At 31.2% G+C, this 71,754-nt stretch overlaps 7 protein-coding genes across 11 annotated transcripts in view; 3 read left to right on the forward strand and 4 right to left on the reverse strand.

Annotated features, from left to right (window-relative positions):
• Window positions 1-17,458: 17,458 nt before the first annotated feature.
• Window positions 17,459-21,549, forward strand: LOC124829441 (serine/threonine-protein kinase PBL34-like). 4 transcript variants are annotated; one of them, XM_088114134.1, is made up of 6 exons: window positions 17,459-17,860; window positions 18,548-18,888; window positions 18,987-19,122; window positions 19,501-19,640; window positions 19,727-19,850; window positions 20,539-21,549. In XM_088114134.1, the coding sequence occupies exons 1-6, from the start codon at window positions 17,677-17,679 to the stop codon at window positions 21,042-21,044; spliced, it is 1,431 nt and encodes a 476-aa protein (XP_087970260.1). In that variant the 5' UTR covers window positions 17,459-17,676; the 3' UTR covers window positions 21,045-21,549. The 4 variants fall into 4 exon arrangements, with proteins under 4 accessions (XP_087970260.1, XP_087970261.1, XP_047158906.1 ...); XM_088114135.1 differs by having other exon boundaries at window positions 19,504-19,640; XM_047302950.2 differs by having other exon boundaries at window positions 18,551-18,888.
• Window positions 21,550-27,827: 6,278 nt separating this feature from the next.
• LOC124829442 (outer plastidial membrane protein porin-like) lies at window positions 27,828-31,654 on the reverse strand. The gene is made up of 6 exons (XM_047302954.2): window positions 31,494-31,654; window positions 31,286-31,353; window positions 29,511-29,621; window positions 28,965-29,051; window positions 28,672-28,880; window positions 27,828-28,393 (listed from the first exon to the last, which is right to left on the reverse strand). The coding sequence occupies exons 1-6, from the start codon at window positions 31,540-31,542 to the stop codon at window positions 28,087-28,089; spliced, it is 831 nt and encodes a 276-aa protein (XP_047158910.1). The 5' UTR covers window positions 31,543-31,654; the 3' UTR covers window positions 27,828-28,086.
• Window positions 31,655-40,257: 8,603 nt separating this feature from the next.
• LOC124829457 (auxin efflux carrier component 8-like) lies at window positions 40,258-43,547 on the reverse strand. 2 transcript variants are annotated; one of them, XM_088113832.1, is made up of 6 exons: window positions 42,786-43,547; window positions 42,026-42,191; window positions 41,853-41,938; window positions 41,504-41,661; window positions 41,333-41,409; window positions 40,258-40,489 (listed from the first exon to the last, which is right to left on the reverse strand). In XM_088113832.1, the coding sequence occupies exons 1-6, from the start codon at window positions 43,300-43,302 to the stop codon at window positions 40,423-40,425; spliced, it is 1,071 nt and encodes a 356-aa protein (XP_087969958.1). In that variant the 5' UTR covers window positions 43,303-43,547; the 3' UTR covers window positions 40,258-40,422. The 2 variants fall into 2 exon arrangements, with proteins under 2 accessions (XP_087969958.1, XP_047158925.1); XM_047302969.2 differs by having other exon boundaries at window positions 42,026-42,200.
• An 8,370-nt stretch (window positions 43,548-51,917) lies between these two features.
• On the forward strand, window positions 51,918-53,863 carry LOC124829456 (pectate lyase-like). Its single transcript, XM_047302967.2, has 3 exons — window positions 51,918-52,327; window positions 52,393-53,074; window positions 53,158-53,863. Exons 1-3 carry the CDS (start codon window positions 52,134-52,136, stop codon window positions 53,623-53,625), a joined length of 1,344 nt encoding a protein of 447 aa, XP_047158923.2. The 5' UTR covers window positions 51,918-52,133; the 3' UTR covers window positions 53,626-53,863.
• Window positions 53,864-57,187: 3,324 nt separating this feature from the next.
• Window positions 57,188-59,230, forward strand: LOC124829452 (AP2-like ethylene-responsive transcription factor AIL5). Its single transcript, XM_047302963.2, has 8 exons — window positions 57,188-57,420; window positions 57,517-57,599; window positions 57,745-57,753; window positions 57,847-57,935; window positions 58,021-58,094; window positions 58,309-58,359; window positions 58,451-58,527; window positions 58,665-59,230. Exons 1-8 carry the CDS (start codon window positions 57,188-57,190, stop codon window positions 59,228-59,230), a joined length of 1,182 nt encoding a protein of 393 aa, XP_047158919.2.
• Window positions 59,231-63,673: 4,443 nt separating this feature from the next.
• Window positions 63,674-66,963, reverse strand: LOC124829451 (receptor-like protein 6). Its single transcript, XM_047302962.2, has one exon. The coding sequence runs from the start codon at window positions 66,703-66,705 to the stop codon at window positions 63,859-63,861; it is 2,847 nt and encodes a 948-aa protein (XP_047158918.1). The 5' UTR covers window positions 66,706-66,963; the 3' UTR covers window positions 63,674-63,858.
• Window positions 66,964-67,467: 504 nt separating this feature from the next.
• Window positions 67,468-71,754, reverse strand: part of LOC124829440 (V-type proton ATPase subunit d2) — a 4,737-nt gene continuing 450 nt past the window's right edge. The window contains exons 2-10 of the mRNA XM_047302947.2: window positions 70,928-71,048; window positions 70,599-70,706; window positions 70,408-70,510; window positions 69,912-69,992; window positions 69,724-69,809; window positions 69,576-69,635; window positions 69,417-69,465; window positions 68,650-68,784; window positions 67,468-67,886 (exon numbers count right to left, since the gene is read on the reverse strand). Coding sequence (XP_047158903.1) covers window positions 67,755-67,886; window positions 68,650-68,784; window positions 69,417-69,465; window positions 69,576-69,635; window positions 69,724-69,809; window positions 69,912-69,992; window positions 70,408-70,510; window positions 70,599-70,706; window positions 70,928-71,048 — 875 coding nt within the window. The 3' untranslated portion in view covers window positions 67,468-67,754. The remainder of the gene's footprint in view (window positions 67,887-68,649; window positions 68,785-69,416; window positions 69,466-69,575; window positions 69,636-69,723; window positions 69,810-69,911; window positions 69,993-70,407; window positions 70,511-70,598; window positions 70,707-70,927; window positions 71,049-71,754) is intronic.

A 71,754-nucleotide genomic window follows, 5' to 3' on the forward strand; every position in this document is an offset into this window, starting at 1 on the left:
GTATCATGCAAATGTCAATTTAAGTGACATTTCTCACTCACGAAACTAACATAAAGTCATTATCCCTAAAGGGTACTAGATATAATTGTTTTAAACTTTATTGATAACTCACCAATTTGAAAGAGTAGCTTATTTTAAACTATCTACCTAAAATATAACTTTTTCACTAAAGTCTTTGGACTGTAGCACTTACTTCATGCGGTTGCCTTCATGAGCCCCCTGGAACTTGGTTTAATATTTAATGTTTCATTTTGCTATTTTATTATGTTGCTTCACATGATCTACTGTTGTTTGCGCTCTTTCTCAGCATAGTGGCCCATAATTTTGGATGATGAAAAAACCTAATGCAAGATCATTTTAATTGTATGAACATGTTATTGGTTTACGAAGGTTCACCGGATAAATACAACATCAATAAGATCTAAGATTAATTACATAAGGGATTAACACTACTCTTTACTCAAAACTTTAACACAATAAAACAATAAATTTTCAATCTTATATGGTATTTTACTTTCTCATTTCTATTTAACATGAGACTTAGATTCATACTTGGAATTTTAAGTCATGTATCTATTAATCATACAAATTTAATAATAAATAAATGAAATGCCAATAAAAAACAAAAATTTCTTTTGAAGTTATTATATATTTTAATGTGTTTTGAATCTTTTATTAGTTATATTATTCCTAGTTAAATTGTAAGATTCATTTTCTATTTTCATTTTCTCACTTAGTAAATCTTTCACTTTCTTTCTTAATTTTAAGGTTTTTATTAGTCATCGTGTTATATTTTTTTCAAAATTTGATAGCAGTTCCCATGACTCTTGGAGAACCAAAATATTCCATCACTCCAAGTTTTACAGTGTTAAGTAATCTTTTATATGAATCGAAAGCTTCTTGATGGACGAAAAATTCGAGTAATGAAAATTATTTTGACTAATCTTAGTTAATGAATATGAAATAAAGTGTGTTAGCTGTGAAAACTTTCAGTAACTCTTTAGTTCATGTTGAGTCTGACATTTTGGGTTGCATGTAAAGGTAAAAGCTATAGTTGAAACTAAAGAATATTAATTGCATTCTCGTCTTATGTGTTTTATTTGCATATATAATTGGAGAAAATCTATTGTGTGTGTAGATGATGTTCCTCAATAGTATGTAGAATCTTATTAACATCAATTGCATGAACATCTAGCATTCTCCACAATCATGTTGAGTCTAGATAGAATCCATTAATTAACTACAAAATTATAGTCTCTTTTTATTTGTCTAAACCAAAGTCATATTAAATTTTGAATTTATGTACGATTATTTCCATTTTCAAAATGAAAAATATTATGATACGAGACATGACCATAATTCGAAGAAGGTATTCCCAATATTTACATTTTAAGTGTTATTGTCCTAGTTTAGAAGATTTTATAGAAGTCCCTAAGTGAGAGTGTCGTCTGAGTCACTCTAATGAATATTTTCTCTACTACCCTTACTCGAGTGAAAGTAAATGTGTTTAAGCAAATGTATTATCTAAGTCATTCTATTAAGTGCTTAATATGATGTCCTTACTATAGAGAAAAAAAAGTTGTGTTTAAACGGGATACTATCTGAGTCACTCCAGTTAACATTTCCTTTGATATTTTCGTTCAACAAAAAATATTGTTTGATGTTCTTATTTTAATGATTTTCATGATCGGTTTGAATGTACGTGTTATTATATGTATGTTTATGTGTAGAAATTATTGAATTGTGGTGTGTTTGTATGTGTGTATGCATGGAATGGAAATGAACATAGCATACTTATGTATTATTTTGATGTCACAAATATGGGATGATATGTAAATCATATCTCATTGTGGGTATTATAATCAAAGATCTATGTTGTAATACAAATTTCTTAAGCATCGGTGGTAAGAAGCTAAAGGATATTTATTGAATCACCAAACCGTATGTTGGAGTTTGAAAGAGTGAATTAGTTGGAGTTTGGTTAAGGATATGCTTTAAACTCACTTCGATTCAAGTATTCAATGTGTACATACCTAATGTTCTAAAACAAGTTAGGTAATAAATTTCTTATTAAAAATATTTAATATAGGTATCCTATAAGCCATTAGTAAATATTCCTAGGTGAATATTCTGGATATGCGGATCCATATGTATGCATCATATAATATAAATGATCAATTGTGTGAGATTATGCATTTCAGTATCAAGTTGTGGAAACTTAGAATTTATGGATTCTTGATAGCTCATTTTGGTAGAGTTTACCTTTTGTATTTTGCTTGTGTGTGTGTGTGTTTGTGTGTGTGTGTGTGTGTGTGTGTCAGTATGTCTGTGTGTGTGTGTGTCTGTGTGTGTGTGTGTGTGTGTCTGTGTGTGTGTGTCTGTGTGTCTCTGTGTGTGTGTCTGTGTGTGTGTCTGTGTGTGTGTCTGTGTGTGTCTGTGTGTCTGTGTGTGTGTGTGTCTGTGTGTGTTGTGTCTGTGTGTGTGTGTGTCTGTGTGTGTGTGTCTGTGTGTGAGATGCAATCTTCTCCTTAGAAATTAGTTTTGTAAAGTTAAGTTAGACATAAACTTAGCTACTAAACTTGGAATTATTATGCCATCATTATTTACTATAAGAAAATCGCATATTATTAACAGTCTTAATATGTCGGTAATAACAAAAATATATTGGTAAATTGAGTTTTCAATGAACTATTAATGGTAAAATATTTGTCAGTAAAGTGGTCATTGTAAACATTATCAACGGATGGAAAAATTCGTCAATGATTACCAACAACCACAAATGTTCGATAAGTGCACATCAATAAATATTTGTTGGTAATTATTGACATATTCAGAGCATTAGTAAAATACACGATTGGGTCTTCTTCTTCCTCTTCCTCTTCTTTTTCCTTTTCTTCTTCATCTTCATCCTCCTCTCCTCTTTGTAGGGTCGTTGTTGTCGTCACACCATCACCGCCAACTCCAACTGATCTTCACCTTCACTTTTCTCCTTCTCTTCCTCCTATTTATCTTCATCTTTCTCCTTCACTTCCTCCTCATCCTCCTTCTCTAACTCCAATAACCATTGGTGTGCCTTCGCTCGTCACTGATCCACCTCTACATCACTGTCGAGTCATCATCACGTCACCACCATGCCAACGATATGTTTCACTACTATATCGTTGTCACCACCGAGCTTATGGTAACTTATTGTAGAGCCTCCATCTTCTCATCCTATTCTTTTTCTTCTCTTATTCTTGTTCTAACTCATCTTCTCTTATTATACACAAAAATCATCAAAGATGACATGAAATTTGTCGTCTAAATGGTCAATGAGTTTACCACCGAAAAAAACTGTTGGTAGTTGTATTGATAAATTACCAACAAAAATACTTGTCGTTAATTATAATAATAATTTATGGAGAAAAAATATCTGTCAATAATAAAAATTGTACTTTACTAACATACCTTGTCAATAGATTTGTTACCAATGAAATTAGTTGTCAGAAAATTAAATTGTAAAATTTGACGAAAAAATTATTTAATAGAAGATTCTACATTTGTCAATAATTACAAAAATTTATATAGTAATTTGGTTTCAAACCATCCACAATTATTTAATTTCATGTTCAAAAAATTTAGTTATTAATGTGAACCAGTGCATAATATATAAAAGATTTGCAATTTTTACCTATAAATCATTTTTACATAATTAAGTATAAACTTACTTGCCAGTATTCTATAAATATATTAGATACATGAATAGATGCGAATGTAAACACTGAAGGTGAGTCTAAACAAGTATAAAACATAACCTTGCAATAGGCTTATTTTATAGACATACTTTATATTTATAAAATAGTTAAATATATTTTTTTTTCATCAAACTATATTCAAACATTGTGTTTTCTTCATAAACTAAACTTTATACTTATTTTGTCCCATGGACTTTATGAAAGTATAGTAAAACAAATTTTCAAGCAAACAACATGCGAAGACTATATTAAAGTTTACTGTAAAACTCTTATTATTACATGAGAAACACTTCACTTATAAAAAAAAGTGTATACTTTAATTAAAAAAAGGAATACAATTTTTTAAAATAATTCAAAAATAAAAATATATTTAACTTTGTTTATTAAGTTATAGTTAGTGTAAATATTATGGATTTGTTTTCTTTTTTTGGCGTTTCCCTTGTTGTTAAGATTGGTTGATAATAGAGATTAGTTATGTCCGTGAAGATTAGTTGACGTTAAGATTCTGGAGACCATTTAATACATCTTATCGGATTTTAATTATGAAGCGGAATAGTTTTCCTGATACGCTGAAGATGATTGTCCTTCTAGAACCAAACACATAATTCTATTATCCCAAAAATCATGATACTCCGAGTTACCTGCTCCATTATTGTTATGGAAAGCGAATTTAAAAGTTTGTGTGAGATTAAATTAATTTGTTTTCTATTCAGAATAATATTTTAAAATAAATTTAAGCAATTAAAAAAAATAACTCTCAAAAGTAAATATTAGTGTGATGCTTCAAAATGAACAATTTAAAGTAGTTATTTCTTCTATTCTTTTATAGCTGTCTATATAAATCTTTGTCCATTTTTATATGTACCCTTCTAAAATTTCAAGATAATATATATTTTTTCAATTATATTCTTAATTTAATTGATATAAAGAGAAAAATTAGGTATAACAACAAAGAAAGATATGCATTAAATTAAAAATTAAAAAAAAAACTAACAAAAGTATAATTGATATCGCACTTAAACTTGCATTAAATATGAAAATGAAATGATTTCCTTATCATTTATAAAAGTAAATTTAAATAACTATTATATATTGTTCTAATTCGGAATAATATTTTTAGAATCTTTCTAATTAGAAGAAATAGATATATAATTTTTTATTTTATTTTACTTAGTTTTTCTATTTCTCTTTTTAGGAGAATTAGATTATTACAAATAGAGAGTATCAGAATGTGATAATCTTATTTTTTCACTTGGTATCAAAGCTTGTCTGATCCGCTTCCGCTACCTTTGCTGTCTGCCGGCGGCCCCCTAAAAGTTTCTTCTTTAACATGTGTTTTTAATGGGCTCCAATTGCCCTAGTCAAGTTCTGCCTTACCAAATACAGAGTTTGTTTGAGTATGATCAGAATGGGATTCGAACCCATTCCCTTTCGGGCCAATAGGTGAAACTGGTGCTTTAGATCTGTTGATGCCCAATCAATTTTGGCTCCTTTTGACATTCTTATTGACGGCTAGTTGAATCAAAGAGACCGAAAGTCTCTTTTTCGAAGAACCCATGAAAGTCTCCGATATCGACCACCATCAACCACCATCGTCCTCCGTACGCCGCCGGCCACCGTCGCACTTTCGCCGGGTGACCAGCGGATCTAGACCGCCTCCTTAAGCGACAACCAACCACGCCGGTTCCGAGGGCTACCTCTCATTCACCCGCCGCCACGAGCGCCAAATCTATTCGATCGTCGCCGGCCACCGCCACAGTTTCGACCGGTGACTAGCAGATCTGGATCGTCTCTTCAATCGCGACCTAACCCTGGTGGTCGACGTCTTTGTCTCGTCTACATGCGTCGTCACGCGCCTCCTCTCTCCGGTAGATCTCGAACACGTGTTCATGATGCGTCACCGTCCCTATGTCAAACTCACACCGCGCCGCTTCTAGTCGTGTCGCCGGACCTCCATCTCTCTGGTCTGACCCTTCACAACAGCCATGGCTACCATCTTTGTTGTCTTCACAACATATTCGTCTTCTCTCCGCGACTTTCCCTTTGTGAGCTATTGTTCGCCTCACGTTTCATGACCAGGGAGACCTCTTTCAATGCCTAGTCCGCTTTCGATGTCACTACGTCACTTCTTTCTTCTCCATTGCGAAGGGTTCTCTGCCTCCACCAATAAGTTTCACCTCGCGCCGTGCTATGTTGTTCTTTCCTTTTCTTCCCTTTCTTGTGTAGCACTAATTGGTGCTTCTTGCTGATGCCTCCGCCGCTTGTGTTGCCGGATGCACCGACACCTGTGGCCAAGCCTGTCTCCACCATCTGGTTACAATTCCGTGATTCTCTCTTGCAAGTGTGATGTCCCCGTTGGCCTGTGGCATGAAGGGGAGTCTATTTTTGTAGCTCTGATGTTCCAGTCAACAATTCAGCAACCTTGTTGACGAGTGCTTTAATGACACTGTCGCTACAGTCAATTGTTGTAACCTCTGCAATTTGTCGTTGCTGCCTCAATAAGTTGTCGCATTTTCTTTGGTCAAGATTAAGAGTGTCTCGTGAAGTGCACTAGTCGTCGTTTCTGCTGTTTGCCGTGAGGGAAAATATTTTTCAGCCCCTGTAGAGAACTTTTTTCTTGGTCTAGAGTTTAGCCCGTACTTCTTGTGATACAGTGTTAAGTATCACCATTTAGGAGTAGTCCAGCAGAGAACTTTGAACCTCCAACCTGTCTTTGGCCTTTTGATGCCATCATAAGTACCAGGTGTTTTTGGTTTTTGCCAATGCTTTGTTATAACAGCTCACTGAGAGTTGTTCTTTGACATCGCCCGCTGAATTGACTCTTTCGAAGTTATGGGATTTAGATTTGTCCCTCGTACGGATCGGTTCTCACCAGTTCTTCTACCTTTACGTTCTGTGTTCAATCGTGAGGGGAAGAAAAGTTTCAGTCGCTATAGGGTAGTGTAGACCCTACAGGTTTGTTGTTGTTTCAGCCGCTGTAGGGTGGTTAAGTCCCTACAGGATTGTTGTTGTTAGCCGCTACAGGGAAGTTCAGTTCCTGCAGGTTTGTTGTTGTTCAGGGCAGTTAAGTCCCTAAAGGTTTGTTGTTGTTTAGGGCAGTTAAGTCCCTAAAGGTTTGTTGTTGTTCAGGATAGTTAAGTCCTTGAAGGTTCGTTGTTGTTAGGGTAGTTAAGTTCCTAAAAGTTCGTTGTTGTTAGGGTCGTTAAGTCCCTAAAGGTTCATTATTGTTAGCCTTTGAAGGTCTCCCATATGTTACTCATGGAAATCAAGTTCTTGAAGCTTTGTTGTTCGCCACTATTGATGGCAATCTAGTCCCTACAGTTTGTTGTGATTCACCACTACAAGCCTTCATGCATTCTTGCAGTTTGCTGCTGCAAGTCATCATCCATTGTTAATGGAAATCTCTCTTGTCCATTGTTGTCCAAGTTGAAGTTTCATGGTGCAAGTTCACGGTTGTCCATTGTTGTCCATTATTCTCCATATGATGTTGAGGAGACGTCGGCAAGCGGATCAGACAAGCTTTGATACCAAGTAGAAAATTAAGACTGTCAGATTCTGATACTCTTTATTTGTAATAATCTAATTCTCCTAAAAAGGGAAATAGGGAAACTAGGAATGTAAAATAAAAGATTATATATCTATTTCCTCTAATTAGGAAGATTCTAAAGATATTATCTCAAATTACAACATATATTTCAGAAGGTATTTGGGTAAGAATATAGAAAATCGTGTTTTAGAATTGATAGTGTATTTAAAATGGTAATATTTGATTATTTTAATATTAAAAGTTTAAAGTATAAATAGAGTTTTTATAAACGAGTTTCATTATTTAAAAAATACTATCTCTCTAAAATCTCTCCTCTAGAGCTCTCTTCTTTTCCTTTAAGTTTTTTCAGGTTTTCTGTTCATCTGTTTTAAGATTGGAAACTATTAGGGTGATATTTGAGTCAAACTCTTCATTTTTGTTCGATAAGTTTCTTCAATAGAGTAAGTTGATTTTCTACCTCTTTTCTTAGTTTGTATGTTTTTTGTGTGCATGTTAATCATCTTGTTTCGCACATAGTGTTTAAGTTTTCTATAAGAATCTTTGTTTATCAATGATCTAATGGTGTGTCCTGATCATGTTTATGTTGTTCATAGGAGTATATAAGGCTTCTTGTATATTTAAAGGTGTTTTAAGAGTTCTTGAACAATTTGGTTTGTCTCTCAAGTAAGAAAAGCTAATGGCACAATTTTTACGTGATTGATATATTGTAATGGCTAATTGTATGATTTTACTATGAATTTCCAGCATGATTAAGTTGTATGATGAATTGTCTTAGTTTAGTTTGTGTTAATTGGAGAATTTAGGATATGATTAATTGTCTTAGTTGAGTTTGTATTAATTGGAGAACTTAGGATATGATCAATTAAGCCAATTGGTATGTCCCTAACATTAAAAGTTGTTTTTTTACCAAAGTGATAAAAAGGGAATACCAATTTAACCATTTGAACGTGTTTCATTTTTCCTAAATCACATAATTTCATGTGTTGTTTTCTAATTCAATGTTGAGTGGTGGCAGGTTGATGCGAGTGCCAATTCATTTTGCAAGTTTGAGAGCATTTTAGAGTCTAGGCCATTGAGTGCCAATTTTGAATCGTTAAGCATCATAGTTTGTGAATACTTTGGCACTGAGTGATAATAGGACATCGTTTAGCGTCATCTTGTACTGCAGGTCTGGAATAATTTAGTTCTAGGACACTAAGCAGCAGGTGTCGTTAAGTGCAACTTTTTGTGAGAAGAATAACATTAAGCACCACCGTTTTACGAAAATTTTGGCGCTAGGCACCACCTTCGAGCGCCAGTGTGTATGTTTGAAATTTTCTTCTTCTTTGGAATTGTATTTTATGCATGTTTGAGAGTATTATGGTGTTTATTTATGTATAATATTGTGATGATGATGAGTATTGTATATGTGTTTAGCGTAATTCCATGAATCTTGTGGGTAGATTCTATGGTGGCATTTCATTAGTGTATGTATTTATATTTGGATTTAGTATTGGGAGTTATTTTAGCATTCTAATGACCATCCAATCTCAAGTAGAGAAGGGTGAGATATGTGGTGAGAGGAGTCGGAGATCCTAGCTAGGAACTTTACCTTGGTCAAATATTTTAATGGACTAACCTTGTGTGTGATAGGGCGCAACTCATGACAATGGCTCTACAGAGCACTAAAGGTCACCACAAGTACATAACTCGTCAGAGTCTGATATCTATATATGTATCTGGGTAATTGAGTTTAGTATGAGTCTTTATATGTGATATGATTGTTATGAATGAGTTATGTGTGGTAACATCTTTATGCATGTTTTATGAATGTTCTTTTTGCACATTAACTTATCTTTTTCTTATGTGTTGTTTTGTCTATGTGTTTCCTTTTGTTTGCAATGATCACTTTAATAGTGTGAGCAGATGATGATGTAATGCTTGATGCAGTTTGGGACGATGGTGGTGATGCAGTATAGATCTGATATTGTTTTGTATAATCTTCTTTTTGAAAAATTTTATTATTGTTTTGGGATGTGAGGTTGATGTCAACGATTTACTATCGTATGGGTTGTAAAGGGATCCAAATGTCCATCCTCACGTGACCGTTTGTCCTTGTTGTTTGTGCATTATGGTAGGAGGCTACTTACAAAAGGTACTTTGTTGCTAAAGTCAGTAAAGGTTTGGTTGCTTAGCAATTAATCCGTATTAAATGTTATCACCTACCTCTTTACCTCAAACATGTATTTATAGATTTTAGAATGAACTTCAGATTAGTGACGACCTAATTACGGTCTGTCGCAACCGGAATCGCGGCGGGACGACGATCCAAAAAGAAACGGGTTTTAAAAAGAGATTTGGAGTCGCCACCATAGTTTATTATGGAAAACTATGGAAAAACCTCAAAGCGATAAAGCACGGTCCACGAAAACCAAAGATTGGGTTCGGGAGTCGGTTACGCGTGGGGAAGGTGTTAGCACCCCACAACGCCTGCCCTAAGGCAGTACCTTTAACTAAATGCACGAATATGATGTGGTTTTTTAAAATGTTTAATTATCCCCTAAAATAAAATTCTAAATAAACAAAACATATTTTTTTTAGTTTTTTGGGCCCGACAAGGATTGACCTTGCTCCTACGTATTCTCATTCAAAATGAGAAATCAGGGTTACGTAGTTCTAGGTGAAAGACTGTTTGTTTGTTTGAAAAAGCAGATGTTTTTAATTTTTGGAGATTTTTATGTTTTTAATATTTTCGAGAAAAAGAAGGTAATGAGTACTAGGCCGACGCGAACGGTCGCACGAGTATTCATACCTTTAAAATGATATTTAAATATTTTTAATTATTTTTGAAAAGAGAGATAACGATATTAAGCACTAGGCCGATGCGAACGATCACACGAGCACTCATACCGTTATCTACTTATTTAGGAAAACTTAAGGGTATTGAGTGCTAGGCTGATGCGGACGATCGCACGAGCACACATACCATTATTTACTTATTTAGGAAAACTTGAGAGTATTGAGTGCTAGGCTGATGCGGACGATCGCACGAGCACTCATACCCTCGTTTAATATTACGTAAATAAGAGAGAAAAGTATTGAACACTAGGACGATGCGAGCGATCACACGAGTGTTCAACCTTTAAAACATATTTTTGGAAATTTTATTTAAGAAAAGAAGAAAAGGTTTTTAGCACAAGGACGACGCGAGCGGTCACACGTGTGCTTAAACCTTTAAAACATATTTTTTGAAATTTTATTTAAGAAAAGAAGAAAAGGTTTTTAGCACAAGGACGACGCGAGCGGTCACACGTGCGCTTAAACCTTTAAAACGTATTTTTGTAATTTTTATTATTTTATTTAAGGAAGAAGAAGAGGTTTTTAGCACAAGGACGACGCGAGCGGTCACACGTGTACTTAAACCTTTAAAACGTATTTTTGTAAATTTATTTAAGGAAGAAGAAGAGGTTTTTAGCACAAGGACGACGCGAGCGGTCACACACGTGTACTTAAACCTTTAAAACGTATTTTTGTAAATTTATTTAAGGAAGAAGAAGAGGTTTTGAGCACAAGGACGACGCGAGCGGTCACACGTGTACTTAAACCTTTAAAACGTATTTTTGTAAATTTATTTAAGGAAGAAGAAGAGGTTTTTAGCACAAGGACGACGCGAGCGGTCACACGTGTACTTAAACCTTTAAAACGTATTTTTGTAAATTTATTTAAGGAAGAAGAAGAGGTTTTTAGCACAAGGACGACGCGAGCGGTCACACGTGTACTTAAACCTTTAAAACGTATTTTTGTAAATTTATTTAAGGAAGAAGAAGAGGTTTTTAGCACAAGGACGACGCGAGCGGTCACACGTGTACTTAAACCTTTAAAACGTATTTTTGTAATTTTATTTAAGAAAAGAAGAAAAGGTTTTTAGCACAAGGACGACGCGAGCAGTCACACGTGCGCTTTAAACCTTTAAAACTTTTCTTGTAATTAATAATCATACTTTGTCTTGAATTAATTAGGATTGGGGGTAATTTCTCCGCAGTTGACCATTCGACCTGTTGGTCATAGCCACACGGTCGCATGGGTGGTTTGTAATTGTGTTCCTAGGATGTTTGACCGCGTGGACGTCCAGTTCATAGCTGACTAGACGATCATACAGTACATTTATACTTTTGATTAGTGTAATATTATTTCTTAATTATTTAAAATCATTTGTATTTATATATTTTGATATTACAAATTATAGTTTGAATAAGTATAATAACATTATATACTTTTGTTTCTTAAATTGTGACTATACTATGTTGTTTTAGTAGTTGTGTGCTATTAAATGAGATGTTATAATTTTTGAATAGGGTTAAATATGTTTTTAGTCCCTAAACTATTGGCCGTTTTTGGTTTTCGTCCCTCTTTCAAAGTAAGGTACAATTTGGTCCTCATTCTTTTTGAAAACGTTCGTTTTAGTCCTCGAAAACTAACACCGTTTAAAAAGTTGGTCCTCATTTAGCAACAAAATGAGGACTAAAATCAAAGTTCCGAGGACTAAAACGAACGTTTCGAAAAGAATGAGGACCAAATTGTACCTTACTTTGAAAGAGGGACGAAAACCAGAAACGACCAATAGTTTAGGGACTAAAAACATATTTAACCCTTTTTGAATATATAATTTATAAACTTTTTAATATATTTCAAATATCATTTTCTGGAATATGTAAAAAATCTAAAAGGTCATTTTCGATTCTCTAGGAAGGTGTAGAAAGTAATTATAGAGGTGAAATAAAAATAAACCAAATTTAAGAAATAAAAACGGTTATAAGTTTTCAAAGATGAGTGAAAAATCTAGAAAATGGGAAAAATGGAATGATGGTTTAAAAATTACTAAAGTTAACAAAAATAGAAAATAATATATATTTGGAAAAAATTATCTGTAAATTAATTAAGTAATCTCCAAATTCCAATCCACATAACAAGACTTTATAAAAAATAGCAAAAACACATGTTTTAAACATGTTATTCACAATTTTTTTTATATATTAAAATAATAAACCAAAAAGACTTTAGGTAAGTATGCTTAGTGTTATTTAAATATTTTATAATTGCTGGAGTTTAAAATCTTCTTTAGTAAGAAATAAAACACATAACTCCTGAATGTTTTAGTTAGAGCTGTCAAAATGGGTAATCTGGCTCGATCTTGTTCGACTAATCACAGATTGATTATTTAGTGAACTAACTCAATCTGGCTCATTTATTAGTGAGCTAAAAAAATTTGAACCCCGCTCGACTCACCACGGATTGGTGAGTTAAACAGATTGACTCATTAGCTCACTTTTATAAGTTTTTTTTAAAATAAAAAATATATAATTTTTTTTAATTCAAATCTAAATAAATTTTACTCTAAAATGATGTTAAACTCCAAAGACAATTCAAAATAAAATATCATACAATCCAAACATAATCCAAAAACAAACATAAAAGACAAACAAATAAGATTTTAATATTGATAATTTATGTATCACTTGTCCATTTATAATATTAGAGTCTTGAATAGATAAATCTATAATATATTTCTCTCTTAAAACCTCTTTTTTTTATCCCCATTACAATATAATAAAAAAATGCTAACTAATAATATTGAAACACAAAATAATAAATAATTAAATTAAATTAGGTGGGTTGATGAGCCAACTCGGCTCACTACGGGTTCAACCCGGTGAGCCGGGTTCTAAGTGAGCCGAGTTGAAAACTAACCCACATAAAAAATTATAGAGAGTTGCTCCCTCCACCACCACCAACCGCTCCCTGCACCACCCCATACCTAATTTGCCCTTCTATAAAATGGATGTCAACATCCGTTTCACCTTCAACGAATGTTGACATCCGTTTACATATTTTATATTTTAGTTTATTATTTTTATTTAAAAAAAAACTTCAACGGATGTGGCCACATCTGTTAAGGGGATGTGCCACATCCGTTTAATAGATTTTTAAAAAGTATTTTTATATATTATTTAAATAATAATATATAAATTAAATTAATAATTATTATTTTATTAAATAAAATAAAATTAATTTATAAATAATTAAGTAATAATTTTTAAAAAATTAAATAATATTTATATATTAATTTAAAATATAAAAAATTAAAAAACTAAAAAAGAAAACTAATTCAACGGATGTCGTCACATCCGGATGTGGCACATCCGTTTAGTAGATTTATAAAAAAAATTTTAATTATTATTTAAATAATAATACATAAATTAAAATTAATTTATAAATAACTAAGTAATAATTTTAAAATAATTAAATAATATTTATATATTAATTTAAAATACAAAAAATTAAAAAACTAAAAACTAAAAAAAATATTCAATGGTTCCGTTAACGGACGTGGCACATCCGTTTTAATATATTTATAAAAAATATTTTAATTATTATTTAAATAATAATACATAAATTAAATTAATAGTAATTATTTTCTTAAATAATATAAAATTAATTTATAAATAATTAAGTAATAATTTTAAAAAAATTAAATAATATTTATATATTAATTTAAAATACAATAAATTAAAAAACTAAATTTAAAAAAAAAAAAAAAAAACTCAACGACACCTCCTTTAACGGATGTGGTACATCTGTTGAAGAATTTTTTCTTCAACAGATGTTGACATCCGTTGAAGAAAAGAGATTGGGGTGTAGAATATTTTAAAATATAAAAGATAGTTTTGAAATTTAAGAAAAATGTGGTGGTACAGGGAGCAAAGTAAAGTGGTGTAGGAAATAACCCTCAAAATGATATTTTTTTCCAAATCCAATCCAACTCAAATTTGTGATGGACTGAATTATCTTGCGGGTTACAACCCATTTTCACCATGATAGTTTTAGTTATAATATTTTTAGGTTGTAAAACAAAAGTTTATCGATATTGAAACATAAAACTTTAATTATTTTTCCAGTTTTCCTACTCAATCATCAACTCAATACTGTTCGACAACACAACTCAACTATATACAGTTCAGAGTTGTTATAGCGAATAACTTCATTTTTCTATTTTTTTCTTACCCTATTTTTATATATATGTTTTGCTTCTCTTTCTTTGGTTAATTGTGTCTGATATTATACTTGTTCTTTACCTAATTTTTTATTTTATTTTCTCCTTTTCTATTCTCTCTTCTGTTTTCTGGTTGCAGTGTTTGATATCTTATGATTTCATTCATGCAATTTTTTCTTTTGCAATTTATAACGTATAACTTATTTTGTGTTATGGTATGCGAATGTAATATCACTTTTTTTTTATTCTTTCAATTATGTATTTTCAACTCTCTTTCTTCTTTCTTTGAAATATATATGTACTCACACTGTCGCACGACTAACAAAGAAACATCTTTTTCAACTATATTAGTTATCTTCTAGAAAATTTTGTATGTATACTTGACTTTTCTTAACCATGTGTACTGTTTTTTAATTTAAAAATATCGTATTACAATGTAATTTTCATTTTAAATTCAGAATATAATTTATAATCTTCAAACATCTATTTATGTGAATATCAATTATATCTTTTAATAAATCTAAACAAACCATTTGTTATAAATTTTATCACAAAATAATTTTTTATCCTATTCATTGACTGATACGTTAATTAATTAATAAATAGGTACAGTAGATTCAATGATTGAAAACTTATGTGTTTCTTTAATAAATAATTAGAAATTTTATATCTTAAAATAACCTTTTTACTATTATTATTATTATTATTATTTCTTAACAACTTTTCTTTTCCTAGAAAACATTATCCTCAAATTATTCCTATACTTCCAAATAATTTATTTTCTCTCTGTCACCTTAATACATATTTTATCTTGTAACTTGGTACTATAAAGTTGATTTTTTTTTATTGTTTAACATATCAAAATATAATTAAGAGTCTCACATTAATTTCCATTATTTTAATATAAATTTTCAACACCATTTTTCTTCTCTTTTCATAAGATGCATTTCACTTACAATCTCAAAATTAGCGAAAAAATTCTATTTAAATCCACAATTCATTTTGTTTTATCTGTATGTATCTTGCCTTCTTAAATGTTTACATGTTTTAATTAGAAAAAACTTTATTTATATATATATATATATATATATATATATATATATATATATATATTTGCTATAAATTTCACTATATAAATATACAGCACACGACATAAGATACCAGCTTCTCGTAGTTTAAGGAATAAACATGTGTCTAAAATAAACGAAATTTGTAAAGTCCAATAATTACAAACAAAGCATTTTGTTCTCTAAGTTTTAGTTTCTCATTAATTTATTCCTCTGTGTGCTACTATATTTGTCGTGTACCGTATTTTGTTGTTTATACTTGTTCTCACATGCCTTTTCTATTTAACATTTTTCTCTGTTTGCTTTCGTCGATGGGATACTAAAGTTTCCAACATCTTTTGTCTTTATGTTAATTATTTTATTAACCCCAATATAACGTTTCATTTTCTTTTTTCTCTCTCATTTATTTCTCCCATCTTTCCTCTCATTTCCTCTTACAGTTTTTCCTTCTGCCTCATTTAAAAAAAAGAAATTCTTTTTAATACACTCTTTTCCGTTGATTAAAAATAAAAATATTATTAAAAACTATAACATTCATTAAAGAAAATTTAAATTTAACTTAATCTTTGTAAAGTAAAATTTACACCTACTTTTTTTTATATATATATATATATTAAATTAATTTTATTTTTAGTCTATGTAAAACTTCTTACAAACACTGAAAAAAAATAATTTAACCAATTAAAGAATATGAAAAATAAAAATAAAATTTGTGTTACTAATTTCTTCTATTAAAAGAAACAGTACTGAGATATGAGCACTGGCCACACACTCACACACAGAACCCAACAATTTAAAGGCCCAGGGAGGCACTATGAAAATGATTGATTCCATTGTCTCTTCTGCTTCTTTCTTACTCCACAAATTGGCTCAAAAAACGTTTCAAAAGTTAGGCACCATCCTATATTGGTCACGAGTCATGAGTTGTCCCATTCCAGTACACCAAATATGGGTAAAAATATATGTTGCAGACAAAAAAATAACACTAATGAGAGTAACGTGGCATATTCTGAATGATGGAACAACTCATAGTGCAATTGCTCCTAAGTCCCAAATTGCCTTACACCACTATGTAAACAGTTTCCATAATTATTGTCTCTAAGCATAATTACATAATTAAAAAGTTAAACGCTTTTACCAAAAAATATTGTCTAATCATATACATATAGACTTTAAAAAAATGGAGAACAAATATATGCTATATAGGTTAAGTCATCATCTAATTATAATATTTATTTTGTTACATAATCTTTTTTGAAAAAAATTGTGGTTATCCAATAATTAGATCGATCGATATATGAGTTATCTATTATTCATAATTCTTTGTTGAGTGACGAGCGATTCAACAATATTAAATGCTTGTATTTACATCGTTCAATCATTTTATATAAAAGCTAAATTAATTAATAAAACCATTATTTTTTTATCATGTGTATTAAACTTCTAAACTTCACTTAAGTTTATTTTTTTTATATAGTTTTTAGTTCAGACAATTTACAACGGTTGTTGGTATGTGGTACACTAATAACATTTGTTGGTATTATAAATAGTATTCGAGAAAACAAAATAATGTAATGAAGTAGTCTATTAATTAGTTGTGTGTGTACAAAATATAATATAAGAGGTTGTGTACGAAGATAAGCTACCAACAATGGGTATTAATTTATTAACAAGCGTAACACTTGATTATGGTTTTGATTTAATGATTGAGATATTTGATATATAAATCTTGGGGAAAAAGAAGATTATCTTGTGTGAAATAATTCAGAGTGCAAAAATAAAGTCAAACAAATAAGAGGAAAGTAGATATTGTAAGTTGTAACTAGGAAGTGCTCTTCTCAAAAAAGCAAAAACATAAAGAAATGGCTGTCACTTTCTCTCTCCTGCCCGCACTGCCCGGCTGCCAACTTTCACATTTGAAGCCTACCCGGCCGGCCCGTTGTTGAAAAACTCTCTCTTTCACATGCAGTTTCCCATTGCCTCTCTCCTCCACCACCTACACCCCTTCTGGACTGATTTTCAGAACTGGTTTTGTGTGTGTTTGTTTTTTACCCATTTATCTGTGTACTTGTGTTGATCCTTTTGTTCTGATTCACTACAGTGATGTTCTTCTTTTAGTTCTGTTGATTGTGACTGTGATCACGGTCGTGATCATCATATGGGTTGCAGAGTCTTCAATTATTGGAAGTGGGTTTGCTTGAACAGGCTTTTTATTTCCGTTTTTCCTTTTTGAATCCTAAAGTCGGAAACTTGTGGGGACTTTGAGCATGAAAAGCTCTTTCTAAGACTTTGTGGAAGATGGGGTTTGGGAATAATGCAATTCAAGCAGGGAGTTTGGATGTGGGGAAGTCAAAGGTAAAGATGCAAAAGGCTGGTGCAGACAAGGAAATTGGGTGCTGTGTTAAATTCTGTTTCATTGGGAGCTGTATACCTTCAAGATCAAAGGTTGATACTTCCATAAGTGGCACTAGTGCTAACAGTGGTAATTTTCTTTCCTTGTTCATACGCTTCTGTTCTTTAGTTCCAGGAAATTATTTCAATTTGACATTATTTTTGGGTGAAAATAAATCATGTTTATCTTTGGCTGAATCCATCCTTTTTTCTCTCCGATTTTTTTGAAACAATATAACTTCTGTGAGTTGATTAAGGTAATATTATGTCTGACGTGCTTCAACTCATGGATGTAGTTGAAGAGCTGCCTAATTTTCTTGCAAACAATTGAGCTTCAAAACAATTATATGGTGTGCATTACCGTTGAAAAATTGCATGATTTTTCTGTAAACAGTACAGTAGCACTATCTCGGTTTGATCTTGTCCATAAGTAAGGCTGAGGAACTTATCTACTTAATTCTTTTGACAATTTAATAGCAACTTGAGGTTCTTGGGTGGTAAGGGTGGGGTGAGATTTCAGCGAAGGTTTTTCAAAATTCACAGATTCATCTTAACAAAAAAAATATATCATGATTTGAAACTTAGTATAATGAAAGTGTAGTTTTTTTCATTGCCATGGACAAAACCATTATTGCATGATCGTTTTAGCACAGTTCCTGCGTTTGAATTTAGTTAGTGTACAAAGTTATTATCCTGTAATGAACTTGCACACTGTGTGGGGGCACATCAGGGTGTCAGATTCTGAAGAAGTGATAATTTAATTTATGAATTTTTTAAGCAGTGGAAAAAACATCTGCATATGAGAAAAACAAGAAGGAAACAAATGCTCTTCCAGGGTCCTCTACAACAACCAGTAATGCAGAAAGTATCCCTTCCACCCCAAAATTCAGTGAGGAGTTGAAGGTTTCTTCTCGTTTGAGAAAATTTACATTCAATGAGCTTAAGTTGGCCACTAGGAATTTCAGACCAGAGAGTCTTCTTGGTGAAGGAGGGTTTGGATGTGTTTTCAAGGGTTGGATCGAAGAAAATGGTACTGCACCTGTGAAACCTGGTACCGGGCTTACTGTAGCTGTGAAAACTCTCAACCATGATGGGCTTCAGGGTCACAAAGAGTGGCTTGTATAAACTTATATACTCTTCTCAATGTTTTCCTTCTATGACTTTTTCTCTTACTATTCTCTTTGTTAACATTTTCCCTATTTTTTCTCCCTTCTCAGGCAGAGTTAGACATTCTTGGTGACCTCGTCCATCCGAATCTGGTCAAATTGGTTGGTTTCTGTATTGAAGATGACCAAAGATTGTTGGTCTATGAATGCATGCCCCGTGGAAGTTTGGAGAACCACCTCTTCAGAAGTATGCATTGGACTCGTTTTGTTTCTAATCATGTCTTCGCGACTGCTTGTTTAAATCTGTTTTCACTTGTTTCTGCAGCAAATTTGGATGTTCTTCACACAAATTAAATCAACATTATCAAAACTACTAAATAAAGTTTACATTATTTCTGTATTAACCATTTGAAGTACTGCCTTCTTTTTCTTACACTATTTGATTCAATAGTAATTCTTGGAGTCCTAGATTAATAGTGAATACACAGGAGTTTATGCTCAAAGAAAATGTAAACCAGAACAAAAGATTCTCTTTCTATAGCACATTATTCTTTCTGGTTTTTGTATGCTCTTTTTATGCATAAGGAAGTTCATTGTTTTCTGGTAACAACCATGATTTGTGCAGAAGGGTCGTTGCCTCTTCCTTGGTCTATCAGAATGAAAATTGCACTTGGTGCTGCAAAAGGTCTTTCTTTTCTCCATGAAGAAGCTCAGCGACCTGTAATATATCGTGATTTTAAGACATCTAATATTCTGTTGGATGCGGTATGTGAATTGATCAGAAAAGGAAGTTGTTTATTATTTGCTATGTACATCCAACATAAAAAATCTAAAAGCCGAATTATTGTTAGGAATACAATGCAAAGCTCTCTGATTTTGGACTCGCCAAAGATGGTCCTGAAGGGGAAAAGACACACATATCAACAAGAGTCATGGGAACATATGGTTATGCAGCTCCTGAGTATGTGATGACTGGTGAGTTTCCCTTTCTATTTTTTGTTTTTCATTGATTTTAGACTTCACTGCATGATTTAGGCTCTAGATTGCTAATGACATATGGGACTGTGTATAATATTGGCCTCTAGCTGTCTTTTTTTTTTGTTTTCCTGGAATGAAATATGTAGTCGACTGCTTTTGTTGAACTAAAATTATTCTTAAGCTAAATATCAGTTTATTACAAGTTCTCCAGCTTGTCATAAATAAGCTTCTTTCTTCCCAGAAAAAAAGCTAGATTTTTTTTTGCTAGTAAAGTGTTGAAATAATAGATGGGAAATATTTGCAAATTGCTTATAGAATGGACTTATGTTGTTGAGTTTCAAACAGCTTAAGCTTTTGGAATAGTATGGTTCTTGACATGGACATTGGAAAAATGTTTAGGCATCAACTAATCATGCGTATCAAAACCAAATACATGCTTCATCTTTAAAAGCAGGGAAAGGTGACCAGATGACATTAAAACTTTCTACTTGTTCTGCACATATTATAAATATTCCTTTGAACTGCTTCCTTTTTATCCAATCAAGCTGTTATAATGACAACAAATATGTAGGAAAAATTCATGATGTTTTCCCATGATAACTTGGAAACTTTAACTGATACCCTCTATTGCATAGCTTTTCACTTGCACAGTTTCAGTCTTGACCTTAACTGTGAATTCTATTAGGACACTTGACATCAAAAAGTGATGTCTATAGTTTTGGAGTAGTACTGCTGGAAATGCTGACCGGCCGGCGATCCATCGATAAGAACAGACCAAATGGGGAACACAATCTTGTGGAGTGGGCAAGGCCTGTGCTTGGCGACAGGAGGATGTTACTACGGATCATTGATCCTCGCCTTGAAGGTCACTTCTCTGTTAAAGGGGCACAGAAGGCTGCACAGCTGGCTGCTCAATGCCTTTGCCGTGATCCAAAATCCAGACCTATGATGAGTGATGTAGTTCATGCTCTGAAGCATTTGCAAAACCTCAAGGATATGGCCATCTCAACTTATCATTTCCAAGTTGCACGAGTGGATCGAACCATGTCCATGCCAACTTCTAAAAATGGTATGCAAGCACAGTTAACAATAACAAGGAAGGGTCAAGCTGCAAGGTCCTTGTCAAGTCCAAAAGGCCCTCATGGTTCTCCTTATCATCATTATATCAAGTCTCCAAAACCAAATGGATAATGATATCACGGTTGTGTCTTTGATTTGCTTTTCTATTCATTCAGTTTCCTCAAGTTAGGCTATCAGCTGAACAGAAACTGTTTGTGTTTTTAAAAATGCTCTGAAATTTGAGGAATCATTAGAGTTTTCTGACCTTATATTGTCTCAAATAAGGTGGGGGATGGTGGGGACCATGATACAGTTTCCTGGACTACAAAGTTTAGTGGGGATTGAATTGACCAAACTTGAAGAGAAAACTATACAGTTTTCACATGGATAATTTGTTACTGTGAAGTTGCTATACTTTTTCTACCATTTCACAGGCTTTCTTCTGCCTTTCAGAATGTATTTTTGTAAAGAAAACAGGATGGTGGTGTTAACTCATGTTATTCATAGAGATTTTCACATACTAATTCGTCAATATACTTTCAGTTAATACTTATCAGTGTAATTAAGTGTTGTACTAAATATGCTACAGTTTGGAATTTCAACCACTTAAAAGGTTCTCAGCTTTCTTCTTTTGTCATATGTTGCTTATATTCTGTGTTAAATGAGTTGTTCAGAGAAAGAACATTGTTGCTTTTTCATGCAGATTCTGTGTTTTTCAATTGTTATATCAAGCATGCTACGTGTATCATTTACAAGCATTTGGAACATAATATTTAATACCATGTTATCACTTGAGAAAAACATGCAATTGTTTTTAAGGTAATGTGATCACTTATTTCTAGCAGGTTGGGAAAGTTTTTCATAAAAGAAAGTTATTCTGTTAAAAATTAATCGCTAATTTCAGATCGATAATAAATATAAATTTAAGCGTAGAAATTCTTGATGAAAAATAACGACTTTAAAAAAGAGAAAAATAAAAATGAAATAACTTCTTGATGAGTTAAATTTTAGAAATTCTTCCGTATAATTTGTAAAGTTCTATTTTTAATTTGTATATAAATTAATTTTAATTTATAGAAAAGCTATTTTTTTTCATACTTTATAAAAAGAAATTTATGAAAAAGTTCGTCTAAATATATCCCGAGTTGATTGCACTTAATTTTTTAATAGAAAAATATATAAATGCCCTTTATTCTTTTGGTGTATAATTAGTGAAAGAAAAGAATAAAAAACAAAGAAAAGAATTGGTAAAAGTAATAGAAAACAGATAGAAATATAAAAAGTACAAATAAAATAAAAGAGAAGTTAAATATATTAAAATAGTAAGCAATTTTTTAAATAAAGGTTCAAAATAACACATTTATTAAATCGGTTCAAAATACTTTATCTGTCTCACACCTTTATTACAAAGTCTCAATTTTTTTCTTACACGGAAGGTTATTTCATTCCATTGTTAAAATTCTCTTCAGCAACGCTTCTTTTTCTTGACTTTTTGTTATGTTCGAAAGAGACAAAAAAAATAATAACGTTGGTTTGTTTTTTCTTACTTTCTCGCATTAGCAAAAGTAACAATGTATATAATATTAACATACGTACATACACATACATACATATAATATATATATAATAATATATATATATATATATATATATATATATATATATATATAAATTGTATTTTTATTATATGGATTTTTTTTTGATGAATTTTGATTGTATTATATTATATTGGAAAGGTGTATACACTTTTGTTATTGTATCGTAGGTAGTTCTTAAATTCTCAATAAAAATATTTAACATAAATATTACTTTCCTTTCTTTCTTCACCACATCAGCAATTATATTTTTCTCCTATATTTCTTTTCAATACACTTCAAACAAAGAGTAAACATTATTATTCAAAAATTTGTCTAGGATTATATTTTCTTATAAAAATAGCCATTGGTAATTATATTTATACCAATAATAGATTCCTGCTTCAATGATCCAAAGTATAATTTAATAAAATATTTACCCTACATTGAAATGAATTTTGTGCACATAAAGTATATTAATGTTTCTTTTTATCTTCAATGTATTCATTTTTTCCAATTTTTAGTCATAACTTTTGGAAAAATAAATAAAATAATAATAAATATGTTCTAGTCTAGAGTTGTGATTTTAAACCAGAGAAAAAAAATAGATTAAATAGTATTTTAAATCAAAAAAAACCCAAACACCTAAATCTTGGTTTTGCTTTTCTATTTATAAACATTTAAGTTTCAAATTATTAAAAAGTGAGATTTAAATCTAACTCAATGCTACATATTGGCCTAGTCTCTAGTCAACGTGAAACTTTCAACATAGGATAGATTCTAATCATAGTTCTCATATTATGTTAAGAAGTGAATTTTAAACCTAATTTAACTCCACAAAACAAACTTATAAGGTGAGATTCACATCCACTTATATACTCTAAATATGTCTAATTTATAGTCGATATGAGGCTCTCAATACAAATCATATATCTATAAAATATAAAGATGATATAAACATTTTTATTTTCTGCTATAATGTCTCCTGACTATTACTTCATGTATCATATCTCAACATCCTATCATTTCGGAATTCATTTTTCAGAACACATTAAACCAAATTTGGAAAATTTTTTCCGGTAGACAGTCATCCCACTTCTATTACCGAAATAATTTTCGAGAGGCTTTTATGGGTGCAGCAAGAAATTTGATATGGTGCTGGAAGTCCTTGCCTTATAAGATTATAAGATTTGTTAGCTAAATCATAATTTTCTATGAGACTTAGACCTAATATCCAATTAGTAATGACAAGAGGTTCAATAAATAATAACAGCAGATCGAATCAAACACGAGCATTGCATATCTGTCACAAAAAAAAAAAAAAATCTATTATCTGTTATATATCCTCACATATTTTAAAAAACCCTGTGATTATTCATGATGTTTGCAAATATTTAAAAAATATATATATTTTATAAATTTTTAAATTTTTAAAATAAAATTTAAATAAAAATTATAAAAAAATATATAAAATAAAATATAAACTAAATTAAATATAAATTTAATTTAATAAATAGATATTAAAATATTCACGATAATAAATACTTGTCAACTATCCAATATTAATTTTATATGCAAATACCCATGAATATAATTATTTTAGAATGGTACAAATTTTATGTATATCACATAATGAATATTTTAAAAACTACATAAGAGAATTCCTTAAATAATTGATAAATATTTGATTACATTTATATTATCTTTAACTTCATATAAATTTTAAACACGGATATTGAATAGTATTAATTTAATTTATAACATTAAATGTTTAATTAATAATACATTTACATTTCATATGTTAAAACTCTTTTTATTAATAAATTACCTACATTGCCAGGACCCTTAAATTCAGCAGCAAAGTGGGATCCAGATGGGTGCATTGGATTGGACCGAGTGGATTTTGACGGTAGGATATAATTAACTTTTTCAAAAATCTCGAGCCATTTCCTGCATGCACTTTCTTCTCCAAAAGTTTCTGAGTTTCAGTTTTCTCCTCCTTCTCTCTAAACTTTTTTTCTTTCTTTCTACAAATTCTTATCTTTTCCTTCTTTCGATCATCATTCAGGCAACACTTAAGTATTCTTAGTGTCAAGCTCTCTCTTTTAAACAGATCAAGTTACTGTTTTGGAATTGGTAAGTTAAATTCTTTTGTCCTTTGAAGTTCTACATTTTCTGTTACATGCAAGCACTGTTCAACTTGCATGTGTCCATCAACTACTCTTCTGAGTCTAATTCTTAGTTTTGGGTTGGATGGATGTTGTTTTCTCTATTTTGAATGATTGCATGTGGGATAGCCATTTCAGTGAGAGGTCTTTCTTTGGTTCGGTCAAAGAGATAAGGGAAGCTTGTAATTTAATTATGATTCTCTATTTTGAATGATTGCATGTTTGAATGATGTTTTGTTTAGTTATTTGGTTGATTATCGATGTTATTGTATGTTCGTCTGTATGTGTTGATGATTAATAAATGGTGCGAACTGGGTAGAAATGGAACTTGATCATGATTCTGCAGTATTTGTGCAGAATTATTAATTGTCACCGAGAGTCATTTGCGGTTTCTCTTGGTGTGTTCGGTCTTAACTGAATTCTCATTCTATGGAGAATTTTAGTTAATGACTGATCGGTCTTCTATTAGTATATTTGAAAATAAGTCTTCGGTCTAAGTATAATTTTCTATTTCTACTTGGTAATCAGACTAGTTAAGGTACTCAATATAATTTAAATATTAGATACTATATTTATCCTCAGTTATAAATAAGTGTTTCATAGTTGTGCGGTCGAATCTATTTATTTATTTTATATAAGCTCAGTAGTGCTCGGTTTTGTACTAGTACTTGGTCTCAATAGTGCTCGGTCTTGTACTAGCACTCGGTCTCAGTAGTGCTCGGTCTTGTACCAGCACTCGGTTTCAGTAGTGCTCGGTCTTGTACTAGCACTCGGTCTCAATAGTGCTCAGTCTTGTACTAGCACTCGGTCTGTATTGGTGTTCGGTTTAAATTCTAAGTGTTCGGCCTAAGCTGATAGTATTCGGCCTAAGCCAATAATGATCGATCTAAGGCAATAGTATTTGTTCTAACTCATAAGGGTTCGGTCTAAGATTTAAGTCCTCGAGTTTAATTTTAGTATTTGGTTGTTCTAGTGTTCGACCCTAAAATTATGTTCGGCTCATGCTTGAGTCTTGCTCTTTAAATGACTGTTCGATCATGTTCACATATGGGGAGGGTTTTACCGTCCAGTCTTGTTCATAAGATTTGTTGATCTTTTCGTTCGGTCGTGCTCAAGGGTGATGTTTGTTTTACTGTTCGGTTTGACGTTATTTAAATGTGTTATGGATGAGGAAATATGTTGGTAATGAGGTATGGTATTTATAATGTGATATGAAAGAGAATTCCAAGGAGGAATGTCTCAGTGGTGGTTTCAATGTGGTGAAAGTATGAATATGGTCAGACTAAGCTGGCGTTCATCCTGACATTCTAATGGAGTCTCAAGTAGAGAATGGTGGCGCACTTGGTGAGAATAGCAGGAGGCTTGGTTGCGTATAGCTTGGGGTTCTAGCTATCAGACTAAACTCATGTGTAGTTTGCGGTTTCCAGCTACAGTGAGGGATGAAGGGCTAACCTCGTGTGGCGGCTTGGGTTTCCAACTATGGTATTCATGAGGTTTCCAGCTTACCTTTCCACGAGTGCAAGAACGATCGTAGCTACATATTCATACAATCCGGACAGTCAGAGTAAAAGTGGTCGGTTATAACATGCTTGTATGATTTCTGTAGATGTATGATTGTATTATATGTTTGTATGAATTGTATGTTTACATAGTTAATTAAATTACACTTGCTTACCCTTATTTTTCTGTCTGGTCATGTTGTCGTTTGGTCGTCTTTGTCATTACAATGATCACCCTTTGGGTGTGAGCAGAAGGTGAGGAGTGTTCTCTGGAGCAGGCGCTAGCAGAAGAGGATGGTTTCCGTTAAGAGTAAGACCGTTCGGTCTTGTGCTTATTTTTGTTAACGTTCGGTTGATACACTTCTTGTATTACCGATCGGTATGCTCTTATGGTTTGTATGAGTAAAGTTTTAATTTATGGTTATTTTAGGATAACTGTAAGTTAGCTTTATTTCCTGTAACTGTTCTATTTTATTATAAATGTAAGAACTCTTAAATATAGTTTACAGCTATAATTTTTTTTTGGGATGTTACAAAAGGTGAATATACTGAAGATAAATAAACTATATATTCATAAATCCATGAGACATGTATTACTATGAATTATAAATGTAAAACGGATTGCATCATTGAAATTTAAAGTCATTTAAAAACCATTACATTATAAACGAAAATCTTCACTAAACACATTGTTTTGGCCTCGCCCTCATAAAAATTTTAGGATAATGTGTTTGCATCTGTAATGCCATGGCTGATAAAGCAGTGATGCCTTCTATAGGCTGACCAGCACAAGGGAACGAATCCAATCAACTGATTTTGATGGTACTTACTACACAGTAGAATGATTCTTCTTCAATGTGCATAAATTCTGTTATAAAAATGCTACATCCTTTTTTATTGTGCTTTAAGTTATTATAGCATTAATGATCATTGATTGGGTTGCTGCCTTTGAGCAGATAAATGAGATAAGTTTGAAAAGTGTTATCTGGTTCCATTAGCTCGTATTTATCATTCTTTTAGTAAAATATTGTCTATAAAATCATAAGAGCCTGAAAAAGTATTACTCCTTGTAAATTGTTTAGAGATTAATAAATTAAATCAAGCTTAACGTTTTATGGCATGTCTTACGTCATTGCTATTTCCATCTCTTTACATTGGAGATGAGTAGCATAAGTATTTGTGTTTTGGAAACCTCATTTACTCCTAACTTCTCCGACAAATTAACCTTGAGAGGGTTCGTGGTGCTGGAAAGCAACGTTATTGCAACACACAACACAACAGATTTTGATATCTCCTTTTCAATGACACTCATCACAACAACTTCTATCACGATTTGTTTATCTTTCTCCGAGAGAAAAATTAAGTTAAAAATGGGTTGTACCATGCAGAATCGTAAGCTGTAGTTTCAAGGGCTCAAAAGTAGTATTAAAACCATATTTCGAAATAAATTAATGAGTTTGCACTCAGTTAGAGAAAAATATAATTTGAAAACAAACATTGAAACATCTCACGGCTATAAAGGAATTCATGAATAAAGCATAAAGGGGAATATCTATCCCTAGCATCAACGTATTTTATCTAAAGACGCAAAACTGCAACAAAGCAAGTGGAAGAAAAACCAACCAAATATTCATAAAGAGGATATGAAAATGCAAGGGACGATTGCAAAAAATATCCATCAATCAGAAGATATAAAATTTCGCATGTCAAAACCTCGATAGAGTACCAATCCTCATGCAACAAAAGAGGCTTGCTGAGCTTTGGGCAGTCACAGTTGGTTTATAGAAAACCTATTTTATTTTTACAAGGTCGAATTGCTCAGACATGAACACTTCTTACCCAAAAAGAGAACCAACTTAAAGAAAATGATTGTCTGACAGACTAAGCTTCCTAACACCTATTTCAATGCTCTTGCCAGGATGGATAAAAATTCTTAGGGCTTGAGAACCAAACTCAATCCAACCTTGGCACTCTTTTCAATGGCCTTGGTGTCTACCTCACCAGAAATTGTAAAGAATGATTTGGGACGCCACTCGTGCTGGATGAGAGCACTTGTCTTACCAAAGTTGTTAACACGTGCCTTCAATGTGGTCAATGGATCCAATGCATGTTGGGTACCAAGAGTGAGAGTGTTCTCATTAGTTGAGAAACGATGAGTGACCTCAGCACCAACAGCAGTGTTGGTCAAGGGGTTAACTACATGATAATATGCAGCATTCAGAGCATCACCTTTGTCATTCCTGCACACAAGAACTCACCACATCACCAAAAAGTTCATTCGAAATCAGTAGTATGATACAAGCACAGGCAGGCCTAAGGAATAGTTTGGACAAGCATATGCAACCAGGCAGAACTCGGGAAAAGGGGAAGTAGAAAACTGAAAATAACAAAAAATGCATCTATAATGGAACCTCGAAAGGTTCACCAGTCGACCCTAGAGCCTTGAACCAAACAAAGTAAACAATGCATTTTTTCTAGATGCATACTGTTAACACTTTGAGTAGCTACTGTTACTTACAGAGTCAACGAGGCAATCAAGTCATCCTTAGTGAAGCTCAATCCAGCATTGGATTTGGTTAACTCCCCAATTTTGGTGTCAAAAGAAAGATCAGCACCAAGAGCAAGAACATTGGTTCCTACAACACCAGAGAAGTTAACAATCGGGTTCGCTGTCAACCCAACACTGGTGCTTATTCCAGCATAGTCATGCAAGTACTGAAGTTCCACCTGTTACATTAAGACAATGAAAATTTCAGCTTGAGTTTAAGGTTTTTGAAAGCTTGTTATGCAAAAATGCTTTGACTATCTTACCTTTCCAGACCTCTGGTCAGGAACTTTGAAGTTAAAGATAGCCTTAAGACCAGGAGCAGGTTCATTGACAGTGACAGTTGTGAAGAGCTGCAATGCACACATTAACCAACATTAGCAAAATGGATACAAGAATATAGAAGTCATAAATAGATGAAAGCATGAACTTCCATTCAACATGGTTCATGAAAGATTAACCTTTTGCCTTAAATTAATGTATGCGCGTGGTAAAAAAACAGTTGGACTAAAATTATTGAAAAAGTTGAACAGGAAAGATTTTAATCCAATTTTGAAAAGGAGTTCTATGAAGAACAAAATAATTGTTGATGGGAAAAAAACTACACACAATATCCTAAAAATATAATATACAACAAATAGAATTTTCTGGAAACGCACCCCCCAAGGGCAGTAGAACAAACATGTAATACCAATCACAAAACTTGATTGATAATTCCCTACATGGTATATAAATCAGAAGCACAGGAGACCAGATATCACTTAAAAAGAGAAAAGAATCAACAAATATCCAAACAAGAATATTGAACTTACATTAGAATCTGTATCAACTTTGATATCAGTAGTGATGTTTTTGTTCTTCAACTGTGTGTTGACATCAGCCACAAAAAGTTCACCTTTCCTAGTACCTGATGACGTAATAGCCTGAAGCAGAAGACAAAAAATAAATCAGAACGCTAACAGTGGTTAAAATGACACTGCCATAATGTGAATATCACAATTTTATCAGATGTGCTTCACAGGATTAGTTTAAAGTATGCTTCTGCAACTGATATACTACTTGAATCAACATCCATCCACCTCATCTAAAGTATCCACTTTGATATCAGTAGTGATGTTTAAAATGACACTGCCATAATGTGAATATCACAATTTTATCAGATGTGCTTCACAGGATTAGTTTAAAGTATGCTTCTGCAACTGATATACTACTTGAATCAACATCCATCCACCTCATCTAAAGTATCCACATTGCAAGGTATACATGACAGTCCATACTTCCTTATTGAATACACGACCATAATGCATCAACTTCCATGATGAATATTAAGACATGGTACGAAGTATTCAAAAGTAAATTACGAGAGAAAACAAAGCAGGCAGACAAGGCACACAAAATTTTAAGGCAACATGCCAGATCCCAAAGTAGCCTGCCTTTATCAATTAACCAAAACAACGGGTAGGCAACATAAATCACCATAAAACAAAAGGGATGTCAAATACAAAAAAGAAAATAGGGAAATGGTTATCTCTTTTTTGTAAACAAGCGGTCCGTGTGGACTTGGATGAGAAGAGCAGAGAGATAACAGCTAAAAGCTGCATCACAAGTGCAAAACAGAGAGTGCCCACAGCTTAAAGAAAAAAAATGGTAGATGTGCAATGGGGTTGGTTAGTTGAGTGAAAAACAGAGGGGTCGTGTGAATGAAATCAAAAGCCAATCAAGAAGGCTGGTTCCCTGGTTTGCAGCATTACACTGAAAACTTTCATAAAAACCCTAAGAAAAGTAAAAAATCAAATTATGCACGGCAAAAAACGTTCATTGCTCCACTTTTGATGCAAAAATTGTCACTCCGCCCACTGTTGACTTGCATACGCAAGCTTGACATTACATACAAACTCCACACGTTTACATAAAATGAAGTAAATCAGGAAAATCTAATAAAATTCTAAAAGTGGTTAAAGCATAAATTTGCGTTTTGTTGATGGCATATTACATTAAATTACAAAAATCCAATCGGTGCATCCAGATTATTTCCATCACGGTGCTATAGGAACAGCCATCGAAAATAAAAGCTCATGCAAAACTACAACCCAATCAGTAAATGAAGAAAATGAAAATGGTAGAGAAGAAACTAATGAAAACAACTAAAGTGAAAAATCACAACAAATCAAGCAAGCTATTGTTTTCATTTTAAAATAAAAGGATACGCTTGTTTGGATTATCTATTCTTCCATTCTTTTTTAAAAAAAAAAACCTTATAACCAAAATGCTGCTAAATACTTCCAGCCAAAAAAACAACCCAGTTTGTTTTATCATTAAGAAAATTCAACACTATGCAGTTGAATGAAAAACAAAATGGCCAAAACAGAACACAAACCCATTTCTTTCCTTTTTGAAAAACGAAATTCATGACAAAGATTTCTTGCTGTCAAGATATAGATAGAACACATAAATCTTCCAACAAAACCAACCAGCCACTAGCTAAATAGAACATCCAATAACAAACCCAACAGCAAAAAGAATACCCATTCCATGCATTGTGTCCGTGCTGCAAAAATTGAAGGACTAAAAATAAAAGGACACTCACAACTCCGGTGGGCGAGTAGGTGGTGACGGTGAACTTCTGGTCACTCTGGTAGTCCTTGAACAACAGATCTACAAAAAACAAACAAAAGCAATTACAAGATTCATCAAAAATCATCATTTTTTGACGGTCGGAAAAGAATCTCTCGCCCCCCCAAATCCGAATTCGGAATTCAAGAAGACATAGAGTGAGAGAGAAGGAAAGAAAGTACCCCTGGCCTTCTTGCCGATATCAGAGTAGAGACCGGGACCCTTTGCCATGGCTTTGATTCGGAGAAAATGGGGATCTCGAGAAATTTTGTGGAGGAAGAACGCAGAGTGTTTTGTCTGTCTGTGAAACCCAAACACTGTCTTTTGCCAATTAAATAAATACCTCAAAACCCTAATTTTCAGCTTTTTTTTCCAAGACTTATTTTCTTGAAATCTTGAAGGCTACTCCACCGTTTGATCTCAAAACGTTTTCTTTTTCCTTTATGGAATTATTTTAAATACATTATTATGGAATTTTTCACTCCTTTATACATTAGTAATAACAATAATAAAACAATTGTAATAATAAAAAATAAAGTAATAATAATATAAATAAAAGTAATGATAATAATAAATAATAATTCGCACTTGTCTTAAATTTTTTGAAAATAAAAAATATTTCAAAGATACTATATCGTATATAAAACTATATTACAAAACTTAATTTGAAGATACTGTCAATAAAGTTTCTGTATGTAAGAACAATAGTAATTATTAATTATGTCCAAATAAATAAACATATAGACGTGCAACAAAAACACAAAACAAGTTCAACGATGGAATAATTAAACGAATAAGGAAATTTCACATATGTAATTACATTATTATTTTAACATGGAGTTTCTTTTATCGGCATTTTTAATAAGTGTTCGTTTAATTAGTTTTTTTTTCTTTCAGTGATGTTTTTCTATTCACTAAACGCAAAAATTAAAACTTTCCATAAATAATTGAGCCAAAATATATTTGAAATTAATGTAATGTTAATTTTAAGATCAAATTGCACTTATCTTTCTTTAATATCTTACATTTTCTTTAAATATAGTTATTTCCTTTAAGTTTTAATAAAATAATATTTAACATAATTTTAAAAAGAAATAACTATATTGTTTTCCTATTTTTAATTCTATTTTGTTACTCTTAAAAAAAATAGATTAGATTTTAAATATTTCTCATAGAGTCATAAATTTTTAAAAAAACAAAATGAAATAGCTATGGAAATTTATATTTTTAAAATTTTTGGATACATTTTTAAGAAAAAAATTGTATTTGAAATTACATTACAGTTAAAAGGTTAAGTGTAATAAATATATTGATATGTTATGATATTCGTAGTAAAACGATTATTTATAATTCAATTACGAAATGTATATAACTTTAAAAATACTTACTTTTATCTCTTTAGAATGAAAAAATAAATAAAATAAAAATGGAAACAAATTTAAAATAATAAATTATAAACATTGGGAAAAAAGAGTGAATTATTAAAATTAATTTTGATACAGTATTTTAATTATCAAAGAGAAACAACATATCTCTCAAAATTGTAATGATCATGAAATTCATGAGAACTTCCTACTCTCCTTGTATAAAGGGAAGAAATGGTCACAATAGAAGTTGTTGGAACTAATTATTTGACTAGTCTTGATGATTGCAAAACTCAATTGCTGGAAAGTTCTTTTAAATAACTTTACATCAAATTGATGTTCATATGTTTTTAGAATTCATTGTCCTATTCAAGGTACATCTAATCTAATGCTATTAAATTATAGAGACCATTTTTTTTCCTTTATAAAATCAATTTTTAGCCAAAACTAAATAACTTAATATAGTGATTATTTTCTATTTAAAGTGAAAATTCTTAATGAAACTTTTATAGATTCATAGTTTACTTCAAACGATCGTTGTAGATATTATTTTAAGATAGCAAGCGTTTTTAGTCAAGGTCGATAATATTAATTATCATATTTTGAAACGAGTTTATGGCTGAAAATAGTAATAAAATATAATAATTTATTTAAATAGTTACATAGATAAACGTATTTTATGAACAATATTAATTCAAACATAGTATTTTTAATGTTTAATCAAATGTAAAATAATAATTACGGAACGAACAAAGCGATAACTTTTATTGAATATTTTACATATAGTAAACGCTTTATTTAAAATAATAATTATTATAATATTAAAAATATCAATAATTATTTTTATCCTAAATAATATATATATATATATATATATATTTGTTTTAAAATTAATTACTTATAACAAATTGAAATTATAATATAATTTATGTTAAAAACATTTATTCATTATAATTTTCAAATATATTAAGTTTATGTTTCTAGGTAGTGTATTTTAATTTTATCCTTTAAATATATTTTTTAAATTAAAATAATTATTTCATCAATATTATTTTTTAAATAATCGTTTATTTAAATTTAACTATTTTTTAAACTTAATTATTTTTTAATTAGAAAATTACCTAAAAAAATAAAAGCTACTTACAATAAAATTATAAAAAAATATTTATATTTGATTTTATAATAATAATAATAATAATAATAATTTTATTACTTTTTATTATCGTAAAAAAATAAACACGCGTTAAGTATGTACTATATATATTACTATGTTTCAATTTTACTAATTTAAAATGTATGCTTCATAGAGTAAATTTAGAAAATAATAATAATATTGTAGTGTATGTATCATAAATATTTATTAAAATTAATAATATGCTAAAACTTAATAATATCATTAGAGTTTATTATAGGTTACACTTTTAATATGTACAATGGTCTATTACTATTTAATGATTATATAAATGCTAAAGTACTTTAAATAATAATAATGACATTTTAATGCATGTCACATATATATTTATTAAAATCAATTATATACTAAAATGTATTAATTAGAGTTTATTACATACAGTTAAAATTATATATATATATATATATATATATATATATATATATATATATATATATATATATATATATATAAAATTTTGACTGTAACATGTAACCTTAAGTTTAACTTCTCATTAAAATAGTTTAACACTATTAAGGAAATCACATATTCATTCAATAAACTAGATTAAATGAGTTAACTATATACATATATATATATATATATATATAATATTAATATAGTTATCTAAAATAATTATAATTCAAATTTATATACATAACTCGATAAAATTATTTACTAATTTACAAAAGATTTCGCAATTATATAAACTAAAAACTTATTAATAACTACACTAAGTACAACTAAATATATGTACTCTTCCCACTTGGGGCTTGCTCCATTGTTAGATCATCTTTCTCTGCTCACACTTATCAAGTGATCATTCAAATCATACAATAAAAACAATAAACAAATTATACAACCAGGGTAAGCTAATATCAAAAGAATAACACATAACATTCACAAAGTAATATATTTTATTTTCATTTCAAATTAAGCAAAACACCTAAATAGGTAAGACATCTAGACTCAATATTCGGATACATATGTTATTGTCGAGTTGTGGTGGGTTGTATACTTGTAGTGGTGGAACAATTTTCCCCCAAGTTACCACACAAAATTAGTCCGTTAAAACTCCATTTACCAATGGTAAAGGCCTCCAGATTAGGACCTCCTGTTACTCTCACCACATGACTTACCCTTCTCTACTTGAGAATTGATGACGATTAGAGTGTTAAGATAACTCCCAAAACTTAGCTCCTGCAATAATACACTATTTGGAACCACCACCAAAAAAATTCTTCATTGGAATTCCTTTCCAATCACATTTATCCATATATATAACCTCAAGTAAACTCCACCATACCATTCCATAAATATTACTAAATATCCATCAATGCACTAGAAACAATTTATGATCAACATGACAAGAAACAGAATACACAAATAGAATAAGTAGCGAGACGCCCAATGCCAAAAACCTAACGCTCAACGCCAACACTACTAGAAGAGTGGCGCTCAGCGCCTCAAAATCAAAGAGCTCACTGACTTTGTGGCACTCAGCGTCCTGGAGCCTAGGGGCTATCGGGTTTGAGAACGCTGAGCGTCACACAAGACCACTCAATGTCACACCAAAAGACAACAACCTATTTTCTTATTTTTAGGACACCTTAAACCTATCCAAATGATCAATTTAGGTTCTTCAACACTAGGATTGATACGAAAATATGTTTATATATGAAAATGGATAACCTCATTACTCGTTTGGTTATAATCTAGATGCACTAAATGAACTCAATAACTTAAAAGCACCTAAAATCAATTCTACACATTCTAGGCCAGAAATTTGCAACCTAAAGGTCTGAACAAGTCACAATTGACTCAAAAACAAACCTCAAACCTTCGTTTTCATCACAAACCTTCTTCTTTAAATTTTCACTCATTAAAACCTCTAAAAATGGACAAAAAATCGTACAAAAGTGAACCTATCCGCTACTAACCAATTCTACCTCAAACTTTTCTTAACTCAAAGCCTATCCAAATTTTTAGTGACTATAAAACAAACCCAAAAACTCAGTTTTCGCCAATTGACCACCTTCTCAACTTTTCACCTATCAAAACCCTCTTTTTTTACTAAGACCAACCTACATTTCAGTTTATTTTCCATTTCTCAATGGCACAATTTCTACCTAATCATACTCCAAAATAACTCTTTCAACCACTTCAAATAATTCTAAATCACAAGCATAAACACAATACACATCAAATTTTAAGAAAGAAGCATTTTGACAACTTATCAATACACAAAGACAATAATTCATCATACTAACTTCAAATTTAATTTCAGCACATTTCAAACACACACACATTAATCAAATTATTTATAACCTTTAAAGTATTAATTAGCTTTCTTTATCTGGTTGGAAAGCTTAGACAACTCTAAAAAGAATAATTATCCTTGCTTCAGCTCATACGACTTTATTTGTACCTACAAACCATAAAATTATGATCAAAGTAAGTTTTTAGAACCACTGATCGACAAAGAACTAACAAGAGAGATTAAATGACACATGCGTGCAATTCTATTAACATTTGTCTTAAATTGAAAAACTAAAGGAAAAAGGGGTAGAAACTGACTTACTTTATATAGAAAACTGATCGGATGAAGAGGAAGAACTCACTATCGTCATCACTTAGGTGCTTCTTGACTATTAAAGAGATGACTTAGATATTAGAAATCTTAAAGAAAAGGAAGATAATGAGTTTTAAAAAGATGACAAATATTTTAGATAATTAATTGTGTTTATGAAATTCTATTTATATTATTAAATTATTTTAACATTAAAATACTCTATCTCATTATTTTAAAATATTTGTGAACTCTAATACTTAATTTCCTTTTAGTATATTAAAAAACCATAATGTATATGTCATGTATATTCAATAAAATTAATGATATATGTTAATAATATTACTAGAGTTTACTGTATATTACATTTAGTATATGCAATGGTTTAATATATTTAATGATTACTTAAACTCTGCGTAATAATATTAAATACATAAATTATTACAAACACAAATATCGTTTTGAAATACTACTCCAACTAATTTTGAAAGCTTAGGAAGAAAATAGACACACCCTTATGAAATAGGTTTCATGAACATTCCCGATTATTAGAAAAACAATAAATGTATATTTATTTTAAAGTTTATAAAAATTCTTTGTATAAGTATATACTTTTATTTAGTTTAATTAGTATCTGTTTATTTTTTTATGATAAGAAAAAAATAATTTTTATAATTTTATTACAAATATAAATAATATATAATTTTATTAAAGTTTTTTATTTGTTTTTTAGGTAGTTTTATAATTAAAAAATAGTTAAGTTTTCATACAAAAAATAAATTAAAAAAATAGTTACTTAAAAAGTAATATTAATAAAATAATTATTTTAGTTTTAAAAACTTTTATTTAAATAATAAAATTAAAAAAAGTATATCAAAACGAAAAATATGAGAACCTACAAAATAAAGTATTAAAAGTGATAGGATGTTCTAAATAATGTGATTAAATTATTTTAATATTAAAAGTTCAAATATATGAACAAAATTTGAATTAACGAGTCTTGTTATCTAAAAGAATAAGTATATCTCTATAACTCTTTCTTTAAGGACTCTCTACCATCTCTTTAAACCTTTTAAGCTCTTGCTCATATGTTTGAAGACTAAAAGTGACTAAGTAATCATTAAGGCAAGGTCATCAAGTATATCCGATTAGTTTTTGGAAAATAGTAAGTTAATTTTTCTCTCTCTAGTTTGTACGTTTTTCCATGCATGTGAGTATTGTTCTGTCGCATGTGTCATCTATAAGACCCTCTACTAATCAATGATGCTAACGGTATATGACCTGATCTTGGTTTTGTGATTTGTAGGACCAGATAAAGTTTCTTGAGTTGATGAAGTCGTTTTAGGTTCCATAAAGCAGTTTGAGCTAACCGATAAGGGAAGCTAAATACCATTATTCTCAAGTTTCGATATAATTAGAATTGTGTGTGCATGTTTAATTGTTTGTGATTGATTGAAATTTATGTTTTAAATGAGTAAATCACTGCTAAAATATGTTTTGAGCCATATGATAGTGTGTTGTTTGACACATTTGAATTTATTTATAATTGGTGATAAACTATAGAGATCTTTTGTTGGGACTGCTGGTTGAAAGTGTGCCTTTGTTGGTCTATATGAAATGGGTGAAATTGAAACTTTGATTAGTTGAAAATAGTGTTGAAGTTTTGTTTGGTGAAATATGATCGTGTGATGTTGGAATTAGTTGATTTGAGGTTGAAATGATGTAATTAATATATGATGAGATGATAAAATTGGTATTTCCTTGGACATCAAAACATGTATTTGGACAATCCCTGAGTTAGAAATACCAATTTAGTCATTTGATTTGGTACATGGTTCATCATATCACAGTTTGAAAATGTACAGATTTTTGGTATGACGCTTATTGTTGAGCGGCCAAAAGGCCAATGGTCATGCGCTGAACGGTCACATGGTTCGATTGAATGCTAGTGACCACTGCAAGTCTAGAGCTAATTTATGTCTTTTGGTGTCGAGTGCCAGAAACTGACATTGGGCACTCTCTTTTTGCGAGAGCTTTTGTGCTAAGCTTCAATTCGGGTGCCGATGTGCTGTTTTGTGATTTTATGACCTTTGTTTATCTGAAGTGATTTTCTATGATTATTATGTATGTTTAGTGTGAAGTTTGTGATGCTTTCTGAACTATATTATGATTGGATGTATGTATCAAGTATGTTGTGGAAGAAATTCAAGAAGAATTTATTGTGTGGTTTCAATATATATCTATGTAAAGATTATGTATTGGGGTTATCTAACACCCTAATAATCAATCAATCTCAAGTACAAAAATGTGAGGTGTGTGGTGAGAGGAGTATGATGTCCTAATCTAGGAATTTTACCTTAGTCTAAGACGTTAGCAAACTAACCTTATCGGTGGTAGAGTGAAATCTATTAATAATGATTTTGTAGAGCAGTATAAGCCATTACAAGTGCATAATTAGTCAAAATTTGACATCAAATTATTATTTAAAGAGTAAAATTAAAACATAAAATATATATCAAAGGATTTTTTTATATAATAATATAAACGAATGTAAAATTTTTTAATTTAGTGAGAGTAAATAAAAATATTTATTTATATTTTTAATATTTAAAAATTTATTGTTTCTTTTTGAACTAATTATTTTTTTTTTCTATCTTCACGGAAAAGGGATGTAGTCCCTTTTTGTCTCATCTAACATTTAATTATTGAATTGTCTTTTTGCATACTTTTGCGTTACTTTTGGAATAAAAAATGTTTTTTAAGTGCTTAGAACGTATATTATAACAAAAATCATTTCAAAATTTTAAACTTATTTGATAGTTATTTTTTTCATAGTAAAGTTTTGTATTTAAGATGTTTGAATTGTTTTTTCAGTTTAAATGTATAATTTACTTGATATCCATAAATTAAAATATGGTTTATATATACACTTATTAATATAATAAAAATTTGAAAGTATCTTAATGATTTTAAACTACTTTATATATATAATCATGCATGATAATTTATATTTAATAGTTTATTATTTAGAAATGATGTAAATATAATAAAAATGATATTTTAGGTATATAATCTTATATTTAATATTTACTTATTAAAACAATTTAAGTATAACAAACAGTTTAGATATATAAATTAAGTTGTCAATGAGATAAATTAATTGTAAACCAACAAAATATACCCAAATCAAACAAAAATTAAAGTTGCAAGAACATTATACTACATCGCTAACATGAGGAAGATTTGTTATGTTTCTTATTTTTGCCTTTTACATCACTTAAAAAACCAATATCAATGTCGATGATGTAAATTTTATACCAAATATCAATGTTCATGATGTAAATATTATGTTGGAGTTAAAATAATATGTATTTTTATATTGGATAAAAAATCTCCAATGTTAACTATTTATACTCTCACCTAAATTGGAACTGTTTTTTTTAAAGAAACTCAAATTTATATTGGACTTTTCATTGTCCAAATTAAATTTGTTGGTAGTGATAAATGCTAGCATAAATTTACGCGAGACAGTGGATAGTTTGATGTAAATTTTTGAATTTTACGTTTTGATATTAGATTAGTTTTGATACGCTACTAAAACAAGTATATTAGAAAAGATTTCCAGAATAGAAAACATGTTTTAACTACTCATTCATTGTAACCTCAATATAAAAATGACCTAACTAATATAAGACCTCACCAAATTTACATCGACCTATAAGAGTCCAACGTAGAACATTTTTTTAAACTAATATAACAACTCTGTTTTTTCTTGTTTGAAGGAACTAAATAAAAAATTTCATGAAAAAACATTTATGTAACAATATATATTTATTTATTTATAAGCAATCCAATATTAATTAGCCTTGGCGGGCGCATGTTTTCTAATTACAATGAATGAATAATGTAGTGAATTTATAACTATATATTTGTAAATTATTGTAAAAGCAATGTAATGCTGGTTATTCTTGTTCATATATATATATCATAACTACTTAATTAACTGTTCAAATTGCTAAGAGGAAGTAGAAGGCTAATTCCACCGGCAAGGCCATGATCATTCCTAACAAGATCCTGCGATGAAAAACAATAACAAAACATCAAATCTCTTCACTATTTTTATTAAACAAAAACAAAATAATAAAACTAGAGAAGAAAAGAAAAATAAATGTTACTATTAACTAACTTTATACTTATAAAGAGGACAAAACAGATTTGGACTTAAAGTTGACCACTCATTCTTTTAAAATTCAGAGAGAGCTTTTAATCTGTCAGTTATTTTTTAAAATAAAAAAAATTAAAATAATAAATAATTTTAATTTTTTTATTAATATTATAAATTAAGTTTCAATTATTAATTATAATTAAGTAATTTAATATATAAAAATATTAATTATTTTAATTTATTCAATTAAAACTTAAAAAATATTTACTGCGATTTTAATATATATATAATAAATTTAAAAAAAATAAAAAATAGTTAGTGATTTCACTAGTCTTTTTGATCCATCCTTTTACGGGATATTAGACTGTTTTCTTATGATAGACCAATTCTTTCCATCCAATCTGTTTTGTTATTCCTATTTTTATCAAATATTTAATTTTATAATGATACCATTTAATATTTGTTGAGAATGTAAAATTAATGTTGAATCGAAATTTTAACGAAACAGATAAAGTTTATAAAATTCTACGCAAATATTACTTAGTTATTTCATTTTGTATGTTCAAATATAAGTAATTAATGTTAATAACTTGCCAGAAAATGTTTTTAAATACTTTTAAGAAAAAAAATGAAGATAAACGTTTACACGAACTACAATGTTAATCTTGAACCATTTAATCTAGTCTTTAGAAATAAATTTATACAAATAATTATGTTTATGTTTATGTATTGAGAGATATTCGAACACTTACGCTGTGCTTAAAACAGATGGATGAACATTATATTCTTTGGCAAAAACAAAAGGAACAATTCCTTGAGGTAGAGCTGCCTGCCACATGCAAGATCCGCAAGATCATGATCATGCAAACTATTTACCTTTAAATGGCCTGAAAAGAAGGAAAAAAAATCAAAGGAAAAATCACCTGAACTATTGTCACTTTGAACAATGTGCATCTTAATCCTATCAGAAGAGAAGCCACTGTCATGAGACCAGGTCCAACCACAAATTTCAGTACTACTGCCACCATTGTCATCCTTGGCCCACATGCTATGATGCTCGACTGTGATGCCATAAACAGACCTGATACGTACCAATCTCCATCAACAAACATAAAAAAAAAATAAAAAATTATACCCTTTAATGCAATTTTAGAATTTCCTTTTGGATTGTCTCAGTTATTTTCAAAACTCATCACATTCTCCGATAAGAAACAATTGGGTGCTCAAATTAGTACTTCATAAAAGAAACCATGGACTTCTGCTTTTACTTACCTAGGCTGAACATTGCCATGCCAAGACCTCCATTGGATAATATTTCTATTGACTGATTAACAATTTCAGGCATGCGTAATCCCCACCTGCACAAGTTAACATTATTTTTCACGTTCATTATTGTGTATGATCAGGAATTTAAAATGGCATGCTGACAGACATGTTTTAATTACCTGAAATGTATGCTTGACCAAATAAAACCCATTAAAGTTGCATATGTATTAGGATTTTTTATTAGCTTCTTTCCCACTTTGGCAAGAATGGGCAAGACCTTCAGCTTCCTTTTTCTTCTAGGGTCTACGTCTTCTTCTCCTTTTGATTGTACCTCACGATCTGTGTCTGTTTCTCCTTACAGACATTTAAAGAACATAGAAAATTACACAATTTTTATTTCTGGTTTTCGGTTTTATGGAAATATTTCTGCACTTAAATTTTACACCGTATATAAATCAACATGATATGTGTTAGTTTGATTTACATGTTGCTACTAAAGCACTGGGATATTCAAATGGCATCTAAAGAGGAGGTAGAGAAAGAAAATATTGCACAGAAAACATGTTAAAAAAACTGATTTGTAGAAGCTTATAATATAGTATTCAAATATAGTTACTCTTTAAATATATTTATGTTCAGGCCCCATTTAATCTGACTGTCTTAGATCACTTTACTTGGTTGAACACGATTAACTTATCAATAATATATTATCTACATACATACATACATACATATATATATATATATATATATATATATATATATATATATATATATAAATTATGCCTTTAGAGTATTATTATGAGAGAAAAGTAATGGCAAGAAGAAGAATGAATCTAGATCAACGTTTTGCTAAGTTAATTACTATTTGTTTCACGTATATTAATTACTCTAAATCTCATTCCTTACAAAGAAAATTAACCTACTATAAACATGTACCAGCCGAGCCTTGTGATGGTGGTGCAGCTGCAGCAGGCCTGGTGTTGACAGCATCAAGTTCATAAAGAAACAACAACAAATTGTACCAGATCATGCTCTGCAAGAAAATAATCTGTGCAAGGAGAAGAACTGCTTCACCCTTATACATAGCTTTCATCAGAGGGATTCCTAGAATCAAAGTGTTGGGAAGTGTTGTTAATGACAAACCCGTTATGATCCACTTTAAACCTCCTCGGCCACTGATCTTCGTGATTGCTATCAAGACTAGAAATGCAAGCAATTTCTGAACAAAATCGGCATATAAGAGTTTGAGGGTCATTTTGTAGATGTTGTTCGAGGAAATGGTTTGAAATGACAAAAGGGGGATGGAGAACTTCGCCACAAATTTGTTTATGCCTGAACATTGATCTGGTGTGAAGATCTTCCACCATTTCACAGAAACGTAGGCAAGTATCATGGTCACATATAATGGGACAGTGGCTGCCGCTACATGATAGGCATCTGCTAGGGAAATCATGATGGCTAGTGTAGGAAGATTTAGGATCACCAACACCTTATTAAGCTGCCTTGCATGCTTTTTAGGCTATTTTGTCCATGAATAGTACTGGCTTAAGAGACTTCTTCGGAGGCTTTCTTCTGCACACTCAAAAAGTGACTTAAGGTTAGCTGGAAAAAAAATTAGTAAGACAAGATTTAGATATTTTTCTTGCTGTATTTCTATAAGATTACATTTTCATTTCAACAATCTATACCAACTCTCAATCTAAACATTTATTATGATAATAGCAGTGTAATTCTAAATGAAAAGCTTGTACCTGTAATGGGATTGGATTGCTAATTTTAGCTGCTTCTTTTTTCTTCCCCTTTTCCCGAAAATGAACCTTAGCGTAATAGTAAGGTTGCTGCTTTATGAACTCTAAGTCACAACAGTTAAGTATATTGAAAACAACCTTTGTACTTTGAGTAAGACAGCATATAATTATCATCTCAGGTTTGTCGTCTGCTGAATCATTCTTTCTGTTTTTTTCTTCTTTTGTTAAGCTAAGTTATCATCTATTCGGAGTTCTCAACTTCGTTTTTGCAAAGTGCACTAGTCTAGTTGTATAATTCTCTTAAACTGCTATACTGCATGTCTGTGATATACCTCCACGAATAGATATCATGAATCTGATGGTATTTCGGTGTAGACATCACGATTTCACAATTATGGTTAGAAAAAGAGCTTAATGATCAAATAAAGTGAGGGCATTTAAGTCCACTTGAAGTATATAAAAATTAGATTCCAATTTTCTTCTTGGCATAGTCTTTCGGTTCATAGGTTCTTTATCAAAGCAGACCTAGACAGTGTATGCTGACAAATAGCAAATCACTATCAGAAGACAAAATCATGATACAGTGTTCAGTTATTTTTTATTGTAAAAGAACATAAATTCAAGTGCCCTATTTTTCGTTTCAGTTTGTGTTCAGCCTTTGTCTGATATTCCTATGAGTAATCTTCATTAATCTTGGTTTTACACTACTGTCATCATGTAACCCAAATTTTTGCTTAAAATTTCACATATATTGATCTTGAGACTTCTTTTTTCTATAAAATATTTCTTTAAAGCTTTTCAGTGCTAGGAAGGAAGAATAAAGAAGTTAATTGGAAGTTAAGTATCTAAAAGGACTGTTAAGAACTGTGTGAAGAAGAATACTTTCCAATTTTGGTCAAAAGTGTTGCAGCAGGGAATTTACTTTCCAAAACGTGATTTTTTTGCCATAAAAGACCCATCATCTCTTTCTTCATGTTGTCTTTGTAAGAGAATATAAAACTCAATCCCACCAAGGTCATCAAATTGTCTTTTCATGCAGGGACCGTGCTAAACAGATATAGATTATTAGAAAGATTTTATACTAAATTCTAATGGATGGGTAGATACATATAAATAATATCTTTTTTACTAAAAGAAGCATAAATAATCTGTTTATTTATTGTCTATTAACAGTATATTTAAAACATTTAATTCATCGAGAGTATTCAATTCATATATTTTCTATTTTTTTATTAAATTAATATCCACTCTATTTATTAAAGTATATTGTTGGTTTTACAGAATAATGCTCAATAGTTATGCATAAATAATTATGTATCTAGCATTTGAAGACTTTTACCCTACTTGATACAATGAATGCTATTCATGAATTTGTTATATTATTTTTATAATTGGAACAACCTTAGATTTTTGCATGGATGAATATCAAAGTAATTGTTGTGAATTAAGTAGAAAAACATCTTTATTCCCCTGCGTTTAAAGAAGAGTTATAAGTTATATTCATGTGGGAAAGAGAATAAATTTAAATTTTCTGGTATAAAACAATTGATTATGTTGATATATCACTTTCAAACTAGTAATTTTTAGTCCTGAATAACTCATTGTCAAATGTAACACTTATTTTTATGTGATTCCCACTAACAAGACCAAAGAGATATTTGTACAAGACAAGAAAACTTATTGTCCATACAAAGTTTCCGACAGAATGTTCCTTAGCATAATAGCTACACAATCCCCAAGTTGAAGGTCCTTTAATACTGCCAAATAAATTTGATTTAACCAAATAAATCTCAATACCAAATAAAAGTAACAGAATTTTGTCAATAATATATAAACGATTTAATTAAAACAACAATACTTACAGTACTAAGTATATTTCGAAGATAATAAAGTATCAAATCAATTAAACATATTCTAATATTTTAAAAAGTAGAATATTACCATATTCATACCTTTATCTTGATGAATTTGAATATTCTTCATTCATATGAAAATGAGTTAAAATAATATCACGAGTATGATTTTGTTTATCAGTAACATTAATTTATCTCTTCTCTTTTTACACCATATATCTTTTTTTTTCCTTATGTTCCTGATCTCATCCCATCCACAAAAGGTGCAGTCTGCCAATAAGTTAATAATTATCAATGTTGAACATGTATTTTATATATATATATATATATATAATATATATAATATATATATATATATATATTCTGATTCTATTTCCAAGCAGTTGAAGAAAATATAACAAGAATATATAATTTTGTTGAGAATCAGTCCAAGTTTTGAATATTAATACAAGAAAGTAAAAAATTCAATAGATCTGAAAAGAAAGTAGAATGTATTTTGATTCGTGGAGAATATCACTGTATCGCTTTGAATATAACAGTAATGAACGACTTTACTATTAAAACTGTTAAATTACAATAAATGAAGTCGTTTACTGTAGCACTAATATCAAAGGTACGTAGTTGTCGCTCAAGCTAAAGAATATGTACAAGAAATGATTATTTCACAATGATAAAAAATTACCAAAAATATTTTTTTAAGTCTCTTAAACAACAAAACAAAACTTACATTTCAGAGTTTTCTTAAGTTCATGCAAAACATTCATAACGAAGCCAAGTTTCTTAAGTTTGTCTAAATATTGATAATTTTATTCGTGAAAGTAAAATATTTGCTGCAACGTTCCATAAACCTAAATTATACCGTCTTATCTTAATTTTTTTGTTATCTTTATTTACATTGTTTATGTGTACTCATTTTTCTTTCGTCTTTATTATATGTGAAGGAGATTTTTCTCAAAGATATATATATATATAGCTTGACTTGACTCTTAAGCCTCTTTATGTTATGTTATGTTTGAAGGAAGGAATGTTTATTTTATATAAATGTAAATTCGTTAATAGACATCAGGTCTTCTTTCTGCTAAAGTTAAAGTTAGCTAGTTTTAAGTTAGTAATAAACAGTCGTTGGTGCAGCAGTGGAAAAGCTTTTGACCAACCCTACCACTTATATTGTTAATGTTAAAATTAGTTTTTTTCCAAGCTATTTTATTAACTACATGCATATAGCTATTGTTCATTCTTTAAATAAAGCCCTTTTTCTCGGTGATGCTGTCCTGTAAAGATATTCATACTTCACCACAGATTTTTCAAAAATAACAATATTAATCATTAGGTTTTCTTTTTATGATCACAATATGATGCTATGATAATTTTATAATGTGTTACGTATACTACTATGCGTTTTGTTGTTGTGATGATTGTAGTTATAGCGACTAAAACGAGTTGGATTTTTTTTTTAGTTTACGGGGGAAAATAATTTTAAACCTACTTTAAGAAATATGTTAGATCTAGATTTTTGAAAGTCTATTTACTTAAAATGATAAAGGTTTTATATTTTTCAAGATTAATTATATTATCTATTTATAAATAGTAATATTTGTTTTTTACCAAATTAAATTTTATTATAATGTTTTAAAATTATATATTAATGTGTCCTTTAACTTATATTAAAAGTTAAATTTATAAGATTATCTATGTACAAAAGTTGTATATTATTTAAAACTTGTAAAGACTTAAAAAATTTCATTTTAAAAGAAGTAGTGATTTAAGATAGTGAGATTTAATTATTTTAATATTAAATAGTTTTAATATAAATAATTTTGTTATGAACGAGTTTTATTATTTTAAAACACACAATCTTTTTAAAAATCATTTTTCTAAAGTTCTCTTACCTCTATTTAGGAGTTCTTATCATCTATTCGTCTGATTGAAGAATTAAGATCGCAGGATTTAATCCTTGTGACAAACGCTTCAAATTGGACTGATCAACTTCTTTGTTTGAATAAATTAAGTTTCAATCATTTTTCTTAGTTTTTTCTCATATCTGTTGCATGTGGATCCCACTTAGCTTGCATGTGTCTTTTGAGTCATAAGATTGAATATTTGTTAATAAGTGATTCTAACGGTGCATCATGATCGTGTAGGAACACATAAAGCTTCTTTTGCATTTGGAGATGTTTTAACCTTTCTATAATGTTATGATAATTTGTCAGATAAGGGAAGTTAAATACATTATTCTTGTTATAATATGATTAGAATTGTGTGTGCATGTTTGATAGTCTATGATTGACTGAAATTATTGAATTACTTGAATGAATCACGGTTAAAATCTGTTTTGAGTCTGATGATGATGTGTTGTTGACATGCTTGCTTTGGTTTACCATTGATAGTCTGTTGTAGGGACATTTTGTTGTGATGGGCTATTGAAAGTGTTCCTGTTGTTGGTTGTCTGAGATTATGAAATTTCCGACTTAGTTAAATTTGTTGGGTTAATTGATATGTTGATGTGTTGTTTGAAATTTAGTTGAAATTGGAGTGAGCTTATGGATCAAGTCTCTGGTTATTTGATACATTGGTATTCAATATGACATTTAAACATGTTTTGAACTAATCACAGAGTCAGGAGTACATATTTGGTCATCTGGATAGGTTTATAGTGCAATCAGATCATATTTTGAAAGGTGTAATTTCTCTGGAATGGTGTCGAGTGCCAATTTCACTGTTGAGTGCAGTTTCACCGTTGAACAAACCAAAGGGAGAGTACCACTACATGTTTGGAGCTATTTTTTCTTGATTTGGCGTTGATCACTTTCTTTTGCGAGAGCTTCTACGCTAAGCGTTAGTCTGAGCGCTAGTGTGCTGTTCTGTGATTTTTTGACCTTTGCTTATTTGAAGTGGTTTAGCATGAGTTCTAAGTATGTTTTATTATGATTTGTGATGCTTCATGGATTGATAATATGATTGTGAATATGTATGACGTTTGTTCATGTATGATATTGTAATGAGGATGTGTTTGTTATCAATTATGTGCATGGTATATGTGGTGAGAGGAACATGTCTTAGTTTTAGGGCTTTACCTTGACTTAAAACGTTAATAGACTAACTTTGTGTGTTGTAGGGTGAAAACCATTGATAATGGCTCTGCAGAGTAGTAGAGGCCACCACTTATGCACGATCTCCCGAGATTTCACATTAATGTTTTATTTGGATATTTGAGTTTAAAATGAGTCATTTCATGTTATAAGGTTGTTTTATGAATAAGTGTTGTATGATGTTTATTTTCATGTTTCGTTATGAAAACTCTTTTGGGACATTAATTTATCCTTTTTTTCTCTGTTTGTTTTTTCTTTTGTGATCATCTTAATGGTGTGAACAGATATGAATGTTCTTATGGATCTAGTACAGGACGAGAGTGATGCTGAAACTTAAAATAAATAATTTGGTTTCCTATCTATAGTACATGAATCCCTCTTCTAGCAAAGGTTGATACTTAGTTTGTGACGTTTGATTCTTTTTCGGCAAAAAAAATATACCTATAAATGGGTACTACCTTTATATATATATATATATATATATATATATATATATATATATATATATATATATATATATATATATATATATTCCGACAATGAGAAGCATATATGAAACTCATCAAGGTTAACAAAACAAACCAGAGTTGTTTTTTAGTGGCAGAAGGTTGTATCCGGAACAATCTAGCAAGCGTATAGGAAGATTTCTCCAGAAATCGCCTTACAGAACAACAAATTGTCTACATCTGCAAAGACGCCAATTAGTCAACTGCTTACTCGCTTAGTAACTCTATTTCTGATGAAACTATATTTAATTGTAATAGATTATTCTGGTTAAAGAATGGACCAAAAGAAGCTCTGAAGTCGTGGAATTTAGGGAAACAAATAGGAATCACATATTCCGGTGAGGAAGAAAGTATTCTTAAATAATTGGAGGAAATGGAAGAAAGAGACAATAGCATGAAACATATATATCATCAGAGGTGAAAGAAGTGCACTTATGAAGATCATAACTTTTAATATAAGAGGTTTAGGGGGTCGGTGAAATGGAGATATCTTAGGGAAACTATATCAAAAGAAACATATGATATATGCATCCAAGAAACTAAATCTGCAATAATAAACATAGATAAGTGTATTGCAATTTGGGGAGATAACAATTTGGAGTTGGCTCATATAGATGCAGAGAATAGTGCTAGAGGTATACACAAGCATTTGGCGTAGAAGTATGTTCATTTTGGAGAAGTCTAGGACTGGTATCCAAGAATGAATAAAAGGATGAAGGGAGTGGCTATTAGATATTGAAGAAAAGGCAGAGAGATCAAAACTGTTTGTAGATTTGAGAACCATAGACTTTAAACAAGAGCCATTACAAAGACATAGTGAATGCGGTTAATAATTTTCATACTAGTGGTAAGTGGCCTAGAGGTAGCAATGCATCATTCATAACCTTAATACCTAAGGCAGAAAACCCACAAGATTCAGATGAATAAATTATGGTTTCGAAAAGTGTTCTTAGATGCTTTGAAATAGTTGCTGGCATTAAGGTAAACTTTCATAAGACTAAAATATTATGGTTTTGAAAAGTGTTCTTAGATGCAACTCAAAATATTGAAAGAGAAGTTGTTCATAACTTGTATTATGAGAATTTTTTGCGGATATGTTAGGCAAAGTTTGAAATACAACCGGGACTTACAATAGAAAAAATAAACTTATAAATTAACAGTTGAAGATGAAGTTGTGTTATTCTCAATGAAAGCATGTTATCATGATGAGATTTATAAGGGAAACAAATTCTATAGGGATGAAGAAAGGTGATAGGAATGGACTCTTTGAACTAAAGATCAAAACAACCCAAAACAGGTTAGCACATTATACATGGAGAGAATTGAAAGCAGCACTTGAACAAAGCTATGTTGATAAGGTGAACCATCTATAGGTGAAAAGTTGGATGAAATTAGAACATATCTCTTAAGATGGATTAAAATCTGCAGATTAACCTAGTCTATCACGGGTTTGAGTCGAGTTAAGTTTAAAAAAAAATACAAATTTCAACGCGAACATAAATTGAACTCAGTCTACTAAAAAATGAGTTCAACTCGTAGTAAGTCGGGTTGACCAACCCATCCATAAATTTTAAATTATATTCAAAAATTGAAAACTTTAAACTTAAACTCTTTTATGTTCTAGATTTTTCCATTCAAGATTCTAATATTATAGATGAATAAGTGAACACATTGATATGATGTTATATAGTAATTTATTTTGTATTTTTGTGCTTTTGGATTGTATTTGAAGTTTAATATGATTTTGGATTGTATTTTATTTTTTTTATTGCATGTGGAGTTTAACACCATTTTGGTTATATTTGGATTGAACTTTATTTAGATTTCAATTAGAAAAAATTGTAATTTTTTTGATAATTGTGAAAAAAAATTTAACTATGAACGAGTGAGCCAACTCGTTTAACCCATCAATCCGTGATCAATCGGTCGGATTTAAATTTTTTAAACTTCAGTTAGGTTGACTTACTAAATAACCAGTGTATATTTTTATATTATTATGAGTATAATATATATATATATATATATATATATATATATATATATATATATATATTATACTTTTATTAGAAAGGAAATTAAGTGCTTACTTATTCAAATTCTTTCGAAAATAAGTGTTTATTTCCTTTAATTTAATTGAATAATTGAACTTAATTTGTATTTGATTTCTATATAAAAAAGAGAGCTTATTTTAAAGCTTTTTTACTTCTGCGTTTTAATTATAATACAAAATTTCAAGAATATCACTGTTCAATTTAGAGTTTTTAAAAAAGGCAAGTGACTTTAGCATTTTATTTTCCCACCAGGTTTGTTTTAAAGTAATTTTAATTTTTTCCAGAAAAAAAGTAGGTGATTCCTGACCACATTCCCACCATATAAACGAGATATAGACTTTAGAAGTAGAATTTGACAGAAATATATACAACAAAACTGTAGGACCAAACACGTCACAAAAATAGGGCTTGCAAGTGTTTCCAAATAGATATGGTTGATAAACACGTCACAATAATACACAGTTGTGGCTGATAAACAGTAACTGCTAAGACCAGTGTTAGGTTATACATAAGAAATTTCACCAATGGCTATTAAAATGGAGAAGCAAAGAAAATAGTGATGAGAAATTGTAGGCTAAGTGAACGGATTAACAATCATTTGCTTTTGAAGCCAAATCTGTATCTTAGAGAGAGACAGAATTCACATTCTGTTAACCAATTCTGAATGAAATTGAAAACAGCCACAGAAATAGAAATAGAAAGGTTTCCCAGTCTTTACGCTCCTAAATTTAGAAGTGAAGGTATCACTGTTGAAGGAATGCCACCATTATTTAAGTAGGCAGATTTTGCTTCTCTAAACAGCTCAATTGAGCGCTATGCTGTGGACCTAATAAAGTGTTCGGCTCTAATCTATATTGGCTTGGTGAGGTCTATTTTGTAGACTCTAAAAGGCTCAAATATAGACCGAAGGCTTGTCCTTGCCTTCTAAACCAAGAACAAAAACAAGTTTTAGTTTCTGAAGCAAAAGAAAAAAGAGAAAAAGTCCAAATAGAGAAGAAAACCAAATCGAAAAAACACAAGAGGCATTGGAAAGCATAATGGCAGGAAGTTCATGCAAGGTTGCCTTTATCTTGGTCGCTTTTGCCATTACTATTCCATGCCTTGAGGCTGGCATTGCCGCGTTCGACGAATTTCTCCAAGAACGAGCTGAAGAGGCCCATGAAATCGCTCTTAAATCCTACGTGCCTGACCCTACAAACGCTACTTCCCACCAAGATATTCACGATGACGAGTAAGTACTTCCATCATCAACTCGTACATGATTGGGTGTTGATTCTCACAAATGCTTTGATGCAGGGATTTTAAGAAGACGTCAAAGAAGGAATCAAACAGCACAAGGAGGGAGCTGAAGCAGAATGAGAAGAAGAAATACACTGGACCTTGCTTGGCCCTGAACCCAATCGATCGTTGTTGGAGGTGCAAGAAAGGCTGGGCCAAAAACCGTTTTAAGTTAGCCAATTGCGTGAAGGGTTTTGGAAGAAGGGCCATCGGAGGAGCCAACGGAAAAATCTACACTGTCACTGATCCCTCCGACGATGATCCCGTTAACCCAAAACCAGGAACCCTACGCTACGCGGTTATACAAAAGGACCCACTGTGGATCATATTTTCACGAAGCATGGTCATCAAGCTGAATTACGAGTTGTTGATTTCTTCTGACAAAACCATCGACGGTCGCGGGTACAGCGTGGTGATCAAGGATGGCGCAGGCCTTACCATGCAGTTTGTGAACAACGTTATTATCCATGGGCTTAAAATACATAAGATCAAGTCCACGCCAGGTGGCATGATCAGGGACTCTTGGGACCATGTCGGAATAAGAACAAGGGCTGATGGGGATGCCATCTCCATTTTTGGCTCTTCAAACATTTGGATCGATCACATCTCACTCGCTGATTGCGAGGATGGTCTCGTCGACGTTATCCAGGGATCCACTGCAATCACCATCTCAAATTGCCACATGACCAAACATAACGATGTAAATGCATTATATTCTTCTTATTCTCTCTCTTTTTTACTCTTCACCTTGATTCATTGATTATTGTTTTGGCTGTTGATTAGGTGATGTTGTTCGGAGCGAGCGACACCTTCTCCGGAGACAAGATAATGCAGGTGACAGTGGCATTCAACCATTTCGGGCAGGGTCTGATTCAGAGAATGCCCAGATGCAGATGGGGTTTCTTCCATGTGTTGAACAACGATTACACTCACTGGCTGATGTATGCAATTGGTGGGAGCTCAGGGCCAACGATTCTGAGCCAAGGAAACCGGTTCATTGCACCAAACAACGACGCTGCGAAGATAGTGACGCACAGGGACTATGCACCATCTTCTGAGTGGGAGAAATGGCAATGGAGATCAGAAAACGATGTCTTCATGAATGGGGCTAAGTTTATTCAGTCAGGGAAACCTCTTGGTAAGCTTCCATTTAACAAAGGGTTTCTCATGAAACCTAGACATGGGTCACAAGCCAACAGGCTCACACGCTTTGCTGGATTCCTCAACTGCAAGGTGGGAAGCCCTTGCTAGATTAGAGGATTAAGGTCCATGGCTTTTTTCCCCCCTCTTAATTAATATCTCATAATGCTTAATTAATCATTAAGCAAACTAATAATACATAGGGAATCCTCTAGGCTCTACTGTAAGGAGTAGCTCTTCTGCTTTAGACAGACATTACTTCTGCTTTAGACAGACATTATTAGAGGATGTCTTTCACAATGTTTCTTTCATATCCAAATTTTATTTGTATAATAATAGTATTACCATTTACAAGCACACATAAACTTTGGTTTACATTTACAAATTGAACTGCATTTCCTCCACCTTTTTCAACCAGAAAATCACAGTATATTATTTCTCCATGACAGTATTATCGTAATGTATTTATTGTTTTTGTACTTTGGGAGGAGAGAGTGAGTTGCATGCATGAACATCCCAATCATTTGGAAAACATTTTTCTTTCTTTCTCTTAACTCATATTCATTGAGCGTTTGGATTATTCTACTAAAACAACACACATATAAAGTCAACGCCATCATTTTCTTAATTCTAAGACCTTGATAGATGTTAATTAATTACCCAGAGTTAATAGGGGTGAAAGCATGCCACAGCTAGACCATGTTTTAATAGACCTAAACCTGCCCTGATTCATGCTTTTACAAAGTCTAATCCTAATTTATTAATTTGTTATACAACGAGTTTTAAAACTTGGCTTTGCCCATTTGAAGTATTAATCTGACATAAATACATCCTTATAACATGCTTTATACAGGGACTGTGGATCAACATACCTTACATTTTATTGTTATTATTATTATTTATATGTACATTTTATTCATATATAATATAATATATATAAATAGACTATTCCATATATAAGATTCAGTTGTCTTTTATTTAAAGCTGAAAATGTGAACTTTTGACATAAATAAGCTTTTTAAAAATAAATATATATAATTACATACAACATTTTTAATAAATAGGCCAAGTCTTATGTGGACCTAACTATTTGGTCCATTTTGCACTGATAATTACATACATTAACCATAATATGGTTGTTCCTTCTATTACCTTTAGAGACTTTCTGAATAAATAATTATTTTAGTTTTTAAAACTGTTAATGTTGTTACATTAGTTTGTGAAACATAGAGAATTCAATTTTTTTTTTAATGTGCAATCAATCATACTCTAAAATAAAAATTAGTGACATAAGAGATAAAATACTAACAAATGTTTTGTATATATATATATATATATATATATATATATATATATATATATATATATATATATATATATATATTAATTTTAAAGACTTATGAATGCATTTCACTTTCAATAACCAAAATAGCATTTCAGTGCACTTGATTAATTATAGTTTCAACATTTACTTACCAAACTTAATCCGTGTATCCCCATAAAGTATTCTGATTATGAGAAAACATAAAATTTCAGGTTACATTATAAACTTGGAAAACCATTATTTTCAGTAACATTTCTCGAAATATCTCAGCTAGTTGTAAGTGAGGAAGACAACATCATTGCTAATCAATTTCCTCAAACGACATGCTAAATTTTAAAGTAATCACGCGAAAGCAAATTGAACATTAAAACCAGAAAAATAGGCATGTTCCAAGAACTCTTTTAATTTTAGGAGGACAATGACATATTGTCACATTCAGGATACATTCCTATGGCTTAAATAATTATTCTCCATTTTTTAAACTAAAAACCACGTCTTGAAGTATGCGTTGAAAGGTAAATGTACTTTTCTTAATTAATTAAACCAGTCCGTATCAGTAACCCAAATGCAAATAAAATACATATATAAAGATGCCAAGTTTTAAGCTCTTAACAGTTATTTAATCTAAATATATTGTCAGCATGTTTGTGTATTCATAATTAATAAACTTAACAGTTAACAAATGATCGAACATATTAAATTAATAATACAAGTGTACTACAAGAAATTTCGTACCAACTGTACAAGCATATTTAACTAATATACACCAAAGAAATATTATAACAATAAATAAATGACAAGATGAATATTTATTAGCTTTCAGTCATTGGTAGCACCGTAAATTTTAGATAACGTGGTGTAAGCAAATTCTTTTCTGCCTCAAGAAAGATTCCAACTCGACAGTGATGAATCCAAGGGAAACAGTATTATGCACCAAGGCATAAACCTTTTTATATTCAATATATTTATATTCATGCTGTCTTTTTATTGTTAAATAACGTATATAATTGAAGAAAACATTCCTGATCTATCCTGTCAGTTTCAAGTCAAACTTGCATTGTTTAATAATTACTAAATTGTTTGGGTCCTTATACAATCTTCATCTTCCGGGACTATTTTTCCTTTTCGAAAATCATATATGTGACATGTTTGAAAATCACTTAAAAAGTACAAAAATTACGTTTGAGATATAAAAGTTACAATTTGCTAATTTCTAAAAATCAGGTTAGGTATATATCTTTAAGGTCTCCTAAAAACAGAGCAGCCAAACATAATATATGTGACAACTTATAAGATTTAGGTCATGATATTGGTTAACTTAAAAGATGAAAAGCTTTTGTTTTTTTTTTTAATGATCTTCAAATACTATAATGCTTAAAGATAATGTTTTAATTTCTTGTATGAGTTTAGGTACCTTCTATCTTTTATTTATTAAATATTCCCCTTGCCCATAAAAAACATTATAGAACTCCCATGACCCAACATAATTTTAGTAAATCACAAACTCATCCATAAATTACTGTGACATTTCTCTATGTCTACAATTAATAAAACCCAATTTATGAGAAAACTAAAGTCAAATAGTTTAGGAAAGGTATTTTTAAGGGCACGAGTACATGCAATTAAGCATATCATGGTGCTTATTTTCACCACCATATTTTAAGATAGAATTGTGTAGGGTGGGGGAGTGAATTTTAGTATATTCATTATTGTTCCTGAAATAAAAATTAATTTTTATTTCTGTTTTCATACTATGTAAACTTATCCTTATTCTAAAAATATTAATTAATTATTTTTTTCTAAAAAAAATCACAATAAACACCATAAGGAAACAAACACGTTAATGGGTGTACGGTTTCTCACAGAAACAAACACCAATAAGGAAACAATTTGTCTAACCCTACTATTTGGTAAATCCTGGTCAAACTAAAGAAAAATATTAAGCAATTTAGGTTTGTGAAAGCTTAAAAGTATCAGTGAATGATTAACCAAAACCAGAAACTTTTGGCTAGCGAGTCATTGAAAATGTGGGTGTGAATATGAAATGACTTTGAACGAGGAGTTCTTATATTTGTTATATATGGTAGGGTTGATATGAAGAAAGTTCAAGACTGATGGACTTTGAGCTGGCAATAGGACAACACAAACCCGACCGCTACTTTCCCCGTTATTATCGTCCTCCTTGTTTGTAACTACAACATTGTAGCTAACAATAAATACAAAAACATAAAAAGACCAAAATAAGCATGCAAATTATAAGAACAACGCATAACTCACACTCCTCTCATCAACTTAAGCACAGTTGAGAAGGAAAAAGGGTCTACCAAACAATCACAATATATATAAGAAATGGAAATGACGAAACATAACATTATAGAGGTGAGCCTTGGGAAGAGCCAAATGTCCATGGCAGAAGGTGAGCTTCAAGCTACACGGTGTGTCAAGAGACGAAGAAGAGAGGTTGCTGCAGCAGTTAGCAGTGGTGACGATAGCCACCACCAGCAGTTACCAAAGCAACACGGTGGTGAAAATTCTACAATCAACACAACAAAGAGAAGCTCAAAATTTCGTGGTGTTAGCAGGTATATAAGAAAGAACTTCCTTGTTCTATAGTTTCAAAGAGCGTTAACTACTATGGTCTTATGTCTAATTTGCTAATTCAAATGAACTGTAAATAGACATAGGTGGACTGGTCGGTATGAAGCTCACTTGTGGGACAAACTCTCTTGGAATATAACACAGAAGAAAAAAGGGAAGCAAGGTAGAGTTCCTCCTTCTGGTGTTTTCGCATCAACTGCTGCTCTATATATTTCTTACTTTCCTCCTTCACTTGCTTTTCCTTGCTAACATACTAACATGATCCTTTTCATTTGGAACTTCAACTGGAATTGGGATTGGTTGAACAGTTTACCTTGGTGAGTCATTTAATGATAAGAGCCAAGATTTTGGTTTAATTATTCTGTCAATCAAGTTTAAGTTGACATTATTTTATCTTTCAAATATCATAGGGGCTTATGATGAAGAAGAATCAGCTGCCAGAGCATATGATTTAGCCGCACTTAAGTATTGGGGAACTTCAACCTTCACCAATTTTCCAGTAAGATGATATAGTAACAGATTATATATATTTCATTTAGGTGCGAATATTCATCTAATGCTCTTTATACTTGAAATTTCAACAGATATCTGATTACGGGAAAGATATGGAAATAATGCAGACTATGACCAAAGAGGAGTATTTGGCAACTTTAAGGAGGTAAATACTTATAATTTTGTTCTCTAGGACACCTTGAGAAGGTGTAGGGAAGAAGCTGCAGTCTAATAAGAGATAGAAATAGTAGTATTTAAGTTCAGCAGATAAAGTTATATAGAATTTTAATATTGTACGTAAGTTTAGGTACACTAGGTTGGTTACTTCGTCATGAAAAAATGACTTCTTGACTCTGGTTATTTTAAAATTGATTTTGCAGAAAGAGCAGTGGCTTTTCAAGAGGTGTGTCGAAGTATAGGGGTGTTGCAAGGTGCATATTTCTGATCAATAGGCACAAAAATTGACTTTTGAGTTGTTGCTTTGTGAAGATGAATCAGTAATGAGTGTTGAATGTTTTGCAGGCACCACCACAATGGTCGATGGGAAGCAAGAATAGGAAGGGTTTTTGGAAACAAATATCTCTATCTTGGCACCTATGGTAAGTTAAATCTCCACAATTCACCACGGTGTAGTTCACAAACACACGCAAAGCAAAGATATATATATATATATAGAAATTATGCTTCTTTCATTCATTAGCCTCAGCATATTTTGTTGACCAACATATATATACAGGCACCCAAGAGGAAGCTGCACGAGCTTATGACTTAGCGGCCATTGAGTACAGAGGGATCAATGCTGTGACAAACTTTGATTTGAGCACTTACATAAAATGGTTAAAGCCAGGAGGAGGAAGCAGCCCAGAAGCAAAACTTGAAACACATGCAGTTCTAGAGGGTCAAAAGGTGGCATCCCCATCTAATTATTCTCTAACAGAAGAGTCAAAATCTTCAGTCATTCACAACAGTTTTTTCAGCCTAGATTCTCTGAATTCCCCAGTAGGGCAAGACAATTTTGGAAGCAAACCCTACCCATTCTCAAGCAGTAAGTCATCTTCTCCCACTGCACTTGGCCTTCTTCTCCGCTCTTCGTTGTTCAGAGAATTGGTTGAGAAGAATTCAAATGTATCTGGAGATGAAGCTGATGATGGGGAAGTCAGAAAAAGTGAACAGCCACAAATAGCTAGTGATGATGATCTGGGTGGAATCTTCTTTGATAGTATTGGTGATATCCCATTTGTTTGTGATCCCAATAGATACAACTTGGAATTGCAAGAAAGAGACCTGCACTCAATATTTTGAACATAGATTGTCTTCATCTCAGTTACTTCCAATTTTGGACATGAGAATAATGATAGTTCTTAAAAGAACAGGTTTGATAGAGGGAATATATGTACATGGAAGCCATAGTTATAACAAGACCCATAGCAAGAAGAAATCCTCTCATGATATGTTTCAAAAAGGTTTTAAATTATGGTTTTGGTTGTTAATATTGCATAAGGGCCAATTGTGTTGCTGCAATACATTATGAAGGTCTATTGTAAATAATAATGAATTAGTGCATGATTTTCATTATATTGTGTAAATACTCAAGCCACTTGTAACATTAAATGGAAAGGAATCTCATTCATGCTTAGTATTCAAGGATAAAATTGATAGAAATTTATTATGCTTATTCATGCTATTTTACATGAATTTGTCCTCTGTCTAATAACTTAGTTAAACTCGTGCTATTACCTTTTGTTTTGAGTAGTGAATTATCAATGTATTTTGATGGTGATTTATAGAAACATAGAGTGGAAAAGACTTCAATATCTTTATTCTACATGTACTTGTTTTAAGATATAAAATTTTTTCACATAACTTAAAAGTTAAGCTTAAAAATTGTAAGATTCATGAAAAATATTTACCTTAATTGTAACAATTTTATTACTAGTAGTAATAAATTTCTTTGTGAATGAAAAATATAATTAATAAGTTAAATATATAAATTTTGGTAGCTTAAATGGTAGAAAATTGTGGTGATTTCAAGAACATGGGTTCAAGCTCTTTTCTACCTTTTTATAAAAAAATTAAAAAAAATTAAAAAAAAAAATTAAAATATTGATAGTGGATAAAACACTCAGATTTTAAGGCATTATTGAGGGATCCAATATGTCAAGTGGTTAAAAATATTAATATAATAAATAATACTAAAAATAAATAATATTAAAAAAATTGTTGAATAGTAAAATTTTTTGGACTATAATAGTCATGAGAGGGGAGACTATTTTGCACAAAGAGAAGAAGAATCAAGTGAGAAATCTTGAGAAATAGAGAAGAAAGAGTTAGGAAGAAATTTTTAGTTGCAAGAAGAGTAGAAGTTCTGGAGGATTTTCGGGGAAACAAATTCTTAGCAAGAGAAGTTTGGAATAGAGGTAGGGGAGCTAACCTTTCGAAGCTTTTATATTATGATTTAGTATTGTTTTATTACTATTCATGTCTTGAAATTCTGTGTGAATACTGTTAATGCTTACTGTATATCTATCTATATTGAATTTCTATGTTAATATTATATGCTGTTGTTTTGAATCTGTAAATAAGAAATTTGTTAAAACTAGTTGAGGAACACTTTGGCTAAGGAAAGACTTGGTACTTAAGCTGTCTATTGTGACACACCTCTCTTTCTTGGAAGTCTACTCGACAAGGTTTTAACTTAAATCTTGTTGAACAGATTATGTACTGTTAAATTATTGTGCAATATAACTTGTTGGAATAAAAATTTCTGATGAATTCATGTTATTGTGGTAGATATGGAATTATGAATTATAATTGCGATGGTAGGATAGAGGAATCTTAAAAACTAGAGTCGGTACATCCCTGATCATAGAGCAGCCCTGGTTAAATCCAATAAGTTGTGACTAGTCATATGTACTGACGTTTATGGTGAGTTTGATTCGTCAAACATTTGATTCTTCTCCGGTGACCATTTATGGTGATATTTTAGTATTGTTAATTTATTTTGTGATATATTCATTTTGTATGATTTCTGTGATGATTGTATTTTATTATATTGGATTTGAATTTATGCGTCTGAACATGATATGAGTATTATGGGGAGATTTTGTAAGGGTATAATGTGAGTTGAGGAATATGAGCATGGTATGAGTCTCGTGGAGAGATTTAGTAATGATATGGTATTTGTGTATATGTTGATGTTGAAGGTCCCGTAGTTGGAGGTTATCCGGATACTCTAATAATCATCCAGTCTCAAGTAGAGAATGATGAATTATGTGGTGAGAGGGGCAGGAGGTCCTGGTCTATGTGTCGGTTTTGGACATAGTGTTGAGGATTAACCTTGTGAATGGTATGGAGGGCAGGAGGTCCTGGTCTATGTGCCGGTGTTGGACATAGTGTTGAGGACTAACCTTGTGGATGGTATGTAGTATTTTGGAAGTGTATTTGTAAGAAGAAGTAGAAGTCATCACAAGTGCATAACCTCCTCTGACCGCTCATCAACATATCATCAGAATGAGTGTCTATTGAGTATTGTGGAATGAGTGTCTATTGAGTATTGTGGGACGAGTGTCTATTAAGTATTGTGGGATGAGTGTCTAGTAGTAATTGTGGTATTGTGGGATGAGTATCTATGATGCGATTGTTGTATGATGGTATAAGTATCTATGATGCGATTGTTGTATGATGGTATGAGTATCTATGATGTGATTGTTGTATGATGGTATGAGGGTGTCTGACATAATTATTATATGAGGTTTGTTGACTGTATCAAAGTAATGGATGAGTATCTATGATGCGATTATGATGGTATGAGAGTGTTTGACATAATTATTATATGAGGTTTGTTGAGTGCATCAAAGTAATTATGCATGTTTTATAAATGATTGGTTGCATGTTAACTCACCCTACTTGTTTGTGTTTGGGTATGTGCGATGATCGTATAATTCGTTATACGGGAGCAGATGAAGGAATGTCGTCTGATTTACTACTAATGAAGAAGAGATAGAAGAATAAGTAGAAAAATTCGAGTTATATTTATGAATTTGTAATTGAAATCTGAGTTTAAAACACATAAATATATATTAATTATGAATTATCAAAGTGTGAAATTACGGAATGTTACAAAAATAATTTGTAAAAACTGTCACTTCTTATCTACTGATATAATAAAATTGTAATCAAAACATTAAATTTTAAAACAGACAATGCCTGAAACAATACAAAATAATTAATATTTTGAATTTTTTTATAATTACAAAATAATTAATATTTTAATAAGGAAGTTTAGTTTAATAGATTTTTACGAGAAAGAAACCAATATGACCCAATAAGGAAATTAAAATTAATAGACATAAAATCACTTTTATAATCTAATAAATGTCTTAGAAAGGAATGGATAGAAGATTAAGCATTATATATGATGGTTAATCAATATATCTTTCTCATTGTTTATTTATTTATTAAGTTATATATATATATATATATATATATATATATATATATATATATATATATATATATATATATTAGTTGAATATGACTATTTTATGAGGAAATCATTAATTTGGTTGGTCATTTCCCTTTTACATAATCTTTAAAGTATTGAAAAATAATAAATAATTCTTAAATTTTTTCTAACATTTATCTCCTTAATCCCTTTTTAAATGAGTAATAATTCTGAACCTAAAATTTATCATAATCCTCGCATCTTAATAAGAATGAAGGTGAAGAACAAAAATTATGTTAAGATAAAATTAAATTTCTTATGAAAGTAAGGTTAGAGAAATAATCGGAATTATAACAAACTATATTACTCATCGGATAGAAAAAGTAAAATTACTGACGAAGTTTTTTTACAGAAATCCTCGTAATTTGTGAGATGTGACGGATTCATAATATTTGCGAGAAACTTTTAATTAAACTAACTTTCTTTTGACGAATATCTTCCATAGCTAAAAATTTTGTTATAAAATTAATAAACATACATTATAGCGAGAAGTTTGTATGAAATTTTCTATAAATTATTTTTTCCATGGTAAAACATGTCGCAAAAATGAACTTGGAATATTGTAATACTTTTTGCAATGAACTTTGTGCTTTGTTTGTCACAAATATCTCATAAAATATAAAATATAATTATATATGTTATGAGACATTTTGTGAAGGATTTTGATCACTAACAAAATTTTCCAATTTTTTTATAAATATTGTCGTAGAACCCCTTGCAAAATCTTTCGGTTATATATTTATGATTTTTTCTTTATCTTTATTATTTTTGTATGTAATGTATATGTTTGCGTGTTTATTTAAAATTATATAGAAATTATTTCTCATTATACTAAAATACAACTATATCGTATTGATATTTGATATAACGTAATACATATCACACTTAATTACATTATGAAATTAATTTAAGATAATTTTTCAAAAATAAAAGAAAATAAAATAATGTGCAAAAATTATTGTTTAATGACAAAGGAGTCCTGTATAGTGTATACTATTAGGCTTTCTAATATAAATACGAAAATACAACTTGAAGTATAAAGATAAGATGAGAATTAGATGTATAAGAACAAAATGTGATAAAATCTACTACAAGATTAATTCTTTAAGCAAATTTGATTCTAGAATGTATAGCCACCCAAATATAGAATTCTGAAACAAATTGAATATCAGTTGCTTCGGCATTAGGATCCAATGTTCATACAATCAAATGTAATGATTCAATATATCAAAGTAATCTCATTCAAATCCAAATTTAATATTTTAATCTAATAGACCTTAAAAAGTAGTCATTGAAGCCATAAGCTACTCTTGCTAAACCGCATAAGACAATACGCACACTCTTGCTACCTAAATGCAATTATAATAATAAATGATAAGAAAGTACAAAAGGAAAGGCACAAATACAATGGAAAGTGTGCCCATCGTCACAAATTTATCGGTTCCCACTCAACAAAACAAACCCTTTTAAGCCAAGCAAATATCTCACGATTGAAAGAGCTTCCCAGTGCTAATCCCACAAGAAGTCCACCTCCATACCCAATCAGAACCACTTTCCAGTCCAATTCAATAAAAATTCCAGAGTTTATATCATCATCAGATGTGGAAGGTGGAACAAATGGCAGCCCTCCATCTTCCTCACATTTATTGACCGATGGATTAACACACAATTCTTGGTTACCCTCAAATGAACTATCTGGGAAGGTAGCAAACTGCATATTTTGAGGTATAGGACCCGAAAGATTGTTAAAGGACACATTAAAGTGCGAAAGAAATGTTAGTTCTTGCAACTGTAGGGGAATCTTCCCTGATAAAGTATTGAGGGAAACATCCAAAGTTTCAAGGTTTGAAAGTTTCCGTAAGGAAGAAGGAATGTTGCCACTAAGCATGTTGTTTGAAAGGTTCAGCAAAACAAGACCAGTTAAGTCTCCTATAACATTTGGAATCTCCCCAGAGAATTTATTACTTGAAAGATTAATGACTATCAAGTTGTAAAACTCTTGGAGATTTTCATAAACCAGGGTCGTACCTTTGTTACACAGTGCAAATGAATACCTGTAAGAGCCATCCTTCAACACGCTAAACCTTGCCAACATTTGATAATCAAACACCGTATAATATTGATACCGTAATTGACTCTCGTTTGAAGCTTCCATTGATTTCCAATTCTGGATTGTTTTTGAAGGCAAACTTCCAGACAATTGATTGTGAGAAAGATCAATGATATGCAGTTTGGGAAATGTGCATGATGTAGGGCACCCTATGGATCCGAACAAATGATTATGATGTAAAGCAACAACTTTCAGCTCCGGAAGAGTTCCCAACCAACAGGGAAATGAATCATTGATTTGGTTATAGCTGACATCTATATACTCTAGCATTCTAATGTTTAGCAGTGCTCTTGGCAATTGACCGTGCAGATTGTTATTGCTTAAATCTATCATTCTTAGATCACTTGTCTTCGTATATGTCTCAGGAAAGGGGCCAGTCAAATTGTTTCCTTTTAGCACTAAAATTTGCAGAAGTTTACTGGAACTTCCCAAACACGAGGGAACTGTGCCACTTAAGTTGTTAAATGACAAGTCAAGAAGCATAAGAGAGTTCAAATTGCATATTTGTGGATCTATTTTTCCTATTAATGAGTTGTGAGAAACAATTAAGCTCCGAAGACTTGTTTTTCTCCACATCCAGCTGGGGAAGGAACTGACATTATTGTATGGCATGTAAATGTATGATAGCTCAGTCAAGTCCCGAATAAAATGTGGAAACTCACTCAGATTGCTTAATCCCAAACCTAACCCTTGAATTTTTGAAAGGCTTGCATTGGATGGATTTTTTCCACTAATTAACGACAATTTATTGAAACATAATTCAACCAGCACGAGCACTTTTAGCTTTAGAAATTTATTCAGCTCTAATTCTCCCTCCAACAGATTACTGATCACAGAAACAGTTTCTAGGTTCTCAAGTTCGAAGAGAGAGTTTGGAATTTCACCCCGAAGATTATTTTCTCCAAGATTCATGGAAGCTAAATTGGTTAGGTTCATTATCCAAGTTGGAATTTGCCCACTTAAATTGTTTTGATATAGGGATAATATGGATAATTGGGTGAGGTTTGTGAAACAAAATGGAATTTCGTGGTCAATATTTACAAATTCCAGGCGCAAATCATTTATTCCCGACAACTTACAAATCCATGAGATGGTTTCAGTAGTAAATTCATTAAAACCAATTCTCAGGGTGCTTAATTTGGTAAGATTTTGCAAGAACGAAGAAATATCACCTTTGAATTTGTTGCCTGCAATATCTACAAACGTTAGCTGAGTGAGGTTTCTAAATGAAGGAACAGACCCAGAAAAATTGGAATATGCTATTGATAACCAATTCAAAGAATTGAGATTTCCAATCGATGCAGGAAGTGTACCGTAGAAACTTGTGGAATCAAGTTCTAATGTTGTGATTTGTGCACTTGAATGAAAATCAGGAAATTTGCCAATGAGGTTTTGATTATTTCCCAAATTTAGATATCTCAAGTTTGGAAGATGGAATATTCCAGGTGGAAATTCCCCGTATAGTTCACAATGATAAAGAGAGACTTGTTGCAAAGATGTAAGATTTGTGAATGTATGGGGTACAGACGAGGAAATGGTTACATAATTAACACGAAAAACTTCAAGATCAGTTGAGTTTTGAATTAAGCTTCTCAGAGTAGATATTTTCAAACTCAAAAGATTGACTGGAAGTAGAGAAACAAATGCACCAGATAGATCAAGAGAAACTAACTTGGACAAATGTGAAACTTGTTGCGGGATTTCACCAGAAAAATAGGTTCGAGAAAGGTTCAGATACCTTAACTGTGAAAGTTCACCAATTCGAGATGGAATTTGAGAGTAATTGAAGTGATTATCAGCAAGATCAAGGCTTTGAAGATGTTTGAGGTGAAAGAGGGTACTGTTTGCATCCATTGTACCATAGATGTGGCTTCTACTAAGATCAATGTTAATCACAAGATTTGTGTGTTCATCACATTCAATTCCATCCCATGAGCAGCAATCAGAGGTTGCATTCCAAGATGCCATTTTAGGATAACTGAAAGGATTATAAGAAGACGACTTGTTGATAACAAACCTTTCCTTAAATTGCAACAAGGCACGACTTTCATGTTCATGGCATTTGGTAGGAGACACGAAAAGAAGACAATTAGTAACTGTGAATGAAAACAGTGAATAAAGGAAGAGAAAGTGTTTTGAGAGAGCAAAAGAGAAATCCATCATTGTATATTTTGCTAATTTATAAGCTGAGGTGAAGTAGGTCCTTTATATACTCAATGAATCCATTGTGTAAGCAAAAATATCTAATCTAAACACTTACATTGACCGGTACTAAAAATTAAATATTTCTAATTAGAGACAGCGTCGTGCATTGTGGTTAAGAAAAAAAAAAACTATGTGACGCCAGGAGCTGATGCACAGCGGGTACGTGGCAATTGTTTCCACAAGAGATTTTATTGAAACATTTTGATGCCACGACATTCTTTCCACAAGAGATTCTTTTTAGTGGTCATGACTTTACTTCATCAATCATATTTGACCCGGCCTCCACCCACCCCGCCTCCACCCACCCCGCCTCCACAACTACTCCTAATTTATATTCGTCATTATATTTTGAAGTCATGACTCAAAATTAATAAAATTAGAAAGAAGTTCGAAAATCCTGGAATAAAAAAAGTCTACAAAAACCAGCTTATACTCAATTCAATTATGCATTAAGGGTTAAAACTTAATCAATAACAGTCCTATAACATCCACACTAATATTTTTAGTAACCATATATAATAATGAACACAAGTTTTATAGTAAAAGCTGAAAAGTCGCCTAGAAAGTCCACAAAGTATTTTTCATCTCGGCAGAATTAAATTCAAAAGTTTTAAACTAAAGTAAAATAGATTCACAATATAGTGAAACAAGAAAAGAAAAAAAGAAGTGTAAGCTTAAGCCAAATTCGAGTAGAAACAAAGAACGAGATTAAGACAGAGATACATAGACCCAGCTAGCAGGTTTATTGCATAGAAATATTTACTGTAAACTTCACAACATACAAATTGAATCTTAAGATCTTTAAAACTGAACATATTTCAATCAAAGTCGACTATAAATATCTTCCTTCCATATTACAGAAGATCTTATCGGCATAAGATTAATTATGTTTATCTCAATCTTCTGAACGGTCGCTGTCTAGTGTCTACAAATGACAACCCAGATGGCGAATGCAGAAAGTCAACAAATTATCCCAACGAACATACAAACTATAACGAGCAATCCGACTAAAATATGAAGACAACACTGTCATGAACTCTGGACTTCTGATTCTGAGCAACACATTCTGAAATCCACATTAAATTCCTGATCTCCTGTTCCCTTAACCTCATATATGCGAAGAACACAGCATAATGAAACTGCGATATTTACAAAATAGTGCAACTTACTAACCCAAAAATAAAAACAATTTTAGCTATCATTAAAATATTAAACTTATACAATACAAAACTGTCTGGTTCAGAAGTAAGAGCGAGAGGAAGCGAGGGATTTTAATGGATGAGAAGAACGGGGAAGGAGGGTGGATTTTTTATTTGTTTGGTTGAAAAAAGAGGAGGAAGGGGGATTTTTGTAGAGAAGGGCGGTAGCTTTTTTCTTGTTTGGTTCACAATGATAGAGAATGACTTTTAAAAATTAATTTACTTTGAACATTTTTGGACAAACTTCTTCATAAGAAATTCTAGAGGAAAAATTAAGAAAAAAAAATGAACTTTAAAAACTAGTATAAACTTATGCACACAAGTTATGAGAGTTTTCCTACAACTTAGCTTACACCTAACTTCATTTTAACGTACGGAGAATCTAATTTCATTTTTTCTTCTTATTTTTGTCTCCTAAAATTCCTTAGTTTGATCAAACAAACCCATTTGTATCTTATAATTTGAACTTCAAAACAAAGTAGAGATATTTTAGCAATTATACTTGAAATGTTTTAATATCCTCCCTTCCACTCTAAAACCTATGTTGGTGGAGAGAAAAAATGAGGAACTTTGTTCCCTTTCCCTCTTAAAAATTAAATCAAACAACAAAAAGTTTATATAAACCCTTCCCTCCACATTTACCCCGAACCAAATATGATGTGCATGAGCCAAAACATTATGACGCTCAGAATTGTAAATAAACCTGTTGTTCAAACGCCAAGCAAAGCCTTTTCACCTCCTCCTCATAGAATGCCTTGTCAAGCATCTGACTTTCACCATATGATAGCTTAGCAAAAATAGATTGATAGGGGGGGTATTTTTCCATGACAGCACGAACCTAAATGAGCAACCAGATAAAAATTTAGGGCCCAAAAAGCATTATTAAAAGAAATCGAACAGAAATATACTGACAACTCTAATGCTTTGATGGTCGATCATTTCAGGATAGATTCCAACTGGGAAGGATAAAGAACTCATACAAAAGACCCTCCAGAAATTGGTAACCAAAACCAAGATGGCAATTTCAAATTACAAATGGAATAAGAAACAAGCATATCATTTATGCCTGTATAATAGAAGGTGCTCAAAAATAGGAAAGCTTCAAAGTGAAATCTCCGGAAAACATCTGCAAGGATCAATCAAAGGCTCATGGGACAATTTCCTAATATGCTTATGTTGCTTCATCCATGCAACAATGTTTAAACCAAAGACAATAAATTACATTAAAAATATAAAATACCAATACATCTTTTGGTAAAAAGAACCATATCAAAACTAGCAGTACATTCCACTAACTTGGCTATCAATAAACCCAAATCAACTACCCCAAGAAACACAATCTACCATGGCCTGAGAAAAGTACAAATTGAATGAAGCAAAACACCTTATGCCTACCAATTTGACAACCTAAAACATCATGTCAATCATACATACCTAAATTGCCTTGTCTTGTAAGTAAATCATACATACCTGATCAATGTCCTCACAGATAGCAAGTTCCTCATGACCATATGGGTATCTGTTTAAAATAAGTCGGTCATTACCAAAAGAATCATGCCAAAGCATTATACAAACATTACTAATGTGTGTACAGATGGAGAGAGAGAGAGCTGAGGGTTAAGAACATACAGCAAACCAAAATTAGAGTACAATTTTCTACGGTCATCTCTCGTTAGTTCAGTACCAATGCTGCACAAAGTAAAAACCACGGATGCCAGTTATACAAGTATCCATATTAACTAAAAGGCAATTGAAAATCATTTTACTTTTCATATACCTATTTATGGTAATATTCACAGCCCTTCTATCAGCCTCAAAAGCTAGAAGGTCAGACATTATCTCAGCTGTGGCACCACCAAGTTTCTGCTTAGGAATAACATAAATTTGAGGAAAATCATAGAAGAAAAAACCGTAACAAGAGAGTACATATATTTAGCGGATAACAAAGTGCCTCAGACCCTTCACCTGACAAAACCTGTAGAAGTCTTCAAGGTATGCCTTGTAAAGAGTGTTCCTCATTATTTCAATGTTCATATCATCCAAGTCCTAGAGATATAAAGAATATAACAACATATCATATCAGTAGAAGTCCAATTTCAAACGACTATCGTGAGCACAAATCAAACAAATAAACTAGTACCAAACAAACATGTAACGTTACATAAACTATAAAGCAACAAAGTATAGATCCCAATATTCCAGCCAACATATAACCCAAAAAGAGGTAGCGTAGGAAAGTAGTCCTCATTAGGGAACCGGCAACTTGTTTCCATTAGATTTCCAATAATTTTGTATGACTGTATTGCAGATTCTTCACAATCTTTATCATCACAATCTATTCATTAGGAGATGCAGATATAGATTATTTGCAGTTTCTGCAACTAACTACTAAAATCCTTTAACACAGTATCAAACATATCAATTAAAAAAATAAAAGGAGATAATTGGAAAGATGGTTTACCTCTGATGTAATGCATTCAGAGAAGTACGGAGCTAGTGGAGTGTCAACAAGAACCAACCTGTAAAGCTCCCGCATATTCTGAGCAACAGCCAGAGTAGCAATACTGCAGAGAGCCAACAGAAAGCAGAAAAAAAATTAAAAGTCTAACCGCTTACAGTCAACCTATTGAAAACTACATGGAATTTACTTACCTGTCAAACATGCCGAGTGGATGGCATTTTTCTAGTAATTCTTGAACATCTCTCTCATGCAAAGTGCCAGTAACAATCAAAACAACATTGTCTATCATGTGGCCATAACTGCAGGAAGAAAACAGAAAGCTTCACTCTTTTTCAGCCAGAGGAAATTCTGATCTGAATTAAATTTTTACACAAGGAGGTAATGCCCACACTAGTTGGCTGATTTGCTAACAAGTTGCCATTACAGCACCTAAGCCTACTTGAATGGATAAAGATGACATGACAGAGTAAATCCGTAAATACAAAAAGATAACAAACAGAGAAGGAAAAAGATCACATACGTGATATACTCTAAAAAAGTGGACAAGGGTTCTGTTGCTTGGCATAGCATGTTCTTGTAATCATCAACCAGCTTAAGAGTACACTTCTCCACAATCGTGGTGGTATGCAGTGGAGAAGGTTCTGCAATAGTTACTCATCAGCCATCAGCATATACCGATAATCAGAATTATATCTTGCCAACTAGTAAATACCATTACGCTAATACAAAAACAACAGAACGTATACATTTTTATAACTCAGTAATAAAATAATTTATTTACACAGGAAGCAACAGATAACTTTAAAGAATGGTTAACTTCAGGGAAAAATATAACACAAGAAACAAACAAGAAAACATTTATTTTTGTTTCCCGCAAATATCTTCCTTCCATAGAAGGAAATCCTACTCAAGACACAATCGGGCACTATATGAACACCTCTCGAATTTTCATCGAGCAATCCTGTTTGAGACGGCATCGAGACATCTCTCCAAACAAGCATTTGAACCTCAGTCCGCCATGTTATGAAGATTAGCCCTCTGCTAAACTCAACCTCATTGGAGGATCACACACCAAGGTTCACGACATGAATATATAATGATGAAGTAACACCAATGAAAAATTAAACGAAAAACCTAGATCACAAGCTTTTACGAATCTCCAAGTAGCAGATTTGGTTACACTACATAACATCTCCTAAAAAATTTGAGAAACGTTCCTCATCACATATCCACTTCAAAAAATCCACACACGTGTCGAACACAGTTGTCGCCATATCGTAGAAGCATTCACTTCCAGGAAAACAGATTGGAGTCGCAAAACGGAAACACAATAATCGCAAGCACACT

The sequence above is a fragment of the Vigna umbellata genome, chromosome 4 (genome assembly GCF_029865625.1).
Source record: "Vigna umbellata cultivar VRB3 chromosome 4, Vumbellata_1.0, whole genome shotgun sequence".
Lineage (NCBI taxonomy): Eukaryota > Viridiplantae > Streptophyta > Magnoliopsida > Fabales > Fabaceae > Vigna > Vigna umbellata.

Excerpts from the sequence above, each read along its gene's own strand:
- LOC124829441 (XM_088114134.1), top strand. The coding sequence starts at position 17,677 with ATGGGGTTTGGGAATAATGCAATTCAAGCAGGGAGTTTGGATGTGGGG. Across the intron at positions 17,861-18,547 it reads TGGCACTAGTGCTAACAGTG|CAGTGGAAAAAACATCTGCA; the intron begins GTAATTTTCTTT and ends GAATTTTTTAAG. Across the intron at positions 18,889-18,986 it reads AGGGTCACAAAGAGTGGCTT|GCAGAGTTAGACATTCTTGG; the intron begins GTATAAACTTAT and ends CTCCCTTCTCAG.
- LOC124829442 (XM_047302954.2), bottom strand. The coding sequence starts at position 31,542 with ATGGCAAAGGGTCCCGGTCTCTACTCTGATATCGGCAAGAAGGCCAGG. Across the intron at positions 31,354-31,493 it reads TATCGGCAAGAAGGCCAGGG|ATCTGTTGTTCAAGGACTAC; the intron begins GTACTTTCTTTC and ends TGTTTTTTGTAG. Across the intron at positions 28,394-28,671 it reads TTGATTGCCTCGTTGACTCT|GAATGACAAAGGTGATGCTC; the intron begins GTAAGTAACAGT and ends TCTTGTGTGCAG.
- LOC124829457 (XM_047302969.2), bottom strand. The coding sequence starts at position 43,302 with ATGATTTCCCTAGCAGATGCCTATCATGTAGCGGCAGCCACTGTCCCA. Across the intron at positions 41,410-41,503 it reads TCAAAGTGACAATAGTTCAG|GCAGCTCTACCTCAAGGAAT; the intron begins GTGATTTTTCCT and ends TGCATGTGGCAG. Across the intron at positions 40,490-41,332 it reads CCATCTGTTTTAAGCACAGC|GATCTTGTTAGGAATGATCA; the intron begins GTAAGTGTTCGA and ends TTTTCATCGCAG.
- LOC124829456 (XM_047302967.2), top strand. The coding sequence starts at position 52,134 with ATGGCAGGAAGTTCATGCAAGGTTGCCTTTATCTTGGTCGCTTTTGCC. Across the intron at positions 52,328-52,392 it reads CAAGATATTCACGATGACGA|GGATTTTAAGAAGACGTCAA; the intron begins GTAAGTACTTCC and ends GCTTTGATGCAG. Across the intron at positions 53,075-53,157 it reads ACATGACCAAACATAACGAT|GTGATGTTGTTCGGAGCGAG; the intron begins GTAAATGCATTA and ends GCTGTTGATTAG.
- LOC124829452 (XM_047302963.2), top strand. The coding sequence starts at position 57,188 with ATGGAAATGACGAAACATAACATTATAGAGGTGAGCCTTGGGAAGAGC. Across the intron at positions 57,421-57,516 it reads AAATTTCGTGGTGTTAGCAG|ACATAGGTGGACTGGTCGGT; the intron begins GTATATAAGAAA and ends AACTGTAAATAG. Across the intron at positions 58,528-58,664 it reads TCTCTATCTTGGCACCTATG|GCACCCAAGAGGAAGCTGCA; the intron begins GTAAGTTAAATC and ends ATATATATACAG.
- LOC124829451 (XM_047302962.2), bottom strand. The coding sequence starts at position 66,705 with ATGATGGATTTCTCTTTTGCTCTCTCAAAACACTTTCTCTTCCTTTAT.